General features: G+C 37.5%; 1 protein-coding gene across 1 annotated transcript; it reads left to right on the top strand.

Moving 5' to 3' along the window:
- The first annotated feature begins 546 nt into the window (after nt 1-546).
- LOC121388136 (limbic system-associated membrane protein-like) lies at nt 547-19,088 on the top strand. The gene is made up of 8 exons (XM_041519373.1): nt 547-770; nt 5,474-5,746; nt 7,984-8,262; nt 8,553-8,858; nt 12,519-12,632; nt 13,795-13,908; nt 14,342-14,446; nt 18,429-19,088. Exons 3-8 carry the CDS (start codon nt 8,130-8,132, stop codon nt 18,455-18,457), a joined length of 801 nt encoding a protein of 266 aa, XP_041375307.1. The 5' UTR covers nt 547-770; nt 5,474-5,746; nt 7,984-8,129; the 3' UTR covers nt 18,458-19,088.
- Nucleotides 19,089-60,948: the final 41,860 nt, after the last annotated feature.

Below are 60,948 nucleotides of genomic sequence, written 5' to 3'. Positions count from 1 at the left end.
GGAACGCTTAGATATTAAGCGTCATAAAAAATATTTTAAAGAGTAGACCGGCCTCAATGGCACAGTGGTTAAGCCATCTATAAAATGACATAGAGTTTAATCTTCCCTATAACTGAAATTTGGTGTGTGTCCCGTTGACGGTTGTTTTGGGGTAGCAGCAGATCAACAAAACAATATCTTTGACGTACCATTAAAATAATGCAAATACCCAATTAACGTACAGGTTTAGGCAAATCTGAAATATACACATAAGAATGTTTACATAAGAATTAATGTTCAAACCTTCCTGACTCTCAGACATAGATATATCGACCTGGCTCCTGGACTATTAGCTTCTCTCTTTTATAACTGTATCATAATGTGTGTTGCAGGTTTGTAGATTAACTAAACTTAGTAGTGTCCATTTTCAGGGACTGAAATTAGCGTCTGCGCCTTTTAGTTGAAACATTTTGATTAGCAAATTAATTGATTCATTCATTGACAGATGGTCCAGATGCTAGAATGCGTGTGGTACTAAGTGGCCCGATACCAGTTCAGTGATGGATTTATTGACATACACTGCAGAGCTTTATGTAACCCAAACTGTGATTTCAAGTTGCTCCATAACGGATTTGTAATTTCTCGTCGCCATGAACGCCATTATCGTTGGAGGCCGGGTTTCGTCCACATAAGTCATATTAGGAAATCTGATGCAGGCAACTACACATGCTTTGCAGTTAATACGGCGACGTTTAAAACATGGAGGAAATCTGTGACAGTAACTGTCCACTGTGAGTATACATATAGAATAATAATGTGTATGTGTAAATATGTAGATGGCTCCAGTCCATAATCTTTAATATTGTCAATGATGTTGACAATCATAATCACATAATAATAATACAAATACTACTACTACTACTATTACTACTACTGCTGCTGCTGCTGCTGCTGCTGCTGTTGCTACTACTACTACTACTACTACTACTACTACTACTACTACTGCTGCTGTTGCTGTACTACTACTACTACTGCTGCTGCTGCTACTAATACTACTGCTGCTGCTGCTGCTGTTGCTACTACTACTACTGCTACTGCTACTACTGCTACTACTGCTACTACTACTACTTCTACTACTACTACTGCTGCTGCTGCTGCTGCTGCTGCTACTACTACTATTGTTACTACTACTACTAGTGTTACTAGTAATGCTACTACCATTAATACTACTAGTCCTATTACTAATACGATTACTACTACTACAACTATGATCCTGACGATACGACACATATCACAATATATAACCCACGATACAATTTATGTATGACAATACCTGATTCACTGTGTTTTCGCAATAAAACAAGAAGTTCATGCTTTGCAAATGAGAAATAAAAATTATAAATGTTTTAATGTACAAACACATCATAGACATATTGACATAAGCAGGCACATATTCTGTGTCCACTTCACTGTCTTTCCTTGAAGGAAACAACTTGTCAATAAGTACAAATAAGAAATAAACATGTTAAGGTGAAACACTGATTAATAAATTGGGTAAATCGATACATGGTCAAAGTATGAAACGATACACCGTGCATCCTATCGTCAGCAGCAGTAGTGTGATACATCAGTACACTACCACTACTACTACTACTACTTCTACAATTACTACTACTACTACTACTACAATACTAACAACAACTACTACTACTGCTGCTACTACTACAACAACTACTACAATACTAACAACAACAACAACAACAACTACTACTACTACTACTGCAATAACGACTTCTACTACTATTACAATAACGACTTCTATTACAACTATTACTACTACTGCTAAGTCTACTTTTACTACTACTACTACTACTACTACTACTACTACTACTACTACTAAACTACTACTACTACTACTACTACTACTACTACTACTACTACTACTACCACTACTACTACTACTGCTACTACTCCTATTAGTACCACTATTGCTACTACTACTATTACTACCACTATTACTTCTACTACTACTACTACTACTACTACTACTACTACTACTACTACTACTACTACTACTACTACTGCTACTACCACTACTACTACTACTAATCATAATCATCATAATACATTGTAATTTCTAATAATGCTTATCATCGTCCAGACGACATTGGAATCGTAATAATAACAATGAAGATCATGATGACAACAATTACGACGATGACGGTGATGATGATGGTGGTGGTATGCAAACCTTTAATATTAAAAAACAAGTAGTCTGGGGAGGGGTGTTAACCCGGACACTGCCAAGATGAGTATATCTGTGAAGCCAATCCATAGACATATTCAAAACAGGTTGTTTGCAGGCAAGCTGTTGGTAGGTGTAGGTACCCTATTTATTTTTAACAGGGCAAAGTTTTGATCGATTTAATATTCTACCTAATTTTCCAAAATATTTGAAAATAATTCTGGACAATATCACTGCTTTCCCTTTAAAGCTGAATAACTGGTGAATTTATTCCACCAAACACAAATAATATTTAGTATTTGACTAAGTAGAGTGAAAGTGAAATGTCCTGAATATTACAAACATAGTATATGAAAAGATACATTCTGAACAGGTTTAAGATAATATTATCAATTCTATTCATGATAAATTACATGTTTATGACAACAAACAACAAAGCACGGTAAGATATGTCGTATGAATATAGTATACTCGCCAGCAAACGTTAAGCAGTTCCTGATATATGCATAATTATCGATGTATGTACATACCATACTTAGGACTGTCTGAACCAGTTATTAAATTTGTATTTTATTTAATATTATGAAAGCAGCATTATTCAAACATGGTGCATTATGTCATTCTAACATGTCATTCTTATAGGGAGGATCAACTCAAATATGAGCCTGATGTGTTGGAAAGATGCATACCCGGACGACCAACGCATACTGACACTTTAAGAAATGAAAAACGTGTAATTTTAGAGTTAATAAAAAAACATAATTATTCCTGCTAACTGAGGGCAGCCATTTTTGTGACGTCCGGTGGTATAGCTTGGGGCGAAGTGACGTCAGCTCCGTCCAACGCCTCTATGCACAGTGTAAAGAAACACTCTAATTTACGACAAGGCACTTGGCTTTCATCAACCTGACTTGTAAAACAACATAAATGACTTGATAGTATAATAACCTATTTAACTAAATATATTTCAATTTGCATCAATAGAACGAAATAGAGTTATAGTATTAGGCCTGTTAATAGGGCACGTTCGAGCAAAAACGACCACTGACGATACCCAAATGATAATTTTCTTTTCTTTGGGACTACGTAATTGGTCAGTTTTGTGATTTTAGATGGGAAAATCTACTTAATCAAGGGTTTTACAGAATTACTTACAGTAATAAAGCAGGACGGCTGATAATGTCCATTACGATTTGAGGGATGTCCGAGCGATTATCACACAATACCCTGTGATCTTAATAAAAGAGGCATGTCTTTTTAATGTGTCTAGACACAGTGTCTGGGGACCGTCTAAATATACACCTGCCAATCAGGAACCACAGGTACAGGCCACGGAAAGAAAATACCAATTAACTAAGAAAACACTCCGATTATTATTTCAGTACGTGGATTAATTTATGTACAAAACATAAGACAGTTATTTCAACACTTTGACCATGGTTGTTTATTTTGTATTGAAAAATAATATATACTTGGTGCTGGCTTACTGGGGTGGATATTATTACAGAACATTGCGATGCATCCGCAAAAATCAGGTATGTTTTTTTTTCTTCATTTCGAAGACTAATTCCTGACGTGACACGTTAGGTATTACGTAACCACCAGTTCGCCAGAGGGCGTATTCACTGGGATGGTACAAAATGGCTGCACCCGTTATATATAATAGCCATCACATTTAAGCTTTTTATTAAATAACTATACGATTATACTTGTTGATATTAAGCAATAATGTGCATTATATATCGTTGAATACGCATACCAGGCCAAATGCCTTAATTGTCCCTTCTTTTAATGGATTAAAAGATAATAAAAAATAAAATAAATAATAACAAAATAAAACAACATTTAATTGATCTTTGGTTTCTTGTTTGCAGCCTTGTAATAGTAATATTGTCACCTCTAGTCACGTAACATCTAGTTCTGAGAGCATAATCAGTTAAAAATTCAACTATCATTCCACAACAAGTCGTATTTGACAATTAATAAATTATTGTGGCCGTCATCAATGAAAATGTTCTTAATTATTACACGTCCACGTTTTTAAACGGTATTTTCAAAATGTCAATATCATAAAAATGCTAGCTCTTATCCAAAATTGGCTTAGATTCTATTGACGTCAGGACAACAAACAACAAAATTAGCGGATCTGCTAAATGATCGTTCTATACCTAGTATCAGCAAACACTTTGAGTATTTTTGTCAATAATTCCGGTTTGGCTTTTCACAAAAAGAAACGAAACACATTTTTGGAAATAACAGATATGTCATATTTTTACATGTATATATCTTGACCATTTCTTACACGTTGCATACAAAAAACAATAACAAACAAACAAACAAACAGAAAACCAAACAAACAAACAAAACACATTTAACATTTGCTGGCACGATGTATAAGCAAACAACTATGTTTTGCATGTTTACCCATTTCAGCAAAATACTGGCTTAGATTGGGAACACTCGATTGTTTGTCAGTAGTGCATAAGGGGTACATAAAATCATAGTATTCTAATAACTTATCTAATTAAAACTGGGCATTTTATATTTAAAAAATAATGTGGATCAATTTCGGCTTAAGTCAAATATGGGACAGTCAAGGCTCTTTATACCCTCACAGAGATACACCTAAGTTGAACAAGAACTCGAAATATATAAAGTTATAGTCAGATACTATTCAAATCAATGATTCTAAACTCAGAACATACAGTCTTATTTTCAAATCAGAGTTTAAATTAGAAAACTCCTGCAACATCAGATTTCCAATAACGCAGACAATTTACCAAAATGGGAATTGGGGTACACACTCTTCATATTGATCCTGGAAGACTTTCCAAACCTAAAATACCGATTGAACGCACGCACCTATCTTTTAAAATTAGCTATATTAACGTTTTAGCCATGATGCCCATTCTTTATTAAATGTTTAGAATTGACAGTTTTTCAAAAGAATATACATGTGTATATATATTTCTCTACTTCAAATTGTCTTTGCAAAATATGTTGAACGGAAATCATAGCAACTAGTAAATCATTTTTCAGACGTTTTATCACACACACGCCCGCAAACTGACGCATACACACACAAAAACAATGATCCTACCTACATATTTCCATAACTTTCTAACCGTATGACATTCAGAATACATTGCGTAGTTTCTGAAAAAATATTGCAGAATGTACACATATTGAGAATCAACTTGATGAATGATATCCAGGAACATTTAAAAGGTGATGCTAATATTATAACAGATGGTCCAGACAAACTGACATTAAGAACAAGTCCACCTGGTGAATCTGCAGTAGTCGGTGATAGCTACAGTTTAAACTGTTCTGCCGACTGTTTCCCGGCCTGCCAATATAGCTGGACTTACAATGGCTCACGTGTACGGTCCTACACCAACAATGGCCTGTTTGTCATCAACAACGTCAGTACAAATGATTCTGGACAGTATACATGCACAGCCTTTAATAGGCGCTGGGGACGCAGACAAGAAACAGTGTCAATTGAAGTAGATGTGAAATGTAAGTGTGTGCAATTTAATTTATATAACATAATGTAATGTATAATTTAAATTCCATCTCATGAACTCTGTAATTTCATATCACAGAGAGAGAGAGAGAGAGATTCTTTATTTCCTCTATAAAATGAAGATTATTAAATAGTTAACAAATAGGACATAATACAGTATCAAAATAAATAAAATATACGTGCATGCGCAAATACACAGAGAGGGTGGGGGTGGAGAGAGAAATTTATCACCAACAAATATATTATATATTTATATATACTTTAATATTTGTCCGTGTTTGTGTGTCCGTGTGTGTGTGTCCGTGTGTGTGTGTGTGTGTGTGTGTCTGTGTGTGTCTGTATGTGTATGTGTGTGTGTCCGTGTGTGTGTGTGTATGTGTGTTTGTCTGTAGGTGTGTGTGTGAGATAGGGATAATGGGTTCAAGTTCAATTTCTCTATTACTTTAAGTTTTACAACTTAAAAGCGTTATAATAGAAACAGCATATATTATATATGATAAATAAATATTCACAATATTGGACAATGGTGGAGAATGCTTTTGCATTATCCAAAAATACAGTCAATGTTTCCTTTGTATGACCAGATGAGTGCTATTTATCAATGACATCGAACTACATTACGTTAATTATACAGGCGCGTATGCAGACAGAGGGTTTTCGGATATCTAAACCCCTCCATTCTCAAGCAAATTTGATTTCATTTCAATATATTTTCCGGCGGGAGCATGACGTAACTCCCCTATAAACTAGGCTTGCCACAGTTTAGACACCTCCCTGCTAAAATCCCTGCCCCCATCTGTTATAGTGCATTGTTGAAAATAGCTTACATGTTGCTAAATTGTTCAATTGTATCGGAGTCCTTCTTTGAAAATGGTACCTTTTTTAATTCGAGAGTCCCACACATATAACAATTGAATACAGAATTAATTTGACAGTAAAATGCTTTGTGCAATCCAATTCAGTGGTGTCCACTGCAAGTTACGTATGGAACTAAACGTTTTAGCGCAAATAAGTAGATTTTTTTTCAACGATTAATTTCGTTGAAGCATATTTTTATTTCGAAAATCGCGCCTACGAATGTTTATTTCACGTCAGCCTCAACAGCACGATTTCAGACCTTTAATATCTCGATTTAGGTACAGATATTCAAAACCACACTGGTCTCCCAATTAAGCTGTATGACTGAAGTTTTAGATAAAGCGAAGGACTTGACAGCAGCAGTCGCAGTACTCATGGGTGCCACATGTGAGGTAGGAATTGCTCGCCTTTTGCGAACACCTGACATCATCACTGTATGTCATCACAGCTCTATTTATCACAATGAACTCTGTCCTGTGTAAGTTAAGCCTGGGAGTGGCAGTCATCTTTGTGGCGGTGCAATAACGATATATTATCCAGTAAAGGATATTATCGGGCGTGGCTGTCCACCTGCAGTGAGGCACTAGATAAGAGATTTATGGAATCAACCACTATTTTGCCACAATTTAATACCGATTCGATATCGTGCGATTACGGTCAGATCAGGTCATAGGGTTTAACGTGCACATTCAGAACAACTTGTTGTAGTGCTGGCATGTCGTGGGCGCAAGCTTTTGCGTGAGTAAGTCCTTGCATCCAAGACAGGAAAAGAGTGGAGAATGGGAAGGCACTTAAGAAGCACCGAAGACCGGTTGTTGTAACCGAGATAAGCGAAGCGAAAGAGGCAGTGGTAATTTCTTAAAAGTTCTCAGATGGGGAATTAAGCCAAAACGTTGAAGTAATGTTTTTGCGTAAGACACCAGCGACCCGTTCCACGAAACGATCTTAGCGCTAAGTTCACCGTAAGTGCATTAGGTTGTTATGCATTTAAGTTGATCTTAGCGCTAAGATCGCTTCGTGGAACGAGGCCCTGGAGATTTCAGCTAACTGGCCGAAACACTGGATTATCGCCCCCAGAGTGGGGGGGGAGGGGGGGGGGGGGCGGAGGGGGGAGTCCCATCTTCCTAATTGGTAGAGTCATATTCTGCTGTCAAGAGCCAGAGTGAGAATGGTGTGCGGTGCGCGGATCACGGTTTTGTCGTTCTAAAAACGTGACCAGGTTACCTGAATTATTTTGGGAAAAAGCCTGCAGCCATTGTAGTGCGTTCTGGTCTAGTACATATGTCAAGCTTTAAGGTACCTTTTACAAAGAAGGACCCATCTCTCTCTGTAGTTGGTGCACTGCTCCAAATTAAAAGACATTTCATTTCAGATCAACCATGGATCCAGAATTTTGAAATTAATCAACAGTCAGGATCGGTATTTGTGAAGGAGTTTGAAAATGTCACCATCAGGTGCACCGTTGACAGTAAGCCGTTATCCACTATACGGCTGTTCAATGATACAAACCCAATAAAGATGGCTCATAATTCAAAGGAAATCCGTTATGGCTGGCCAATAGCACATTGTGAAGATTCAGGGAACTATTCGTGTACTGCTGATAATGACATAAAAGAACGAACTATAAAGAAGACTCAGCTCTTTGTACGATGTAAGTAAATAATACAACATATGCCTTGATCTTGCTCTCGTTATATTTGCCTTTTAGAACAATGCAAACATAAGTGTATGCGTACGTACGCATATATATATATATATATATATATATATATATATATATATATATATATATATATATATATACATACAACCTTCCATCCATCCATCCATCCATCCAACAATCCTTTCCTTTCATTAATCCACCCACCCATTCACCAATCCATCGTAATTCAACAGTACTGTTAACATGTAATAACATTGTTACACATCCTCTTTATACAGGTTCACCCAGACTGAATTACAATACCGAGTTGGTCAGTAATGTCTCCGTGAACGTGAACGAAGACACAGTAATGGCCATCTCGGTGATCGCGTACCCGGCCCCCGTGTTCACCTGGTACAAGCTCCAGGACGACCAGTGGCAGAAGTTAGAGTCCACTGAGACACTCGAGTCAACATCTTGGTCATCTGTTGGTCACCTGGTCATCAACAACGCACAGTGGAAGGACGCTGGACAGTACCAGGTGGTCGTGTCAAATGACGTGTCCAGTGAGAGACTTGCCAAGAATATGACTCTAACATTGTTAGGTAAGATATCAGTGGCGAATTCAATGGAAGCTTTGGGGCTGAGGCTCCCCCTGTAACGTTTTTGTTTACATAAATTGGGATTTGAGGGCAAAAACCCTGGACACCTAATGAGTTTAAGCTTCAGTGCATTATTCAGCCCACTTTCCTCCCCCTGGCAATCCAAACTTTGTGTATCCTGCTGAAAGGAATAATTAGCTATTACACGCATAGGTAATATATCCTTATGAAAGTAGTTATTTACTGTTACGCTAATAGGTAATATATATTGCGGAGAGGTAGTTCTTAATGATTACACTCAAAGGTTACGTAATGCTCGTGATCGTATTCTCTCGTGTTCTGATTTCTGCTTTGATTGGTCGTAGCTGATAGCGTTGTGATCACTAGTTGCGACCTCTGCTGACCAGATATACACAACAAGTATTACTGGGTTGTTAAACGATTTATTACATTTTTATTAGTTATTCTGTCAGGTTTGCTCAGCTTCCTGCTTGTCCCGTGTCTACCTCGGTTCTCTGTGGGTGAGTCCTACCCTGTGTCCATGTAAGGTTCCCGGTGGTTGGTGAGCATTTCGGGTGTGGCTAGCTCCCATCGGTTCTGCTACGCTTGGAATGCCCTCTGGAAGTCACGTTCTTTAAGCGAGTCAAGAACAATCTGCGATTCACGCTGGATCGCCTCCACAAGGTCAAAACGGCGACCCTTCAAATTGAACTTCATCTTGGGGAAGAGAAAGAAGTCGCAGGGAGGCAAATCCGGCGAGTGTGTGTGTGTGTGTGTGGGAGGGGGGGGGGGGTGAGAACCGACGATCATGTTGGTCCGGCGAAAAACTCGCGTGTTTTAATGCATTGTGAGGGGGCGTGTTGTCATGATGGAGCACCCAATTGCCATCGCGCCACAGTTGAGGTCCTTTGCGCCGAATGTCCTCCCTCAGACGATGTCAGCAACTTCCTTAATGGTGATCCGACGATCCTGACGCACAATTCGTTCAATTTCTTCGACATTTTCTAGAGTTGTGTTCGTAGAGGGCCGCCCTGACCTCTCGTCATACTCCAGTGACATTCTGCCCCGCTTAAAGCAAGAATGCCACTCAAAACACCTCACCCGGCTCATTGATTCGTTGGTGTAGGCTTGTTTAAGCATTTCCAATATATCCCTTGCTGATTTTTCCGACAGAATTTGATGTTTGCTCTCTGCTCAAGATTCAAGTACATAGTGAAATCGCAAATAAGCAAGTACACGTGGTCACAAAAATGTGTGTAACACAGACCCTCATGTTGAACGCGCGACGTCACATGGCATACTGGATAACGAAATTCACTGCTCGCTCCTGCTGCACGTGCATGGCCATGTAGCGCTCCGTTCACAACAAGAACAGTCTCAGAACGTTTTGATCGACGCCTTTTTATGTGGAATCGCCAAAATCTGGAGTTCATCTATCTTCGTATCTCTTCATTACCTCTGTCCACTTGTCTTGTCCTTGTGACTCTTATTGATATTTATCTAGAATCGGTCTTGCGTTGGTGACAACTTATCTCCTTGAATGTCTGTGTCAAATATCTCATACAGCGTTCATGGGCTTATTACGTTATTTCATAAGTCATAAATAATGTCACAGCAGTTCCTGATTTTTACTCCTATACTCTTACAGCACATTCTTGAATAGAGGCCTGCCTCAATTTGAATGAATGAATGAATGAATGAATGAATGTTTAACGACACCCCATCATGAAAAATACATCGGCTATTGGGTGTCAAACTATGGTAATGCAAACAAATAAGGCGATGATCAACATCAACACAAAAATTCAAGATACAAATAAAAACAGTGTAAAGAACTGTGCAAAAATACAAATACAAATATCACAGATAGATACTGACTTTTACTCAAAACTTCAATTTGTGCTGTATTGGGCATTCTCAAAGAGAATGTTACACTCCTGCACCACGGTGAGGTTACAGCATGCGCAGGGGCTTCAATTTGAGACAGGGTCTCAGAGCATCTAAAAAAACAGTATTATAAAAGCCTGCCTTGAAAATAACGTCAAAAGCTTACAACCACATGACGAGAACAGAAACGGAAAAGGGTGTTTCATTTCTCAGTGAGATTCCTGATTTACAAAAGATTTTGGAAACCAACAATACAATATGACAATTTTGCAGGCAGAAAATTGATGCCTGTATAGCGTCACAAAAAAGCCTTGAGGACACAGAGGGGCATATAGGTCGAACCTTGAGGCCACACAAATGGACATATAGGTCGGACCTTGAGGCCACACAAATGGACATATAGGTCGGACCTTGAGGCTACAGACATGGACATATAGGTCGGACCTTGATGCCACACACATGGATATATAGGTCGGACCTTGAAGCCACACACATGGACATATATTATAGGTCGGACCTTGAGGCCATACACATGGAAATATAGGTCGGACCTTGAGCCCACACATGGCCATATAGGTCGGACCTTGAGGCCACACACATGGACATATAGGTCGGACCTTGAGGCCACACACATGGACATATATTATAGGTCGGACCTTGAGGCCATACACATGGAAATATAGGTCGGACCTTGAGCCCACACATGGCCATATAGGTCGGACCTTGAGGCCACACACATGGACATATAGGTCGGACCTTGAGGCCACACACATGGACATATATTATAGGTCGGACCTTGAGGCCACACACATGGAAATATAGGTCGGACCATGAAGCCACACACATGGACATATAGGTCGGACCTTGAGGCCAGACACATGGACATATAGGTAGGCCACACACATGGACATATAGGTAGGCCACACACATGGACATATAGGTAGGCCACACACATGGACATATAGGTCGGACCTTGAGGCCAGACACATGGACATATAGGTAGGCCACACACATGGACATATAGGTAGGCCACACACATGGACATATAGGTAGGCCACACACATGGACATATAGGTAGGCCACACACATGGACATATAGGTAGGCCACACACATGGACATATAGGTCGGACCTTGAGGCCACACACATGGACATACAAGTCGGACTTTAAACTTTTAGCTGAGGTGCTACGAATGGCAGGGTCGATCGTCGTCAATGGACTGAGTTTTCCCCCACCCTAACCACATCTAGTATATCAAAGGCGGTCACATGCACAATCTTGTCTGTGGAAAAATGTACATAACAAAAAACATATTTTGCTACTTTATCATTAAGAATAGGATCGAACTTTCTTAGTGGGCCCATTATTTGAATGGCTTTTTCCCGTCCCGACCAGTGCCTCACGGCTGGTATATTAAAGGCCGTGATATATGTTTTCCTGTGTGGGGGAATGTGCATATGAAAGATCACTTACTGATAATGGAAAAAATGTAGTAGCTTTCCTCTGAAGACCGAGTAAAAATTGCTAAATGTTTGACATTCAATAAACGTTGATTCATTCATTAATCACTATGCTCTAGTGGTGCCGTTAAACAAAACACATGTTAGGAGAAGTCTGTGGCGGCGGCAGGAGTTTTCATTCTCTGTCGACAAAATGTCGAAATATTCCTATGTTAGACACGAAATATATGTAGTTTAAATATGTGCAGATATGTTGCCCAACAAGTATGCCTTTCTTTCTTTCTCACTATTAATTCTGTTTGGAAACTATTTTCAGATAAGAGAGAGGAGAACTCGACAGGAAAGTATATTGGAATAGCCATAGGAACAGTTGCCATTGTTGCAGTACTGGTCATGGTCACCCTGCTTATTATTAGAAGAAAGCGCAGAGGTAAACAGTAGCTGAGGTCGATCCTGCGATTACACAGATCAGTTTACATCTGACGTTTCTGACTACGATTGTGCCGCGATCGTGTACAACAGATTCGTTCCTGATTCAGTCCAACCTGAATCCTCTAGCAATGCCGTTAAGACTTCCCTGATTAGCGACCTCATCGTACATTTGTATTGATACATACTGTCGAGCTCTACTCTGTGTAATTGCAAGGTTGACCAAGGTTAGGCTTAAGACAATACAAGAATCTTGAAAAAGACATGTGTTTGAGGTTGTAATGCATGACCCTCAATCCCCCCCCCCCCCCAAACACACACACACAACCTGGCTATGCCAGTGCATTGACAAGAAATATTGCATATATTTCTGCTCAATATAACAGTAACAAAACACGCTTCAATTCATTGTTGAAGTTCTTAAAGACTGTCTCAAAGTTGAATAATGACAAAAATATTTATTACGCTTTCTTGTGAAATGTAATGATTGTACCTTGAATTACGATGTGCACAAAATAGTACATCCCAATGATTACATTTATTACTATTTAACAAAGTTATAATAATACATAGTTCAAATAGGGTGACCGACACCTGGCTGCCATTTTATAGATACGTGACTATTTTCTCTATCTTCTATTTTCCGCCATGGATTCTTGAGGAAACCACTAGTTTCGCAGAATGGTTTCACATTACAGTTTTGATATTCTTGAGTTAATTATGCAAAAAGTATAAATGGTAAAAACCGATTGTAGATGTTTTTTTAAATCTCAAATACGTGTACAAATAGTGAAATTTTCACGTAAAACTTTGAGAATGCTGGGGCAGGTCGTAGCCCAGTGGTAAAGCACTCGCTTAATGCGCGATCAGCTTGGGATCGATCTCCGTCGGTAGGCCCATTGGGCTATTTCTAATTCCAGCCAATGCACCACAACTGGTATATCAAAGGCCGTGGTATGTGCTATCCTGTCTGTGGGATGGCATATATCAAAGATCCCTTGCTACTAATGGCAAAATTACCAAATGTTTCACATCCAATGGGCGATGATTAAAAAAATCAATGTCCTCTAGTGGGGTCATTAAAAAAACTAACTGTTTTTTTAGAATGCGCTTTTATAACAACTGTTACTAGGGAATACAAAACATGTCTTATTGTTTTACAGCGAAGTCGGATGATTCTGCCAATACGAACGCACCTGCAGCGGAACCCGAGTCTGACGATGCAAAGCAGACGTACGAAAACTTCAACAAATCTGACCAAAACGCAGATGATCAAGGTAAATTACGAAGCTCCTAAAACCGACACCTCTCACTATAAAGACATTATTTACACCTGTATGAGGTCAGTTAATATGTTTTGAAGTTCTGTTACGAATCTTCTAGGGGAGTGGTGGTCCTGCTAGTGGATCATGGAAGCAATCACGACTTCACCTATCGTCCATTCAACTGGCTTGTGCGGAGATACAATTTTGATATCGGAATACGGTTCAGATTAATTAAGGACACATGTATTGCTCATGACTTTAATTACTAATTTGTCTGTTTTCATACATCTGATATATTAATTTAACTTGTTTTAGCCAGTAAAAAGGTAGAAGGTCATCTATACTGTACAGTTAACAAAGAAGAATCGGATATCACTGTCTAGATACATTTCAAGTTCATGCTGTCACTGCATGCTCTTGACATTCTGTTTTAACTTGTTTTTAGCCAGTAAACATGAAGTTTATCTGTACAGTGCAATGGACAGCGGAGAACCCAAACAGACGTATGAAACAATTAATACTGATGGCATCTACATCAACTGTGACACAGGCAAGTATACTTTACATCACACCTGCAGGGCTCGAAATATCAAATAAAATATATATAAGAATCTAGGAAAAAACTCATAGGTACAAAAGCCATGGAAGAAAACCAGAGGAAAAAGGTCACAGGAAAAAGTCAGAACTTTTATTTAAACACAGAGACACAGGTCAAACGCATTTTGGCACACAGCTACACGATGTGAACCTGTTGTATTTTTCGACCATTGAAAAACTAAAATTCAGCCTATTAAAATTATGTTTGAGTGTTCTGCACCAATGCCTTGCTGTAGCTACTGATTATTTTACACTCACTGGTGTCCACCCCGTATCTCCAGCAACTGCAGCGTTTGGAGCACATTTTCGTAGACCAAGATAAAAGCGCATGGCTTTGTGTTGCACCGCATTTACACATGAAAATTCATTTAGTGCCCATACTGCAGGAGAATAGTCTATAACAGGCCACACAAGTGAGTCATATAGTTTGGTACAAGTTTGGAATCCGACGTTGCCCATAGCTTTACACTTGGAGATGCCGAGACATAAAGCTCGTGAGGCTGAATCTGGAACATGCTTAGCCATAATACTAACATCCAAATCTTCCGCCAAAAACACACTCAAGTATGTGTACAGTTTCAATAGGCCAAGGGAGGAATCTCCACATATGAAAACAGAATCAGTTGTTGATATACTTGGATTTCTAAAATGTACAATCTGTGATTTGTTGTTATTTATAAACAGTTCATTATTGTTACACCATATGGCTAAAGCATCTAAAAAAATGTGTAAGTCACTTTTCATTTTCGCATCATCAATATATATTAAGATATTAATAAGTTCTTATTCTATTTCTATACCCGTGTCAGGAGCCTTAATTACTGTGACCAAGTCATTGGTCAATAAATTAAAAAGCAGTGGGAACGAGATACACCCCTGTTTCAGTCCAGAGTGGATGTCAAACTTGTCAGGTTTCCAACCATTTATGCACACACAACCTTTAACATTTCTATATATGAACGTCAGTCAGCGCGGTCAACATGTTTCCACATAGACCTAGATCTTGAAGTTTAGTAAAGAGGCTATGTCTGTAGCTAGCTTTTGTTTCTTCCTCGTGTCTATAATATTAACAACAGTTGCAATGTGACCTTCATTGCCTTTTCGAAAACCGTTCTGCTCGTCAGTGAGACAATTATTTTTTTCCACTCATTGCGTCAAACGGTTATTTAAAACTGTACAGTAGATATTGTAGCTTGGCTGTGACAAAGTGATTCCTCTGTAGTTAAGTAGGTCACGACGGTCCGATGTGGAGTTCTTAATGATGGGGGTATATAATACCTTGTGACCAACAACTAGGAATGATACGTTTTGTGAAGCGAGTATTGAATGATATGTGTTAGAACGTTAAAGCAGATTCGTTTCGTAGTAACTCCACTGGAATATCATCAATACATGAAGCCTTACCAGACTTTGCTTGTGACAAGGCTGCGCTTATAATGATACTGTATCGTCAAATGCATTATGTATACATATTTAAAATATTTTTAACGTGTTTCATTAGTAGAAGACTGGTTAAACACTGGATTTAAAAGAGTACAAAAATACTTGGTCCACTTTTTTTTAGAACATCATCAATATTAGAGGAAAACGTATCTCCAATGATGATTTCCATAGGAATTTGACATTTAAGACTACAACCGACACCCATTTTGCCAATTTTCTTCCAAAATGACGACGGGTTACCATCCGCCATGCTGTTTAATTTACTTGAAATATCCTTCACATGATTGCGCTTAGCACGTTGAACACACAAAGAGTTTGCATTTCCTAACGAACACTGTTCCGGATATGGAGTTCTATCTGCCTCTATCCTTACACCAAAAAGACTGCTGTACACACCTCATTCCACAAAGCTGTCAATTCGGGTGTCCACCACGGTTTACCCACCCTTCTACGCTTATTCTTCACCCCATACTGGATACTAACAGGGTTATAGGTTACTTCAGTGTACATTTCATCGTACATTACGGTGTATTAGAAAAGGTTTGAAAAGCTATATTTACGTCATCTTTTTGTTTGCTACACTCTTCCAAACTTTGTATGCTCTGTTCTAATGCTTGTCTGATCGAATCACTACACACAGAATCTTCTGGTGAGTCTTTTGTATCAAACTTCACCTGTGTAACTATTTTCGTACTATTATCAATTACATAGGTATACAAGACTAGCTTAAAATTCCATGATAAAAACGAGTGATTGGGTAAGGAACTAGTACTAAAAATAAAACGTGTTGCCTTTGGATTATCTAAAACTTCAGAAACCTAAATGACTCTAAAATCCACAAATTTGCCTCTATTTGCTATAAAAGTGAAATAATTTTGTGTGGTGTATCTACCATTCAAGATACACAAATTAGCATTTGTATTAAACTGACATAAGAGTTATCCATATCTGTTTGACCAAATGACTGAAAATTAGGGTTATTTATTTGACAGTTTGACTGAACACATTCAGGCGATGAGTAAAATGCATGAAATTCAACTCAGATATTATATGTGATCAGCCACGTGATTGTCAGCTTGTCTTTCAATCCAGCTATTCAATGCAGCAAGCTATTAGGTGTTTGGGCTTATGTTTAGACAGAACTTTGTCACACATGTTATAATTTAAACCAGTGATTTAGTTTCCATTTGGCAGTTTGAGTTTGAGTTTGTGATGGACGAATCAGTGGAAGATAGATTTAAGATTGAGCTATATAAGGAGTACGATCTCTTAAAAAAGTGATGGTACCGAAAGATGAATATTTTAAAACAATCGAAAGATTGAAGGATATTTGTAAAGAAACTAAAAGTAAATTGAACAGTGAGCAAATATGAAATGTATTACTGTGGCGATGTCGAAAAACTGATCAAGAAACGCGAAACTGAGGATCAACCACATTTTTAAAGTCAGTATTGAGGATACGTATGATGTCATACGACGAGCTCATGTATCAATAGGCCATGGCGGTAGAGACAGAGACAGAATGCTAAAAGATCCAGCTATTCCATGCGGCAAGCTATTTTTTGTTTGGGCTTATGCTCAGACTGAACTTTGTCAGACATGTTATAATTTAAACCAGTGATTTAGTTTCCATTTGGCAGTTTGAGTTGGATGAATCAGTGGAAGATAGATTTAAGATTGAGCTATATAAGAAGTACGATCTTTTGAAAAAAGTGATGTTACGAAAAGATGAATATTTTAAAACAGAATGCTAAAAGAGTTGGCAAAGAAATATGCAAATGTAACACGTGATATAGTGGAACTTTTCAAGTCATTCTGTATCAATTGTCCAAAGAAACGGAAGAGACAAGCAACAAAGGGAGTGGTAGTTCGACCAATTTTAACAAAAGTTTTCATCACGTGACTAAGTGGATTTGGCAGACATGAAATCTCTGCCACAAAAAAGATGCAATTGTAGAAAACCCCCACCCAAAACCAATCTTGTGTGTAATAGTAGGTGTCATTCTAGCCTGAATTGCTGTAACAAATGAACAACTGAGGACTGGTTTGATGTATACTATTTTTAAGTCTAATTCATGCAAATACATTTTTTTAAATGTTCAGTTATCAATGTTGTTACCATTCAGTCATTTGGTTAAATGCTTGAACATTTCAGTCAGTTTGTAAAATGTCTAAGGGTCATGGGCATTTTACAAAATGCCTGAATATTTCAGTCATTTTGTCAAATGACTGATTTGGCACATTGCCTGTAACACATATATGTAATACAAATAAACTTGGAATTATAAAATTCGAATGTGATAATTTGTTTACTTTCATGCTACGCCGTTCTGTGGTACATACTTGTCTCGACGTCAAAAATTATCACTTTCAATTCTTAGATATTTGTGAAAAGTGAAAATATACCAACATATAAACGATGATGGAACTGACAACCAGTTTTTGTTTATTTTTCACATGCTAGTAATAATTTAATTTATTTTTATTTTTAGAAAATCAGTACGTTAACACTGCACTGTAGCGGAGAATCCTACATAACCACAAAGGACCAAAAAGAGGACATTACTCAACACCCGGATGCAAAATATTGAAGACCCTAGACAATTGTTTGATTGAAAAAATATTTGATTGCTTTTTAAAAAGAACAAATGGATTAGGCACAAGTTATACAACTTACTAGGCCTCATCCATAATACATACATGTCACGACAGTAATAAAATTATATATTTGAAATTTAAATATGAACAGCAAAATGTGTGTTGTTCTGTTAATATTCTATGAAACGACTTCAGGAGTCTGTTTTGGAAATTGTTGAGGAGGATCGGGGTTAACAGGGTCTTGACTATGGCGAGGGACGTTTTAGGGAGTTCTGGTCTTGCTCCCTAAAAAATAGATTTTTAATAGGAAACTTTGCTTTGAGTGGTGGAGGGTTCGACCACACTCTCACCCTCCACAGCACACGCAGCTTGATTTATATTATAAGCAATAGCATGTTTTTCGTGTACCTGTTTTTTTGGCGTGTGGCCAATCTGATTTAAATTAGCTCTACTGGGTCTACCAGTAGATCTAACAGCATTGCGAGAACTCCCATGTCCAGGTGACATTTCATCTATAAATAACAATTTTAATATCCACCAATTACACTTCGCCTTTTATAGCGTTATTCGGGAGCATACAAATTCCAAAAATATCGGGCGAGACTATTTATGAAAATAAGCGAAGCTGTTGGTCTATTTCAACATTGAAAAAACAGGGAGAAAAGTGCAGTAATAAACTCTGAATTGTATACTAGTATAAACAGATTTTATGGCTATGCCATCACGGGCTTTTTTCGTCTTAAAACGAATTTTATATAAAATTTTATATTGCAATTAGTTTCCGGCATACTTCGTAATTCACACGAATAGTTTCGTATACCATCGGCATAATCCCGAATGTTTTCAAATTATTTTAAAATTACTGGCATGATTTTGCAAGTAAGGTTTTGATTGGTCGAATGAAAGGTCAACTGGACATGAGCTCCAAAGGGTTGCTGTTAGATCCACATGTAATAGTGGAGCTAATTTTAATTAGATTGGCGTGTGGCGGGAGCAGAATGCGGAAAATGGACAAAAAATAAATAAATTCAGTAGCAGTATTCCCATTTGAGCGACGCAGTTTTCATTAATATTATAACGACAGAATATTTATTGGTTGACATTATTCTTCATAATGTGCAAAACAAAAAGTTAAGCAATTTGGTAATGTATTATTACTTAACCACCAAGCTACATTCAATGTCGTGACAGTTAGGCATTTCATTTTACATTGAAGCATCTTATGTTACTAATTAAATACTGATAAATGTCGTGACAGTTAGGCATTTCATTTTACATTGAAGCATCTTATGTTACTAATTAAATACTGATAAATGTCGTGACAGTTGGGCATTTCATTTTACATTAAAGCATCTTATGTTACTTATTAAATACTGACAAATGTCGTGACAGTTAGGCATTTCATTTTACATTGAAGCATCTTATGTTACTTATTAAATACCGACAAATGTCGTGACAGTTAGGCATTTCATTTTACATTGAAGCATCTTATGTAATTAAATACCGACAAATGTCGTGACAGTTAGGAATTTCATTTTACATTGAAGCATCTTATGTTACTAATTAAATACCGACAAATGTCGTGACAGTTAGGCATTTCATTTTACATTGAAGCATCTTATGTTACTAATTAAATACCGACAAATGTCGTGTCAGTTAGGCATTTCATTTTACATTGAAGCATCTTATGTTACTAATTAATACTGACAAATGATGCATCAGTAAAATCCATTGCTTGAAATTTAAAATCACTTAGAATTTAATTAATGTAAGCACAGTTAAATAATTGCTAGACTATACATCTTCGGACGATTGTTAACATTTGTATTATGGGCATATGGCCATTATTTTGAATAAACTGTCTGTTGAATAGACGTGTATGGGTGACGATAAACACATGTTCATCCTCTTTACTAGACATAATATTGCTGCAAACGTTAATATAACTGTGTGCCCAAATTTTGTCTGGTTTTAATTGATATAACGTAACTTTATAATATCTCATAGGTGTTTGAAGATACAAGGGACCGGGTGGGGGTGGGGGTGGGGGGTATGTGTCTTGGAGTGGCAGTCCTCTTTTTGGTTTGTGCAAGAACGATTTATTGTCCAATAAAGGATCTTTGAAGTGGCTGTCCTCTTATAAACGGTTTTGTCGTTCAGATATACCGATTTACGTTTTTCTTTTTACTTGGAGACTGTTTAATTTTGAGGAGATTTTCTTGGGGTGGGTGTGGGGGAAGGGGGACAGTACCCTCCTAGCACCTGTTTTCCGACGCCTATGTATTTCCATGTCCATTTATTTCAAATATGATAACAAATTCATTTGTCTGCATTACTACTTTTCTTTCTGTACATTGTCACGTCATCCCTCAAATTATTCTTGAAATTGTTTATTGTACCCAGAAACATAAGCAACGTAAAGGCTGAGGGCCTTAAATCATTGCTGTATTATTGTATATACATAAACAATATATAATTAAAAATATACACTCAAGAGTATATAATGCATTTACTAAATAATATATGTATACATGTACATGTGTGTGTGCACTTGGTATTTTGTTATGAACGTACTGTAATTCATTAATGTCCTATTTTCGTCTATTAGATCGTGAATAAATATTATGCCTTTTTGCAAATATTTCATATAAATAAAAGGTTTGGCGTCTTGTAACATGTTACTATTGTATCAAATGTTTATGCTCGTTAAATCTTCATTATTACCAAGCATTTCTTTCTGTTGAATGGAAAGCCAGCTTTGTAATGCATCTTTCCAAAAATTGTTTTAATTTGTTTTTGTTTTTAGTTCAATATAATAATCTCCATAATTAATCATATCTGTTGTCGTTAAACATGTCACAGTTTGGAAAAGATTATCCATTTCGAGTTTGATATTAGAAGTCTTCTTAACCAAGTAGCTGTTAAAGGGACAGACCCTAATGTCTAAACACTACAGCATATTGTTTATTTAGAGCCGTCTATGATCACTGAAATCAAACATTACTTATATTTTATTCTTTAGATTATCCATCTCCGTAGAACCGAAGTGTTTCTGGTCATTCTGATGTTTGTAGTACCAGAAATGTTTCATATTTAAAAAAAAAAAAACGCACATGCGTCTGAGAAGTAGTAGTTTATTGATTCCAGTTCTAGTCTTATTTTTAAGGATATTTCCTGTTTTAACGTCACATACTCTTCTTTCTCTCTGTTATCTAAATGAGTTACAGGTTTGTAAATTAACTAAACTTCGTGTCCAATTTTTACGGGTTAAAACTAGAGTCTGCACTTTTAATGCAGTTGTAAAGTTTCTGATGTTTATCATTGTGATGCCTCCATTTATAGTCTTGTATTAATACTTCTCTTTTGACCTTTTCTGGCTTGTTTTGCCAAATAAAATTTTGAAAACATTTTAATTATTTGTGTTATTACTTGATCTCGTACATTTTGTAATGCAATTAATAAATGTGTTACTTTTTAAAATTATTATGGTTTTCATAACAACGATGCGATCCAGTGGAGTTAATTTTCTAGTGGACCATTGTTTTGACATTTTAAACTTTGGTTCAAAGTTAGTTTGAATACTTTCTTCAATATTAACTGAAAAATGTACTCATAGTAAGGAAAAGTGTCCCATTCTAACTTCCATTTTGGATGGTGGAAAACATCTTTTGAATATGTTTTACTGCCTATCCAGATGACTTTTGATTTTGAGTAGTTTATTTTTAATCGTGATACGTTGACATATAGGTCTAATATTTTTAAAGTGCTATCCAGGAATGTGTGGGTTCCATCTAAAATGAAGGGGTCATCAGCGTACTATGATATTAAATATTTTTGCTTGTTTATATTTTCACCTTTTATATCGTTTGAATTTCTTATTAATAAAGCTAGTATCTCGGCGCCAATTATTAAAATATAGGAGGAAAGTGGGTCACCTTGTCTACAACCTCGTTTTTAGTTTAAAACTTTCAGACAGAACTCCATTTTGTAATATCCTTGATTCTGAATTGTTATAAAATGTTTTAATCTATGATTTAATTCACATTTGAAAATTGAAAATCTCAAGTGCTTGTTTAAACGAACTACCAATAGATGGAGTCAAAAGTGGGGGGGGGGGGGGGGGGGGGGGGGGTGTGTCAAAATCTACCAGGAACAATAAGCCTGGACTTTTACGAACTTATGTGTATTGCATTATATCATAGAATAGTATTATAATTTCAGCTAAAAATCTACCTTTAATGAATCTGTGTGAAAGTGCCTATAAAAGATCCCATGTCTGTCAGAATTACTAACTGTTTGACATTCAACAGCCGATGATTAATATCTTGGAGGTCGGGAACCCAGTGCTTGACACCCCTTGATGGTTTTAATGAACGTCCAGACGATCCTGGCTGATCGTCGCACAATTTTTATACAAGTATTTCCAACCTGTGCAAAAACATGGGGGAAAGGTTGAGGTGAATGTGTGTGTGTGTGCGTGTGTGTGTGTATGTGTGTGTGTATGTGTGTGTGTGTGTGTGTTTGTGTGTGTGTGTGTGTGTTTGTGTGTGTGTGTGTGGTATTTGTCCACTCATAAGGGGTGGACTCTAACTCATTCGATAGAGCACTCGCCTGAGATGGTTTGATCGACCCCCCCCGTATCTTTCTCTAATTATTCCAACCAATACCCCACGGTTCGCTTATTGGCATGTACCCGTCCTGTCTGCCTATAAAAAATCCCATGTAGTGGATTTTCTCTAAGACTACCTATCACAATTACCGACTATTTGACATTCAACAGTCAATGATTAATGAATCAATGTGCTCTAGAGGTGTCGTTAAAGAAAACAAACTTGTTTCCTCACTCATACAAGCTTAGCTTGTTATCACTGAATCGCCTGTACGCTGAAAGATACACCCAGTCTTAATACGAGCAGCAAGTGTAGACACAGTGTAATGCAATATTACACAAGCTAATAACTGATATCACTGAATCGCCTGTACGCTAAAAGATACGGCCTGTCTTAATACGAGCAGCAAGTGTAGACACAGTGTAATGCAATATTACACAAGCTAATCACTGATATCACTGAATCGCCTGTACGCTGAAAGATACATCCAGTCTTAATACGAGCAGCAAGTGTAGACACAGTGTAATGCAATATTACACAAGCTAATAACTGATATCACTGAATCGCCTGTACGCTGAAAGATACGGCCTGTCTTAATACGAGCAGCAAGTGTAGACACAGTGTAATGCAATATTACACAAACTAATCACTGATATCACTGAATCGCCTGTACGCTGAAAGATACATCCAGTCTTAATACGAGCAGCAAGTGTAGACACAGTGTAATGCAATATTACACAAGCTAATAACTGATATCTCTGAATCGCCTGTACGCTGAAAGATACATCCAGTCTTAATACGAGCAGCAAGTGTAGACACAGTGTAATGCAATATTACACAAGCTAATCACTGATATCACTGAATCGCCTGTACGCTGAAAGATACATCCAGTCTTAATACGAGCAGCAAGTGTAGACACAGTGTAATGCAATATTACACAAGCTAATCACTGATATCACTGAATCGCCTGTACGCTGAAAGATACATCCAGTCTTAATACGAGCAGCAAGTGTAGACACAGTGTAATGCAATATTACACAAGCTAATCACTGATATCACTGAATCGCCTGTACGCTGAAAGATACATCCAGTCTTAATACGAGCAGCAAGTGTAGACACAGTAAAATGCAATATTACACAAGCTAATCACTGATATCACTGAATCGCCTGTACGCTGAAAGATACATCCAGTCTTAATACGAGCAGCAAGTGTAGACACAGTGTAATGCAATATTACACAAGCTAATCACTGATATCACTGAATCGCCTGTACGCTGAAAGATACATCCAGTCTTAATACGAGCAGCAAGTGTAGACACAGTGTAATGCAATATTACACAAGCTAATCACTGATAGTTCGCCTCGTTCTCGGGAATGTTCCGTCAGCTACAAACAGGGAGTACCATAAATACATTGTTCGTATCGACAAGTCTCTCTTTTCCAAGGATACGCCCCCACAACAGACACTCGGTTAAAGATCGTCAACGCATATAGAGTGAATCTTGAAGTTATCATTGTCCTGTGTATATTGGCAAAACAATGGATTTAATGTGTTCTGTGAATATAAATGAAATACCCTGTGGTGGTGGTGGTGGCGGCGTGTAGAAACATTTCCGTTTTAAAATAGATGGAAATGGTGTTATTGTTTCCTATGTTCACCATTCTTTGAGGTAGGATTGCATTATTCATGTCGGTACCACACTCTGATAAGTGAGGCATGGTAATTTGGTTTCATTGACTGAATATGTTACAATTTTCATATAACATAACAACTTTATGGTATAACATTGGGGTTCTGTTTTACGATAAGTTTAGGTCTGTGTAAAACCAGTATCTTAACAATCTCATGACACGATAATCAAGCTCCGATTTAGGGTTTGGGCGATATGACGTTATTTTTAATGGAATGAAATATACATTTAAACCGTTCTTTATAATGAGAAGTCAATACATGGATGTCTGTCCAAACCCCCATTGGGATGGGTTTGGGTGTAGTACCTGGTGTGCGTAGGCTACACTTGTGTGTGACTTTCTACATCCATTTAAACGTGTTGTGACACGTTGGATGGTAGCGTACTAAGTATTGGAGGATGTATGCATTCATAACATCTCTATACCTTTCTACATCCATTTAAACGTGTTGTGGCACGTTGGATGGTAGCGTACTAAGTATTGGATGGAAATGACAGACACATCACTTTTCTAAAAATAGATGAAACGGCAGTCTTCTCAGAGGAGAGTCATGTAGATTTCAGGATATTGTGACGTCATTTATTTCATCACCTTGCATCATCCACTACTGCGTAGTTTGGCGGCCATCTTGTTTCATCAGTTTCTAAGGAGAAGTAAAATCAAACATGAAAGATGCGTACCTGGACCACCAACGCACACTGACACCTTAAGCAATGAAAAACGCGTAATTTTAGAGTTAATATAAAAAAAAACCGTGATTATTCCTGGTAACTGGGGACAGCCGTTTTGTTTTGTTTTCGTCTCGCCCGGTACAAGGAAATGACGTCAACTCCTACCAACTTCTGTATTCTGTATGCACAGTGTAAACAGACGATGTAATTTACGATAAGACGCTTCGCTTTCATCAACCTGATTTGTAAAACAACATAAATGACTTGATAATATATTAAACTATTTAACTAAATATATTTCAATTTTCATTAATATTACGAAATGGGGTTATAGTATTTTTTTCTCTCTTAAAAAATTCAGAGAAAAAAATGCATATTATTAGGCCTATTGGTAGAGTACGTTGGAGCAAAAACGACCACTCTCAATACCCAAGTGTTAATTTTCTTTTCTTTGGTACTACATAATTTGTCAGTTCTGTGATTTTAGATGGGAAAGTTTACTCAATCGAGAGTTTTACAGAAATAAAGCATGACGACTGATAATGTCCATTACCATTTTAGGGGTGGCAGGTTATCTCACAATACCCTGTGATGTTAATAATACCGGCACGTATTTTTGTGTCTAGACGGCGGTAATTAGTTGCCTTGGCTGTTACATTCCAAATATACACCTGCCAATCAGGAATCACAGGTGCAGGCCACGGACAGAATAGACCAATTAACCAAGAAAAAGAAGAAACAAAGAAGAAAGAAAACACTCCGTTTATCATTTCAGTACGTAGGTTAATGTATGGACAAAACATGATACAGTTATTTCGACACTTTCACAATGGTGGTTTATTTTGTATTGCAAACTAATATATATATTTATTGCTGGCTTACTGGGATGTATATTATTACAGAACATTGCAATGCATACCTGTTTGATCATCCGCAAAAACCAGGTACGTTTCTTTCTTCAGTTCTAAGACTAATTAGACGTTAGTACTACATAACCACCGGCTCGCCAGAGGGAGTATTTACTGGGATGGTACAAAATGGTTGCGTCTGTCACATTTAACCGTTTTATTAATTAAACGCCTTGCACGAGCATTCCTTTAAAATAGACCATGACGCATATGCGCTATACAGAGTTTGATTTCAACTTATTTTCGTTCTTATATCCAATTAAGGTTCAAACACGCTGTCCTGGGCACACACCTCAGCTATCTGGGCTGTCTGTCCAGGACAGTTGGTTAGTTGTTAGTTGGTTAGTGGTTAGTGAGAGAGAAGACGGTGTAGTGGCCTTACACCTACCCACTGAGCCCTTAAGAACTCACTCTGGGTTGGAGCTGGTACCGGGCTGTGAACCCTGTACCTACTAACCGGCCTCGGTGGCGTCGTGGTTATACCATCGGTCAACAGGCTGGTAGGTACTGGGTTCGGATCCCAGTCGAGGCATGGGATTTTTAATCCAGATACCGACTCCAAACCTTGAGTGAGTGCTCCGCAAGGCTCAGTGGGTAGGTGTAAACCACTTTCACCGACCAGTGATCCATAACTGGTTCAACAAAGGCCATGGTTTGTGCTATCCTGCCTGTGGGAAGCGCAAATAAAAGATCCCTTGCTGCTAATCGGAAAGAGTAGCCCATGTAGTGGCGACAGCGGGTTTCCTCTCAAAATCTGTGTGGTCCTTAACCATATGTCTGACGCCATATAACCGTAAATAAAATGTGTTGAGTGCGTCGTTAAATAAAACATTTCTTTCTTTCTTTCTGTACTTACTAGCCTGTAGTCCGATGGCTTAACCACTGCGCCATCGATGCCGGTAACAGAGGGTCTTACTATTGGATTGGAGTGGAGTAGTGATTAACGTGCACATTCAGAGCAAGCTTTTGTAGCGCACGCCTATCTTGGGCACAGGTACCGGCCTCGGCCGGTTTCTCTGTCTTATTATGTTCCACCAGTTCTTAAAATAGACCACGACTCACATATGCCATACAGATGGGCTTACTACTCCGACCGAGCTATACTCCGCTCATTACCAGCATTATAACACATCTATATCTACAATAGTAATGAATTATAGTGGAGAGTGACTTATGTATCTAAGAGGCGAGATTTAGCTCAGTCGTTTGTGTGATCGCTGGAATCCCGGACGAGCCCATTAAAAAAAGGAGAGAAAGAAGTCCTCGCTTGCGTCACAGGATCGAACCCTCTTGGTGGATCCATTGAACTGATTAGGTTTTTTTTTTTTTGTTGTTGTTTGTTTTGTAATATCCAGTTCACTACAACTGATAAAAGAAGGCCGTGCTTTTTTGTCTGTGGGAAAGTGTATATAAAAGATTCCTTGCTGCATTAGAAAAAATTAAGCGGGTTTTCTCTGATGACTACGTGTCAGAATTACAAAATGCCAATAGCCGACGATTAATTAATCAATGTGATCAAGTAGTGTCATTAAAGAAAACAAACTTTAATTTGTATGTATCTAAATACATATAATCAGCAGTTAGATAAACTAGCTTTATACAACTTAGTTATTTCTCTGGATGTTTATGTTTATAATTATTTAAATTAATTAGAAATTCATTGACTCCAGATTTGATTGCGATAGTGATACCAAAACTATATATTAAATTGTTATTAGCCTATATATATATATATATATATATATATATATATATATATATATATATATATATATATATATATATATATATATATATATAATTACAAACTTTCCGAATTTATACGATTTACTGTATTCTGATTGGCTGACGTCACTAAAAAACCAAGCGTTATCCTTCCATAAACCTCATAAAAATAGGTCATCACGGAAGACCAAGGTCGATTGAAACTATTTTTAGCTGGATGGGCGAGAAGCTCAATGACCCAGTTCGGTGATCGTTTTAAAAATAGAACAAGGAAGTGACCTGTTTTCTCGATTAAAAAAATAAGGGAAACTGGATGAGATATTCATGTTATAAAAAAAAAAAATTACAATATATTTTTTATTTGTTTTTATTCTGTTAAAAAAAACCCCAAAACATCCAATAGTATGTATACATGTATTCCTACGCTTATTTACAGAACATGGCTGACGGTAAGAACGAAAGAAATTATTTTTGAGTGTTTTAAGGTACACTTCTTGTACTGTTTGTAATTATACGCGATTTTATACCATTTGTGACTTTTATACATCGATAAATTCCTAAAAAATGAGAAACAATTCTTATATATATATATATATATACTAAAGAAAAAAAGAAAACAAAAATTGTTATAAAAAGAAGTGTTAAAGGAAGTGTCCTATACATGAGCAATTCCAATAAAACAAGATTCTGTTATATTTATAACCAAAATACAATTGGGAAATGATAAGCATGTTTTAAGAATTATTTCTAATTAGCCATGGATTTTCAGTGCACCAAAATGTCTCGTTACTAAACACTAAATTTTCTCAGAATTTCTAATGTACAATTACAACACGTATTTCAAACGGATATTAGTACTTGACATATTTATGCATGGCTGTATTATTTTTAATGTACAATTACAACACGTATTTCAAACGGATATTAGTACTTGACATATTTATGCATGGCTGTATTATTTCTAATGTACAATTGCAACACGTATTTCAAACGGATATTAGTACTTGACATATTTATGCATGGCTGTATTATTTTTAATGTACAATTACAACACGTATTTCAAACGGATATTAGTACTTGACATATTTATGCATGGCTGTATTATTTTTAATGTACAATTGCAACACGTATTTTAAACGGATATTAGTACTTGACATATTTATGCATGGCTGTATTATTTTTAATGTACAATTGCAACACGTATTTCAAACGGATATTAGTACTTGACATATTTATGCATGGCTGTATTATTTTTAATGTACAATTACAACACGTATTTCAAACGGATATTAGTACTTGACATATTTATGCATGGCTGTATTATTTTTAATGTACAATTACAACACGTATTTCAAACGGATATTAGTACTTGACATATTTATGCATGGCTGTATTATTTTTATACACGACTCAATTCGTCTGCTCAGTTTTCCCATTTTGTTATTGTCGCACAGTATTGTCTTATTTTTGTTTTAAAAATAAATCTCTTTGAGGCAGATGTAAGAACGTTTTTTTTTTTTCTTTCCAAAAGTACAATCACTGATAAAACATGCATTATTAGTTGTATGTCATGGGGGCGGGACGTACCCCAGTGGTAAAGCGCTTGCTTGCTGTATGGTCGGTCTGGGATCGATCCCCGTAGGTGGGTCCATTGGGTTATTTCTTGCTCTAGACAGTGCACCGGGAATGAAATATCAAAGGCCGTGATATGTGCTATTCTATCTATGGGTGTATATAAAAGACCCTTGCTACTAATGGAAAAAGGTAGCGGGTTTCCTCTCTAAGACTATATATTAAAAAGATTTTATCAAATGTTTCACATCCAATAGCTGATTATCAATAAATCAATGTACTCTAGTGGTGTTGTTAAAGAAAAAAACTTTTTGTATGTCACGTGACAAAATATAGACATTCCATTAGACACTGATAACGGGCATCAGACAAACAGCGCCCAGAAAAGTATGCTTGAATATTAGCTGGATATAATCACAAAAATAAGATAATTAATAAAAAAAACAGTCTGAAAAAACACACCAAAAAACCCACCAATACACACAACCCAACTAGACAAACGAGTTGAGTGGCGTCGTGTAGTGTGAGCTTGGCTTTAGTATGTCAATGAGGTTGGTCACAATTACTTCCTTGTCAACAATTACGCATTTTATGCAACACACAGTAAGAAATTACTGAATACGCCTATGACAGCTATTACAGATAGTTAACAGCTGTACCTATTGAGAGCAATGTTGTGTGGTATTTGGAACAATTGTTTGCACTAAAGTTTTAATGCGTCTATAATTAAAAATATTAAGACAGACGTGGATATAGGATTTTGAATGGGAGTGGGGGTGGGGGAGAACGGGTGTGGGTGGGGGTGATAGCATTAATGCTGTGTAATTTAGTGGCGTTTATAAAATAGACTCGTCACTTTATGTAATGAACAAATTAATTACTACTATTCTAAATAAACAAATAATTACTGGGTGTGGAGGTGGGTGTGTTGGGGTCCTGCTTAAATCTATACCCGTAAGCTGTTCAACTGTTTAAATAATGATGATAATGATGAAGATGATTGTGACAGTGTGTTGCAAACCCAGCAATTCTCAACTGCACATTTTTATCTGGATAACATTCGATTTTTTTTCACGGTATTTGTTTTAGCCATAATGGGTTTTTTTAATTGCAAGGGTTTAAGTGGTGGTGGTTGGGGGGAGGGGGGGGGGGGGTTGGCGGTGGAGTGTCTAGGTTCGATACCCGTCATGGACCCATTGGGATGGTGCATATGAAAAAAAAACCTTACTACTAATAGAAAAACATAGCGGTTTCCTCTCAAATTACCAAATGTTTGACATCCAATAGCCGATGATTAATAAATCGATGTGCTCTGGTGGTGTTGTTAAACAAAACAAACTTTAACTTTGACACACTGGAAGGAAAAGAAGCCAAATATGCTAACCTATGGGAATCAATCCCAGATCGCTCGTGAATCAAGCGAGTGCTCTACCACTGGGCTACGTCTCGCCCCCTAACATTCACATAATTGCTATAAAACAATGTAGAATGTTTATAATCAACTATAGTGAATTATTAGTTACATTCTAGTGAACTGTCAGAGATAAAAATATATATAGCCTACATGTGTATGTATATCTATATCCATATCCAAATTCATATTTATTTAGCTGCCCCCCCCCCCCCGCCCACACCTTCCCACCCCGCTTCTAACGCCTATGGAGTTAACGTAGAAATAAAAGTATCTTGAAACGTTTAGGAAAATTTATTTCGATACCCAAAACTCAGATTGGATATTATATTATACAACTGTTTAATTAATATACCAGCCTTCTATGTACATGCATTATGAAATTACACGATATGAGCTACAACTGACATATAAATCCAACTGAGCTACACTGGTATCTACCCTACCGGCCTCGGACGTAAGGCTTGTACGTAGGTACTGGGTTCGCATCCCGGTACTTGATCCCACCCAGAGTTCCGTGGGGAAATGTAATGTCTATAAACCGACTTCTCTCTCACTAGCCATTAACTATTAACCCGCTGTGCTGGACACACGCTCAGATTGTTCAGGTATGTGAAATGAAAGAATGAACTGGTATATAGAATACATCTATTTGGGCGAGGTTGTATTGCTGAAAATGGCCAGCACCATTCTCACTATTTACTGTTATTTTATTGTTGCTGTGTGTTTTATGTGCGTGGTTTTTGTTGTTTTTGTTGTTGTTGGGTTGCCGTTGTAGCTTTTGGGGTGGTCTTTTTAGTTGATGTTTAGAGGTTCTTTATTATTATTATTTTTTTATTTAAATTTTTGCTTTTTAATTATATTGTTCATTAAACGGATGCAATGAAAGTGTTTTAACGGAAGGCTGAACTATATGTACATCCTCTTCTTAAGGACCACAACATGGTATGTTCCGGACCATAACACGATACAAACTCTTCCCAGTCACGATGCTGGGACTCGCAGTTCTGTCAAAGTCTGAAACGATGAAGACGCACGTGTTCGTTTTCACTCTAATGTGTTTGTTCGAAATCTGTGTGTGTTTGTATGTGTGTGTGTGCTTGTGTCTGTGTGTGCTTGTATGTGTGTGTGTGCTTGTGTGTGTGTGTGTGTGTGTGTGTGTGTGTGTACGTGTGCGTATGCGTTTGCTTGTATGTATTCATGTGTGTGTGTGTGTGCCTGTTTGTGTGTGTGTGTGTGTGTGTGTGTGTGTGTGTGTGTGTGTGTGTGTGTGTGAGAGTGTGCCTATATGTCTGTATGTTTTTCTGTCAGTCTATGTATTAAATTTTGTTTTCCTATTTTTTATTTGTTTAATCTTTTTTTTTCTTTTTTTATAATTAGTACGATCATGCTATTTACAATTGCCAAAATCCTGTTTATTTATTTATTTATTTATTTAAATTAGAATTGCTTACAAACCCGTTGATGAAAACACCTTTCTTTAATTTTGATAACACATGCTAATAACACACATACGTGTGATAACAATTCAAATACATACGACGTATAAGTTAACATGTGACTGATTTCTTTGTGACGCATATGTTAGTTATAAGCGCTAGGGCCGTAAATAGATTTTAGTTGGAAAAGACGTATAAATGTATTTAAAACATTTTGTTTTGGAGGATATCCAAGAAATAGAATCTTACATTTGTGTCTGTTTGTTAACTATTTATCTTACAACTATAGTCCTGTTCAATTGCTTAAACCCTAAGTGTTTTGCAAATGTTACGTTTAATTCCAATTCAATGCTTGTTTTCTTTACATACGCGTGAAAATCCCAAATCTCGAGATATTTTATGTATAATTCATTGTCTAAAATGCACCAATTTGACTTATTTTCATTTGACAAAAATCTCTGTATGTTTTGAATGCAGGTTCTTTCTCCTATAAATAACTAAGGCTATTTGCATAACAAAACATCACTCTATAGTGTTTCAAACTAACGTTCTTTTCCAACTTCCTAGCGGAATATATCGTAGTATGATCTACATTTAAGAAACAATTTGGAAACATAAGTCAATAAACAATTCCGGCGTGGATTCAGGTGGGGAGTCCAGGTAACACGCCACCCTCTATTTTTGTCAAACAATATATATTACAGAATACACAAAAAATGAAAACTTATCCCATACACCTGTTCAAAAGCAACAACGGGTTTTGGACCCCCGCTATTAAAAAAAAACTTTTGGATCCGTGCCTGCTATGTCATTAATGTAATGTACTGATACAAAAATAAATAAGTTTGGGTGCTATTGGGAATAAAACTCTGTAAAGTAACCATAAGATTGGCTGATACATTATGACTGTCAGGTTGTATGCCCATGAATAATATATAATATTTATTATTTACTAATGCACGGGGAAGTGTTCATCTGAAGGCCATGTTCCCTTTTAGTGAGAGGGGTTGGGGCGAGGTCTTAATCTTATGATGTTCATTGTGACATATTGTACACACACGTGGCCAGAATATTATATACCCGCGATTGTTGGAGGCATGGCCCTCTGCCCAACCCCACACCCACCTCTGGCTTCATATGTAGGTGTATTTTATATGGTTTTATATTGATTGTGCAGTCATAGATTATACTTCGAAAATAATATGTTATTGACCATCGACTTGATATGTACAAGCAATGTTGTATTTTGGACATTCAGGGCGGTATCTAGGGGATGGGCAAGTGGTGGAATCCGCGAAAAAGTCTGACCAATAGCTTTTAAGTTTACAAAATTGATTTGCGCATTACAAAAGTAGACCCCCCTCCCCCCACCAAGCATCACCATAAATATTATAGATGTGACCATAATGGACCCCAATTAAAAGTAAAACATTGTAGAAAGAGGAGGGCCTACCAGACCTAACACTGTGGACTCTGTAACAACCCGACCTTGTGAAAGCTGATTTTTGTTTGTTACTACACACCAGTTGTGTTAGGTTAGGTACGGTATGTAAATATATAATTTACAAAATAACATTCAAATAAATAATGTATTGGCAAAATTAATTCAATATACTGCATGTACATGAAATGGTTACATGTATTTTTACGTATATGTTCAAAGAAAAGGTTAGAAAAAGCTGGTACACATTTTGCATTCCAAAACAAGCATAACCTTGATTCGATGAAACAAGCTATAATGGCCTCCACGTAGCCTCGTATCCTAATTTTTTGTTATGCAAATAGCCTTAGTTATTCATAGGAGAAAGAACCTGCATTCAAAACATAGAGAGATTTTTGTGAAATGGAAATAAGTAAACTTCGTGCATTTTAGATGACAAATTGGATATAAAACCTGTCGGGGTTTGGGTTTGTTTTCATGCAAATGTAACGAAAACAAGGACTGAATAGGAATTAAACGTAACATTTGCAAAATACTTAATAATTGAACAGGACTATAGTTGTTCAAAATGCTTTCACTTATTAGATACGTTTTAAAACAAATCGTTGTAAGATAAAACGACCACTCATATAGAAAGTATAAAAATTATATAATATATAGGGTTAACGGTGAAAATGGAAGGCAAGGTAAAGAAAGAAAAATAAAAAAGAAAGGAAAGAGAGAAAGCACGAACGAAATATAGAATAACTTTGAAAATGGAAATTAGTGCATGTCTGCTGTGATAAATACATCTAGAATAATATTTTGACATGTCTTGTTTCCAGGAATCTAGGACAAGGTGCCCAATACTGATCATGTTCTTTGAATTGACAGTTTATTTTATCTTTTAGAATACATAGCTAAAGTTTAGATCTAAAGGATTCTGAATGTACAACTATTTATAAAGTTTGAATTTATGTTTAGTTTCAGCAAGATACAGTTCATACTGTGGCACGCTCAATGCAACATCAAAGAGCAAAACAGCATGAACATATTTGATTTCTTTGAACGAAAATAGAATATTTGAAGCAATTATTGCATATTCACACAATTAAATGGCCAAAACAATAAAAGTGCAAAGGAATGTTTGTTTAACGACACCTCAGTACATTTTAAAGCTATTTCATGTTGAATATGTGGTTATTTAGACACTTAATCAAAATCGTAACGTCATAATGTTGGCAGAATTTAATAAAAACACAACTTTTCATCTCATTATTGTTGCTTAGCTATGTTGAATTGCCAAGCTATCTTCGAAGCATCCATTTATGATCATCTCAGAATGAATCATATTAATTTAATACATCTATATATAATTATGCCTGTTACGGTGTTGACAGGGAATAAACATACACAGTGATCCATTCCTTTTTTGGCTGGTCATTTGTAGAAAACTACAATTGACGGTACTTTTCGTTAATATCATTTGAAATGATTGGGGTTCCCTCTACTTGGAAGGAATCACGTAGCATGTCTTGGTCTATCATTATATAGCATAGGCATGTTTGCTGTCCGGCGTTGCGGTGTTGACGTGTTATTTATAAAATGTGTAACAGAGAATGATAATCTTGTAAAATAAACCATAAATGTAATTTCAGCCTGAGAATACACGTTTTCCATCTTCAAGTCTTTATTAATCGACTGATTGTTATAAAAAATACTGAATGAAATCAGTTCTGTGTTATTTTGATTTAGGTTCAGTCTCATGGCCTTGATTAGTAACATGGCAATTTCAGGTTTTACACTATATTAAATCAAATATTTGTTCATAAATTAAGGTGCCTTTGTGCTATAAACATTTCTCTGCGAGTTTGTAATTAATATTTAATTATCTAAGTGATGTTTATCTCAGTTTTCTTACTTTTATATATTTTAGCAATTTGACACATTTGGGGAGAATGACTCATAGAAGCATTTCTCACACTTCTTTTTAGTCTAATAGCTTATGTCAAAATATACTTGAATTGTTCAAAACATGAAAAAGCATGAACATTTGCATACTGGTACAGTTTTTAATTATGTAACAATAGTCGTGTAAGTTTCTTCGTTATCACATAGTTCCAGGTCAGGTCACATGGTACACTGATATGAACACAACACTGGAATCGTGTGTGCTGTACATCTTCCCTTCGATGGAAAGCATTGCAATATATTGCGACTAGTACTGATACAGCTCAATCTTATATTCATCTACTTGAAGGAACCTGCCAGTTCTTATAATTGAAGTAGTCATGAAGTTCCCTGATTTCTTTTCTGCCTCACTGAACTCTTTAGGCTGTTGCTATATTGACTATGACAGAACCATCCTATACGTTTTGTATCTAATTCCGGCATGTCATAACCAGACGTTGTAGTCAACGTATCAAAGTAGCCAATGATATCCGACTTTTTGCATTGCTTTAGTTCTCCCATTTCTAAAAGTGCAGTGGTGATCTTTGTTTGTTTTGGTCTGGAAATGTGTTTCATGTCACTATTACTAGATTGACAGGAAATGTAAATCATGCCGAATAATTTGGTCGTGTTTCATGGTCTTAAACGGATGTGAAATCTTTACTTTGAATGTGGTGTCTTATAAAAGCGTATCATGTTGTTCTTTTAGACGAAGTCTGATAATGGACTCACTTCTATAGCCGAGTTGAACCATGCTTACCTGGTCATGGTGTTGTGTAGATGTTTTCGGGAGAATGGGGGTGGTGGGTGTTGGTGTGGGGGATTCAACGTGTGGTTTCAGACTAGCTAATGATCTGAGCGACTTTCACGCCGGCTGTAAACGGAAGGGTTTTCTGTAATTACAATCATTTCAAACCCTTAGGTGTGTTTGTTGATTTGCTTACTTGGTCCAGGGCCATGTTGTTTACAGTACAGCAAATTGACCATTTTCAAATTCCTCATGAACTATTGGAACCTGTTGCTGCAGCTACATCATATCTTTAATATGCATAGTTTGTATGGTCTATTGAAATAATCTACGACACTATCTACGACCTAATATATTACACACATATCTCTCTCTCTCTCTCTCTCTCTCTCTCTCTCTCTCTCTCTCTCTCTCTCTCTCTCTCTCTCTCTCTCTCTCTCTCATCAAACTTTTATAATATATTTTACGCGAGTTTGTTTTTGTAATAAACCGTATGGCGATCAGTAAAAGTGCTTATGGTTTAATCATTTTACCAGTTTAATTTTTAAATAGGGTTTTTATTATTATTATTATGTTCTGGCAGAAAATTTTGCTCATACGTTTACTACGCAGTCTTAAATACTGACAGACAGACAGACGACCGTACAGACGAATTAACATAAAAATACTTCAACAACCCACTCAAGCTAATATGTGATTTTCCATATATTTTCTTATCTGAAAAAGGTCATGCTTAATTTTGACATACAAAAAGTGAAGTTAGGGTATTTTAGTCAGTTTTGTGGAATTTCTTGGGTGTGAAAACACGGGATTATTAACTTAAATCAAGTGTTTATGTGTACTGGGAGTTAAGATATTGGCAAATTTGTTTTTCGATGGCAGCCATTTTGAAAACCAAGGAGGCAGCCGCCAGTTTGGCTGGATCGCATGTGTCCTGCCTATATATCAAAGAGTATTACAAATTGTACAAGTATACAAAATTTAACGCTTTTTTCACATTTTGAAATTGTTTTACCTAGTCTACTAGACTATTTGCTATAAGCAATATTTAGATTACGTATATGTTGAGAAATTTATATTTGCATTTACGAGACTCAGTGTTCCAACTTTAGTGTCAGTTGTTACCATAATCTTCAGAACATTAAACATACAGGTAATAATTTACCAAACAAAACAATCAGCTTCTGTTTGTTTCACTTTCAGTGGTACGACTTGTGTCTGGAGAATAAAATCCGCGCCATCAACAACTGTCAATGTGACAATTATAGAATCAACATTAAAATCCTGTTCTGATGGAAGGTTTGAAGCCTATAATGGTAAGATATTCATATACTCTAAATCATGATGTGACGGAACATGCTCTTATCTTTTCGCCTGTGGCGATGTTAATTGTTTTAGAGGGCCGTGTGCAGCTTGGTTACGTAATGCTCCCGCGCGACGGTGGTAGTCCTGCGTCCCAATATGCACTTAGACCAGGTGGGCACAGTGGTTACGTAATACCTCCGGTAGCTCGGTTTACGACCGGGGTATTTCTAGCGACCTGGCGACGGTCTGTCTGGCCATCTAAGAAAATATACCGTCTCTGGGAGTTGTGGAAATATCACATGTTAGGTGTGGTACCGCGTTGTGCCCCCAGGCGATATTCGCTGTCTCCGGACTAGTCTGAGATTTTTTGAATAAATAGATAGGATTTTAGATAGCTCGGGGAGAAACATTAGAAGTATCCAGGGGAACGGACGTTGTCCAACTGAACGAACTATATTAGTTCAGACCGGACTTGGTAACTATATATATGTATAACCTTGATGTGATTGATGTGACTTTAAATATTTTAATACTGTATTATACCAATATGCTTTAGACAGTGTCTCCGGTAATCTGACGAAGTAAATTGTAGGCTTCACTGTTCTAATATTTTTATACAAGTATTTGGTAAGATAAAGCTTAGCCGGTCATCCTAGAGGACCTAGGTAAACTGTAGGTTATTGTCTTTATTGTGATATGTACCAGTATTAATTCTGTATTACAAAGTTACTGAATGAGTATTTAAGGGTTAATTGAAAATTAACCAGTTAGGAATAGAGTTGTAATTCCTATATTAATTAAGTTGCCCTGGCAACGTTTCTCAAATTATTACACGTGTGTGTGTTGTATCACGGTGAAGTGATTAGAATATTGTGTAAACTAGACACCTAGTGATTAACTAATTAAGTGATTAGCTCTGGGTTGTTATTATATTGTTGTTGTTAATTAACTACTGCGGCAAGTACATTTGTCAGCGTTAGAGTTAATACAGATTCCAAAGAGTATTGTGTTTTGTTGTGTTTTCTAGTGAACTAAACGTGCTACATATATATATATTTATATCAGATCTTATCTCTGATTTCTCCTAGAGCCGGGCCACTCGGGTAGTAGCCTGCCCGATACAGAGAGATCTAATAGATATACAGTTAGGAAAGATATTAGGATAATCGTGTTTTATTCAGTTACGGGTATTATAGGATCCCCGTGACACATGAAAATAATGCGTCATGATATTATTGTGTTAGGATAGACACACTAAAATGCATTTTTTATTTGTTAATGTATCTGGTAAATGCAACAGTACTAATATTTGTAAGAAAAATGGAAATTCCTCTGTACTGCCCGATTGCAACTAATTCAGAGCCACACTGAGGACATAACTGACATAAGGATCGCTTCAACACGTCAGCCAAAGAGGGAGGTGAATTTAGCTAAATACCCCAACACGAGAAGGCTGGAATATTTTAAGTTCATCGCATTTTGAAGTTAGGAAGTACTTTATTCGCATCATCTACCGAGGAAATTGATATGAACTATTTTATTAATACTTCCGCTTTATTTACTTTGTTCGCTTTATTTCTTTGGGGTTTATTTTGCGTTTTCATTCGTCTATCTTAGCCTTTATTCGTAGCTTTTATCTAATTCTTTTTTCTTTTTTTTAAAAGTTTCTATTAAAACAAGATTTATCATCTGGTCGGATAATAACTCTCTAATAAAGTTAAAGTTAAAGTTTGTTTTGTTCAACGACACCACTAGAGCACATTGATTAATTAATCATCGGCTACTGTATGTCAAACATTTGGTAATTTTGACAAAAATTCTTAGAGGATACCCGCTTATATTTTTCCATTAATAGTAAGGAATCTTTTATGTGCACCATCCCACAGTCTGAAGGCAGATTCCACATTTTTAGGATTTCGTTCTACCCGAGAGAGTCAAAGTGTACTGCATCATATTCCATTGGAGGTTAACTTTGAAAAGTGTGTGGGGTCACCAGAGGTCATTAAAGGTCAAGGGGGTACACATTTGTAGAAAAAAGTACATTTTTATTTACTTCATAAATATTATCTTCGTAGCAAGGGATCTTATATGCACTATCCCACAGCCAGGATACCACATACCATAGACTTTGATATACCAGTCGTGGCGCACTGGCTAGAACGATAATCAGTCCAATGGACCCCTGTAATGAGGTATACATTCCTTTGAATCACAGTCACTTCGTACCATCCATTTTGTACCATACTGGCTGGTCATGTCGTACCCTAGTCTTTCAGTTATGGTACGAAATAACCAAGGTATGAAATGACTAGGGTATGAAATGACGTTTTGCAATGGTACGAAATGACGATACGAAACGACCTAATTAGGTACGAACTGACTATGGTACAAATTGATTAGCAACCATTCCTTTATATGTTTCTTTTTAAATATGTCTTGAAATGTATGACATATTTTCGGAATTATAAACTTTTTCTAACCACGATTCGTTTGTTATTAGTTCATTTATTTTTTCAAAATGTCCTTTGTTATAAATCCGTACTTCTTTTTAATATGATTTATGATTGAAAGTAATTTAATATGAGTTATGTTTCCTTATGGTCGCTGATATTGGTAGATAATGGAATAGCTCCGCTATAGTTTACTTCGCAAGTATCTCTTATTACAATCGGATCAAGTAGTGTGGCTTTGAAACTTTATTTCGGTACACTCAGGCCGTCAAACGACAGCATGTGAGGAATTATGGTACAATATGACAACGGGAGTTATTCATAGAATATATAAAAACATAATTAAAAATAGGTACATGTATATACACATTTTAAAAAAGAAGACACACAGTGACAAGACAATCAAATATAGCAGAAAGACTTTTACAAGTCAGTATTTTTAAAGTATCAACTGATATTGGAGATGTCTCTATGGTTTACTGAATTTACTTGTAATTTCACAAACGAATTTTGACGTTTTATGAAGGGTGCTTATGCTATTACAATGAAAATGTTCTTTGAAATTAAGTGTGCTAGATTTGTTTTTAGGAGATAACTATATGGAATTTTTAGATTTGCGGGTGCTGTTGTCTATTTTATCCCGCAAATGTCATTTTTGACCGAAGGCGTTAGCCTGAGGTTAAAAATGAAACATTTGAGGGCACAATTTTTCGAGTAATTTAATAAAGTAATTTTCCAAATTTAAAGTTTGTTTAAAAATAAAATATGTTTTGCCTTTGTATGTAGACTCGGTGTTGTTATGCTATGTTTGTAAGTAGGCTACTGGTTTAACGTGTTCAATTTATATTTTGTATGGATGGGAGATTTTTCGAGATATAATTACACATGTCGTTGTGTTTATAACGTTAAATAAGACTTTTACGCACAATAATTCCGTGCAGTTCGTGCTGGTGCGCTGATAGCCAGTCTTGATTTAGGTCACCAACAATAATAACGTTGACTCAATGATTAGCTAACGGCTTGGTGATATAGAATATTCAAACCTATCCCAATATATTTCTCATCTTTCACGAGAGAACGTTTATGGGGTGCCCAAAAAACTAACGTCGACATGCTTGAACATTTGGCGAATACAAGAAAATGTCTTCACATTCGCTGGCAGGCTGAGTTGTGAAACATTTTGAATTGCAGGAAATCATACTGTTTTTAATGAAATGGGACGGTGGTGTGGTTCAACAACGACATCATACCAAAGCACCGAGCCTGAGCTAAATATTGTATATTATCCAGTCAGAATCAGCAACTCTACCAGGAGAATCAAACTACGATACAGAGAACAAAGTAAGTTAATAATAATGAAAATTGTGGTTAGAAATTGTATCACGGAATTTTTACGCATGTGATTAGGCCTATTTATATTGAGGGCGACCGATTCAGTAACCGATCGCATCTCAGGCATGAATAAGAGGTCAATTACTAAAGAGCAATGCCGCCTTGTGATCCAAGCCAAGATGCCCCTCTCCCTTTTTCAGCAGAACTGTAAAATTTAGATCCATCACTTCACACAACAATTATTCACCATGTTCGTACCGAACATTTTTCTGGTAGAATGATGGAAATACATGTTCAAAAGGTATCAGGTTAACACATTTTACCCGAATGTTTCTATGGTTTTTGCCCGAATTTGAGGATTTACTCCTGCACTAGGGGGCAGTTGCCTCCATCTGCACTGACCTTGAAAGAAATTTTGTATATGTTTCATTCTTTTATTGTCTCCCTGCTCATTTTGACAGTGTCAGGTTTGAGGTGTCCCTAGTAATCGCAATTCAAAATATTAATTAGAATATAAGTTAAATATGACTTGTACATTTAGTAGTATGGCAAGTAAAATGCTAATAATAGTATTAATAATAATAATAATGTAGATGATCATGACAGTCATAATACTACAAAAGCCAAGTAAAAAAGTTTGATTCGTGTTACATATCCCCACAATTTCTTTTTTAAAAAGGTACTATATGTAGGAAGGATTTTTTTTGTTTTTTTTAAACTCTTTTTTCCATTTTTTGCGCTAATACGGTATTTGCTGAATAATATTCCAAATTATTATTTTAAAAGATGTTTCTTCTGTTACAATGCATATTCTAATAGGCCATGAGCCAGGACCCAAAATTTGGCCAATTGGTACCATCTTGGGGGACGAATGCTTATAATGATTTTATCAAGGCCTACATCCCTAGGGATGGAAAATGTATGATAATATTGCAGGACTCACAGCTTTCTGTAAGTATCGACCTATTTTGTAACCCTACCCCCATTTCCACGACAGTTATATTTTTACAGAATTGCTAAAGCATGACTATATTAAAATCATTGTAAAATGTTTGTCAGGGCATTTAGGAATATAAAACTTGAAAGATTGGGAGTTAATGGATTGGAGAATTCAGATATGTTACTAATATTGAAATCCTTTGAGGATTAGGGTCTCATATAACACTTTTTCTGCAACGTTACAAAATACAATTCACACAGTTTTATTTTTTAACATAAAGTTTAGGCACAGCACCTCAAATATTCTTTTTGAAGGATCTTATTGCTTGTTTTGTTGTTTTGACATCATCTAGTTAAAATTTACATCCTATATATAAAGTTGTCTTGGAAGCCCTTTTGTATAACGACCCTTTTCCTCAAAAGCTGTATTTCAAAGGAATTGTTAACAGGGTAACTCAATAAAAACATCATACAATATTTATTAAGATATACATGGCAAACCTAAATGTAGACGAATTAATGGGATATAAATATGAAAAATAGAAGCAACAGTGACATCATTTGAAGGTTAGGGTCCCACATAACACTTTTTGTTTAATGTTAGATGATGCAATTTTTGCTATTTTACAACAGTAATTCCAGTTGAAGTTTAGGTTTACACTTTTTCAGGGCTTTAATGTACCTGAACGTTTGTTGGGACTCCCAAGTATTATTTAGATCTTCCAAGATCGTTTGGCTCTGCTCTAAGACAGTTAGAGGACGAGAAACAATACTTTATCGGCGTATAAAGGTAGTGTCGCACGAGACAAAGGCGAGGCGTTAGCCGAGCGTTTCCTCGTGCGACACTACCTTTATACGCCGATAAAGTATTGTTACTCGTCCTCTAACCGTCTTAGAGCAGAGCCAAAATCTCGTGCAGCAATACCGCTTATAAAGTGAATGTCTGAAGTACTTTATCGGGATATAAATGTACTTCACGTGACCAAATATGAAGCTCCCATTGGACTAGAAATTCAACTGTGCTCTAATTTAAGAATAAAGAAAGCAAGAAACTAGAAGAAATTTTAAATAGGGAAATAAATGATTTGGAAAATAACATAGACAATACTGACTTTGATCGCTTAGAAGCAAAGAAACTGGAACTAGAAAATATAAGGAGAAAAACAGATGGAAGGCATTCTTATTCGCTCTAGAGCTAAACTGATTGACGAGGGAGAGAAAGAAAAACCTTTTGTAATTTAGAAAACAGGAATTTTACTAGCTAGTCAATGACAAAAATTCAGTCAGAAGATGGTTCTATTTTAACACACACATGTGATATTTGTTTGGAAGCTAAGACATTTTATGACAATCTATTTGCATCAAAAGAACATTTAATTCCCAAATATGAACTTAATTCCATGTTTTCTCAAAATACTTCAATAAATAAGTTAAAGCTCTAGAAGGTGAAATTACTTATGATGAATTGCTAAACGTCCTAAAACATACACAAAATAACAAAAGTCCTGGTTCTGATGGATTTACGTATGAGTGTTACAAATGTTTCTGGAAAGATATTGGAATTTATTTATTAAGATCAATAAACGAAGGCTTTAAAAAAGGAGAACTTTCTGTTACCCAAAAGCAAGGAATTATAACATGCTTCCCTGAAGGTGACAAGTTCAAACAAATTTTGAAAAACTGGCGCACGATCTCACTTTTAAATTGCTACTTAAAACTTTTGTCATCGGTAATTGCCGAAAGACTGAAAAAGGTCCTTCCAAAACTTATTAATGAAGATCAAACTGGTTTTATGGCAAATCGATATATTGGTGACAACTTCCGTTTATTATACGACTCTATAGTGAGTGCTGAAACATTAAATATTCCTGGGATGTTATTTTTGATAGACTTTGAAAAGGCCTTTGACTCCGTATCTTTGTCCTTCATTGATAATACCCTTTCATTTTTTGGTTTTGGTAATGACATAAGAATAAAAATATTAAATCTTGTTTAATAATTAATGGCACTTTATCGCCATGGTTTGAAATTCATAGAGGCTGTAGACACGGTGACCCTATTTCTCCCTATATATTTTTATTATGCACAGAAAGTTTAGCTCTTACGGTTAAAAACAATCCAAATATCAAAGGTCTTTCCATCAATAATGAACATCTCCTTATGACACAATATGCAGATGACACTCTTGATGGAAGTAAAAAATCTTTTGAAAATACAGTTACAGTATTTGCTGATATGTCGGGATTAAATATTAAATTTGACAAATCTCAAGTGATGTGGATTGGAGCTAAGAAAAATAGAAAAGACATATATCTACCACACTTAATTAAAACTAGAATGGAACCCCAAAATATTCAAAATTACGTTCACAATAAATACGGATGAAATGAGTCATATTAATTTTAAAAATAAACTGTTCGAAATCAAACAAATTATTAATAGATGGATGAAACGTATTATTACACCTCTCGGCAAAATTGCAATTATTAAATCTTTACTTATTTCTAAACTTAATTACTTGTTCTTGACCCTTCCAAATCCGCCTGGATACTTTCTTAAAGAATTAAACAATATTTTATTTAGATTCCTCTGGAATAAGAAACCTAATAGAATCTAAAGAACAATAGCTTGTCGTCCTGTTAGTGAAGGTGGTCTCGGTATGGTAGATATATATACTCTTCAAAAAAAGAAACGCAAAAGGGTACAAATGGGTTATAACTCCGATTTTATGTTTCCTACCGGTTCATGCTTTGTGAATATAAGGTCATTGCATGTCCCAAACACATTCCCACGGTTACATTCGATAAAACGCAGCTACTGTACAATAAAGTTCCAAAATGTGAATATTCGCAAAAACGCAGCCACGTGCAAACCATGTCACCACTGCACGTGCGTTGTCTGCACGTGCAACATGAACACCGACAGTATAAAAGTGCAGGGTGTTCGCTTGCCTGGCCTCTGTATCTGGCCGACAGTTGACAATCCAGGACATGCCACGTCTCAGTGAACGGCAGAGAAACAATGCCATCGGCTGACTAGACGCAGGCGAATCCAGAACGGCCGTTGCCAGGGCATTCCATGTATCCCCAAGCACCATCTCCAGACTGTGGGACCGTTACCAGCAACATGGATCAACACGTGACCTCCCTAGATCCGGTCGACCACGGGTCACTACCCCCGGGCAGGACCGCTACATCCGGGTACGCCACCTTAGGGAACGATTGACTACTGCCACCTCCACAGCCGCAGCAATACCAGGTTTGCGCAGGATATCCGACCAGACCGTACGGAACCGCCTACGTGAGGTAGGAATTCGTGCCAGACGTCCAGTTCGAGGTGTCATCTTAACACCACAACACCGTCGACCCCGACTGCAGTGGTGCCAGATTCATCGACAATGGCCTCAACTGCGATGGAGACAGGTGTGGTTCAGTGACGAGTCCCGATTTCTGCTCCGACGTCATGATGGAAGATGTCGCGTGTATAGGGGTCGTGGTGAACGTTATGCGGCAAACTGCGTGCAGGAAGTGGACAGATTCGGCGGGGGTAGTGTCATGGTGTGGGCAGCCATCTCACACACTGGCAGAACTGACCTGGTCCACGTGCAGGGCAACCTGAATGCACAGGGCTACATTGACCAGATCCTCCGGCCACACATCGTTCCAGTTATGGCCAACGCCAACGCAGTGTTCCAACATGACAACGCCAGGCCTCACACAGCACGTCTCACAACGACTTTCCTACAGAACAACAACATTAATGTCCTTCCTTGGCCACCGATATCACCGGATTTGAACCCAATTGAGCATCTATGGGACGAGTTGGACCGACGCCTCCGACAGCGACAACCACAGCCCCAGACCCTGCCCGAGCTGGCAGCAGCCTTGCAGGCCGAGTGGGCCACCATCCCCCGGGACGTCATCCGTACTCTGGTTGCTTCAATGGGCAGGCGGTGCCAGGCAGTTGTCAACACACGCGGAGGCCACACCCGGTATTGACTCCAGATGACCTTAACCTTGGTGGTGTGTCCTATCACTTACTCACAATGGACTAGAGTGAATTGTGAACAATCCTGCAACATTTGGTAATTATCGGACTCACCATTCAATAATTCAATCAATTCTCCAAATGTTACGACAATGTGGTTTTGCGTTTCTTCTTTTGAAGAGTATATAATCGCAGTGTTCACTGTCGAATGTATTAAATAACTACAGTAAATTACGACCACCCCCAGCCCCAATTAACCTAACATTTACTCGTACGGTTTTACCTACAGACCCAATCACGTTCCCAGCGGAAGACCTCGAACACTCGTCGCTAACCGCTTTTATTTGTCTCTCAATGCAGTGCAGCCGTCTCCCATTGGCTGGAGATCACTGCCCTCGCAATGCACGTGCGACCGTATAATGCACATAATGACATGCATTGCAGCCAGTAAACATAACCCAGACTTTCCACTAGTCTATTTCATTACAGACAATAATAGACTTTCCACTGGTCTGTTACATCGCCCCCCACCAAAATAAAGCGATCTCCTGACGCCTTTCAGAACACTAGGTGATCACATAACTCCTAACTGACCAGAGGAATTAAATCCATCTTAAAACACATAAATTAACGCTTATTAATGTGTCCAACATGATGTCTTTCATGTATTGTCTATATGAGTAGAGAATCGATAGCAGACATAAACCAATCTTTATACATCAAGGATCGTGAAAGTCAATAAACCACTGTTCTTTTCCACGAATCTATACTCCAAGAATGCATCTCACGTCCACCATCAGCAAAACACCATAGCAAGCAATGTCATCTCCCTCATGGCCACATAGCACATTTCAGATCAGGACATTTCTACCGTGTCCACCATCACTTGTACAGTTATCAGCAATGCTGCCCATCAAGCAAAGACATCACATCTATAGATTCCCTCATACATCAAAACGAACCCTGAAAAAAACTAGCTAAACTTTAGTTCCATATATGAATATATAATAATTAATCCATTGCACATACATTAAACTACCAATCATATCATGACAAATAATAAAACAAAACGGCACAAAACAACAAAACATACTCACGTGACTTCCGCTGGGAACACTACCATCACACAAGAGTGATGCCTAACAAACTACCCCATCCCAGAATAAACTAATACGGCACCCCTATAATGAAATTATATATACTAGTCTGGACTTAATGTAAAGTAAGTTAACCATTTAAACGCACATGACAATATCACTAGTCAAATACTGTACATCTACTCCAAGATGATAAAAATTATCCTATATGTACTCACTAAACTGTATTGCACGTGAAATAGATAACAATACAACACCATCAACCCCAACAATCGACATTTTATGTACATATTTTTCAAACTTGTCACAAATAAACCAGTATTAATAAAAAAAATAAAGCATTCACTTATTCACACAACAATCGATTGGCGCCAATCTCATTTAAACTACATACAAACCATATAGCATATTAATGACATTAATGTGTGACATAATCTGCAAATCTGACTGGTGGCCTAATTATTCTCCCACCCTAGTCATCACCGGTGGGGTCGAGAAAACCCTTTCTCACCACAATCGGTTTCTTCCCTTGAGCCAACTTCCGGACTAACGCCTACATACCCTGCAGGTGTTTCTACAGAACCGCCCTCTGAAGTATTACTCAAAATAGGGGATGCAACGTGTTGAGTAGTTTCGCTTTATACAATACTAGGCATTTCTACCACTTTCCGATGAGTACTCTCATCTGACAGATAAAACACCAGGTAAACGCACTTCATTATCAACCGTTACGGGTGAAGCACCGGAAGTATAACTTCTCGAATTCAGACTTGACGAAGTATTAGACACATGCCCAACAAAAGTTGGCTGCTCGAAAACACGTTGTTGCCGTGCACGACCTCGCCACCAAATAACTTATCATCGTCACAATCATTATCTACCCCTTCTGGGTTCACAATGTTCGAGTGAAACCGAACTTCTCTCAACCTAGCATTTTCTTCAACCCCAACCTTTTCCCTATAGTTACCAGCCGATTTTAACTTGTTGACATGTACAACTGTACTCGATAAGTAACCTCATTAATTTTCTTTATAACTCGCAAGGGCCCTATCCACGATTTTACCCATTTCGGAGACTTACCCCTTTTTGCACTTTTTTGTACATCCAAACATTGTCACCGATCTTAACATTTTGCACAACAGATTTCATATCATAGTAAAACTTTTGCTTTCCATGACTTTTATCTAAATTCTCACCTACGGTTTTAAATGCATTTTGCAAATGTTCTTTAGTTTCCCTGACAAAAGTTGACACGGGTTTTGCAATACACGGCGAGCCTTCCACTATTTCAATGGGTAAAGTCACTTCCCTACCAAACACAAGATAGTTCGGCGAAAACTTCGTCGACTCTTGTTCCCCACTACGATAGGCCATAAGTAACTTGGGCAAATGAATATCCCAATCATTCTGTGATTCCTCCACATACATACTAAGCATGTCTGACAAAGTCCTATTCATGCGTTCGACCAGGCCATCAGACTGTGGGTAATACGCCGTTGTACGCGTTTGTGTTATACCCAGCATTCTACACATCTCTTGAAATAATTTCGACTCGAAATTAGCTCCTTGGTCCGAATGCAAACTATGTGGAACCCCAAACCTACAAATGAACTCGTCCACCAATTTACCAGCCACCGTTACAGCTTCCTGGTTGGGAATGGCATAGGCCTCTGCCCACTTTGTATAGTAATCTTGCACTACCATAATCCACCTGTTTCCCCTATCAGTAACGGGCCATGGTCGAGAAAGATCAACTGCTATACGTTGAAATGGAAAGCACGGGATTTCACTCATCATACCAGCTCGGTTTTTGCGACTAGGTGACTTACGCGATGCACTGTTTGCACGTTAAACACCAAGTTCGAACGTCATTAACCCACCCTGGCCAATAATAACGCTGTTTCAACTTGGACATCATTCGATCAATCCCATTATGTCCACCACCCGCAATATTCTCATGTAACCCGGTTAAAACGGCATTTCTATCGGCTTCCGGTACGATTATTTGTGTATGCCCTGTGTCATCCAAAACCCTGATCAAATATCCCATCACGCACTTTCAATGACTCCCATTACTGACGTAGTAGAACTACAGCCAACTTTGTATTAGGCAACTCATTTTGAAGAGGTTTCTCAGCCGTTCTTTCAATCAGTCTATACACAACGGATATAGTATTATCCGATTGTTGTGATTGACGGAGAGTTGGTACAGTTTCTACCATAGCAATGCCAATACGCGTACACTGCTTACAAAGGATACGCGACATTGCGTCCGCATTCTGGTGTGATTTACCAGCCCTATGGCGAATTTCAAAAGTGTATGATGATAACACTTCAATCCATCTGGCTACCTGTGCCTCCGGATTCTTGAAATTCATCAACCAGGTGAGCGAACCATGATTAGTCCTCACCACGAACTTTCGACCCAAAAGATAATGTTTAAAATGTTTAACACCATCTACTACAGCCAAAAGATCCCTACGAGTTACACAGTAGTTTCTTTCCTGTTTGGATAGAGTGCGACTACCATATGCAATAACTCGCTCTTTACCATCTTGTACTTGACTCAGCACATACCCGATACCCACATCACTAGCGTCAGTGTTTTTAATAAAATCTAGATTAATATTTGGGTATGATAAAATCGGGCTAGATGTTAACAATTCCTTAAGTTTTTGAAATGCCGAGATACATTCAGGTGACCACTCAAACTTAACCCCCTTTTCAAGTAACTTGGTAAGTGGCTTAGAAATGGTCGTGAACCCCTCGATAAAAACGTCTGTAATAAGACGCTAAACCCAGAAAACTACGCATGTCTGCCACACACTTGGGAACAGGCCAATTCACGACCTTCTCAGTGTTTGCCTGGTTAGTTGAAATACCCTTGTCCGAAATGGTATGTCCCAAATATGACACTTCTTTAAGGGCAAAACCACATTTCAACTTCAAACCAGCTTCTCTTAAACGATCAAATACCTGGGATAGGCTGTCTAAATGTTTCTTAAACGGGCCACTCGTATAAATAATGCAATCATCTATATAAATCATGCACGTTTGCCCTTGTAAGCCAGCTAAAACACAATCCATTAACCGTTGGAATGTCCCTGGGGCATTACATAAACCAAATGGCATTACATTGAATTCATATAATCCCCCTGGTATACAAAACGCAGTTTTACCTTTACTATCTGGGTCCACCTCTACCTGCCAGTACCCTGAGGCCAAATCAAGGGACGAAAACCACGTTGACCCCGATAAATGGTCTAACACATCGTCGATTCGTGGTAAGGGATAAGCGTCCTTTACTGTGACATCATTCAGTCGCCGATAATCTACACAAAATCTCGTTGTGCCATCCGTTTTCTTAACCAAGACAATTGGAGAGGCCCATGGAGATTTTGACGGTTGAATTATACCATTGTCTAACATATCAGAAACTATTTGCTTCACTTGTTTTGTTTATGAAACGGTACTGGACGAGGAGATTGTTTAACTGGGTCACTGTCGAGGGTATTTATTTTATGATAAACAAGATTGGTACGGCCTTACTCAATCGGGACCTTTAGAAAATACGTCCTGATTTGCCTCTAACAACCTATCCAACTGTTTCCGATCAACATTTAATTCTCCAAATTTGGCAGAACCAAAATTCGGTTTTACGGGATCAATCCCTGAAACAATTTCACATTGTTCTTCTACCTCGACCAAGTTTCCAAAACTACCCTTGGGAATTTTCACTTCTGTTTCAGTTAGATTTGCAACCCTAACGGGAATATGTCGGTTGCGCGGTGTAACTAATACCCTTGCTACAACAATGGTATTGTCCCTTTCAAATGTATCAATACTTTCGACGCACCCCTCCCCACAGAATTCACCATTTAATTCTGCAAAAAAAGTCATCTCATGTTTAGCGGGAACCACAACAGCCTCTTTGATAACAATAGGTACCGATATAACCTTTCCCTTACGATGCATTGGCACATTCCCCGACATAAGTTTAAGTTTATCTTTCTTCAAGTCCAACGTTGCCCCACATTTGGTAAGAAAGTCTGCACTTAAAATAACCCTATAGCCCAAGTCCTTTATGACCACCATGGGCACAAGAAGTCGGTTATTCCCCAAGGTCAGACTAACTTCTACCATCCCCAAATGTTGCAATGAACTTTTCCCCAATCCCACCAAATCCAAATCTAATGGAACTGCAGAAAAACTTCCACCTACGGATTTTAAACACGTTTCGCTTATCATCGTGATAGCGGCCCCTGTGTCAATCATCATGTCTACCAATCCACCATTCACCCGTCCTAACACAAAATATTTAGGACAAGAAATATTGGTCCCACTAAAACGCGGTATTGAAAATTGGACCCCGTTTTCAACACTTACTCTTTTGGGTCTTTCCACATACCTTGTCCAGACGGTTTGGTTTTTTAAGTTTTGGACAAAATCTAACAATATGGTTTGTATAGCCGCAATTCCAACAAGACCTATTTCTCGTCTTTTGCTCGTTTAGGAAGCTATCTTGTTTTTCATCTTTGCGCAATGCTTTAAGTTCTTTCATTTCACGAGTTAACTTCTGTATTTTATCTTTTAACTGATCGATTTCGTTATCGCTACCCGCAAGTGATTTAGAGGTCACGGAGGTCACAGAGACTTGTCTACTCTCTCTATCCGCCCTTTCGATCATTTCCCACTCCATTGCAAACGCTACGGCATCGTTTACGGTTTTGAAATGTTTATGACGCATTTGCAAACGCAGAGGCTTTTGCCCTATCTTTTCAATGAACTCGGTAACACACAACTGTTCCATTTCTACTACACCCATACCCGGATAAGCCTGTTGTGCTAACCGTCGTAATTTGATCCCAAAATCAATCGAATTTTCATCGGACTGAATCTGACAATGTCTAAACTCTACATTTGCTAAATGACCACTCCCTTTCGGGTGAAATCTATCACTCAACGTTCGTGTTAATTCCTCAAAATTATCACTTTTATCACCACCAATGTCAAAATATAATTTTTGTGCTCTTCCACGCAAACAACGCCTAACAATCTAGGTTTAAATCTCCATAATTCAAACGTTTTCAACCACTCGGGCCAATCCTCCGGTTTTTCACCATTGAACGGTTCTGGCCTAAGGCCTGTACCCGGTTGAACCATCGCCACTGAACGCTCGTCTAAACCTCGTCCTAACGATACTTCACGATTACTCGTAATGGGCGTACCCGCATCCATTTCAAAGCAAGGGTTTACCTCTAGTTTAGGGCTAGACATTGCACCTGCCTCGCGTTTTTCGCAAACAAATGAATCGGTACGATCCCTGCCCCGACCTAACGACCAACATTTCAGTACGGACGTATCGTTATCCATATTACTATAATAATTACTATACTAATAATAACTCCCTAACGTGCCGTTCAAGTACGAAACTGACAATGATCACTGCATAAACTATGTAATTACGGACAACCTACCCTACTCACAGCGCCAAATGTAACCGTCCTAAATCTAGAACAACAATAAGACCATCAACGAGGACGGAACGGCCACGAGTGAGCGTCAATCTCCCTTCAACCCTCAACAAGTGAATGTCGACAGGAGATGAAGGCTCCCTCACGGGCGCTCATCCACGCAGATTCGAAATTCATCCGGATGCCGTAATTACTACATGTAATAAAACACAAACACCAAATGAAATAATAATATTTAGTACATAATTATCAAAACACAAAACATAACATATAATCGCAGTGTTCACTGTCGAATGTATTAAATAACTACAGTAAATTACGACCACCCCCAGCCCCAATTAACCTAACATTTACTCATACGGTTTTACCTAACGACCCAATCACGTTCCCAGCGGAAGACCCCGAACGCTCGTCGCTAACCGCTTTTATTTGTCTCTCAATGCAGTGCAGCCGTCTCCCATTGGCTGTAGATCACTGCCCTCGCAATGCACGTGCGACCGTATAATGCACATAATGACATGCATTGCAGCCAGTAAACATAACCCAGACTTTCCACTGGTCTGTTACATATGTTGACATGGTAGTCACTTGGCGGAGATGTCAGGACAACTTTTCAATTTGTGTCCTAAATAGGTCTATGTCTATGCTATGTAATTGCCACCTAATTTAACGTCGTTGAAATAGTTTATGACAAGACTGAACAAAGTCAAACTGAAGTGTTGAAAAAAAGTTAGTTTGTTTTGTTTAACGACACAACTAGAGCACATTGATTAATTAATCATCGCCTATCTGTAGTGTTAAAATAAAGTTTCATAAGCGAATGTGTTCGCTGTTTTCCGAGTTGTTATACAGACCGACATTATATATATATTTTTTAAATAATATTGAAAACTGGAAATTAAACTGTAATGATCATATTATGTTTGACATCCAATAGCCGATGATCATGGGTGTCACTTGGTGGGGGCTGGACGATACACCCCCCCCCCCCCCCCCCCGCAAACACACACACCTTTTGGAAAGCCATACATTACGTTCATTATATTCTTATATGCCTACAACACGATTTAGTCTAATTAAAATGCTTAAAGTTCCAATAAAACGGTGGCATGATGGCAGTTACTGTAATTATGTTGTTTATTTAAATTGCTTTCTTCAGCCGTAGGCTTTTAGCCACTGTAATCTATATACATGATATGCTTTACTTGAAAACCGATATTGAGCATATGTATTAAAAATACCGGTTATTCGTTACAAATGAAAGATCGTTTGCGTCACAATTATTTCATTTCAGCTTATTTTCGTGACTATATCTAATTAACGTTTAATCACGCTGTCTTGGGCACACACACACCTCAGCTATCTGGGCTGTCTGTCTAGGACAGTGGGTTAGTTGTTAGTGAGAGAGAAGAGGGTGTAGTGGTCTTACACCTACCCATTGAGTCGTTTACAATTATAATGGTCTCTTATGCTACGTGTAAATTGAAAATGAAATGATCATCTTCGTAATCTGTGAAACATTATAAAAATTAGTTAAATGTTAATCTTCAGTTTACAGTGTAGTTTAGTATAAATAACATATTATCACGCAGTAATGTATTGTATTCCACACATGCGACCAGAATGCAGGGCCGTACCTAAGATTTTTTTTTTATTATTATTAAAAAAAGGAGAAAAATTGGGAAGAGCAGATGAATTCTTGGAACGAACGAGCATGAAAGGCGAAAGACATTAGGGGGTCCGGGGGCATGACCCCCAGGGAATTTTGAAATCTAGAGGCTCTGAAATACCATTTTGCAGCCATTTCAGGGAGGTACATACTTAAAATCAAGAAGAGGATTTTCCTTAGATTTCTATAATTGTTTACCGGATTTTTCCCCTCTTTTTTTTGGGGGGGGGGGGGGGGGGTCTGCACCCTATCCCAGCTTGCTACGCCTCTGGAATGCACCAAAGACATCTGTTTGTTCTGGGTGAACAGCGATTGCTCAATAAAAATATTTGTCATAAACGGTACCCCAAACTTTTCTTCAGCAAATGACGACCAATTTACCACAAGATGACTTCCAGTGCAAGCGAAAGTCGGACCGACAGCGACTGCCAAGCTCAATTATCATGCTATTCTTCTCCTTTCGAGGATGAATATTGTAGTGATGACGACTGGACTAATATCTGTGCAACACAACAAATAATACCTTATCAAGTTGAACCTGGAACGTCTTCCGAAGAACCACCGGCCTGACAGATGACGATGAAAAGGTCGTGGGAGACAGTTTACCACTGAATAACATGTTTTATTCTTGTTTTGTTCTTTAGCTTTTCGTGCGAATTATTTTGCTACACTATTTATTCTAGTACTTGTGATGCAGTTGAAAAGACGATAAATAACACTTGAAATCTATGAGTCAAGTGGACCCTATATCGGTAATTTTAAGGAATAAACAAAAACAACTTATAGTCCGTCCCATCCTCCTGTAAATATATATTTTTTGTGAATAATTTCAGTTTGGTTTGATGTAAGAAAAACAGTAAAAGTGTTTTGGAAACAAACAAACCCAACTGTTTTTGTGTGTGCAATTTTGAAAAAGATTGTTTCAGAAATAAATAACTTGTAGTAAATCCATTAGTATGAAAAAAAGGTGTTCCCTGTGGGAAGGTACAGTAAAATGAATGGTTTTAGGAGTTTGTAAAATTTTGTATTTATAGTCTCTGCTACAGGGAATGCCTTTTTTCATATTGTGGAATTTACTACAAGTTATTTATTTCTAAGCTGATTGTATTCTAAGGTTGGTTTTTTGTTATTTCCAAAACGCTTTTACTTTTCTTCTTACGTCAAACCAAACTGAAATTATTTACAAAAATATTTTTTTTGCAGGAGGATGGGACGGGCTAGGCTATAGATACTTACTTGTCTGAACTTTATTGTCAATGAAAATGTTCTCGAACTGTAAAGAAAAAGGTCACAAATGAACGAGAAGCAGACGACAACAAATCGAATGTTGATTGCACGAACCGTGCTTGAGAAAACAAACTGAACGGAGTTGGAAGCATAACACAGTTTGGGACGTTGACGATATGCACCCCTATAGTCTGTCCCATCCTTTTATAAAAGTTTTGATTTGGGTTTTTTTGTAAATTATTAAGGTTTGGACGAACCATATGTAGTTTCGGTGTGGATGGCGTCGGCGTGTTGTCACTTGTTTTCTGTCGCAGAAAACTTGTTGGTACGACATCTTTTAAAAAAAAACCCCATAACTCATGTGTCACGGGGATCCTATAATACCCGTAACTGAATGAAACACGATTATCCAAATATCTCTCCTAACTGTATATCTATTAGATCCCTCTGTATCGGGCAGTATATACCCGCGTGGCTCGTCTCTAGGTATGAACAGAGATAAGATCTTATATAAAGTATATATAATATAGCACGTTTAGTTCACTAGAAAACACAACAAAAACACAATACACTTTGGAATCTGTATTAATCCACGCTGACAAATGTACTGCCGCAGTAGTTAATTAACAACAAATAGTAACAACCCAGAACTGATCACTTAATTAGTTAATCACTAGGTGTCTAGTTTATACAATATTCTAATCACTTCACCGTGACACAACACCCACACGTGTGATAATTGAGAAACGCTTCCAGGGCAACTTAATTAATAAAGGAATTACAACTCTATTCCTAACTGGTTAATTTTTAATTAACCCTTAACTACTCATTCAGTAACCTTGTAATACAGAATTAATACTGGTACCTATCACAATAAAGACAATAACCTACAGTTTACCTAGGTCCTCTAGGATAACTGGCAAAGCTTTAATAATTTTAGACAGTGAGCCTACAGTTTACTGCGTCAGATTACCGGCAGCACCGTCTAAATAATATTGGTATAATACAGTATTAAAATATTTAAAGTCACATCAATCACATCAAGGTTATACAACAGAGCAGAAATAATATATTTACCAGTCCGGACGGACAACGTTCCCCCTGGATGTCTTCCTATGTTTCTCCCTGATATCTCTAAAACCCTAGCTATTTTAAAACCGAATATCGCCTGGGGCACATCGCGGCACCGAATACCTACAAGTGATATTTCCACAGCGACCAAGACGTAAATTTTCCTTAGATGGCCAGACTTGCTGACACCTAGTTGCCAAATTCACGGTTGTAAAAACCGCACTCGCGGAGGTATTACGTAACTACTGGCCACATGGCCTGCGCACCTGATCTGTGTGTGTATTGAAACAGCACGACCACCGTCGCGCAGAGGTATTACGTAACAAGGTGCCCACTTGGGCTTAAGTGCATATTGGAACTGCACACGGCCCTCTAAAACAATTAATATCGCCACAGGCGAAAACAAAATTAAGAGCATGTTCCGTCACAACATGGTATTCCCATGTCACGCTTAAGCCAACAAGCCAGTTTGAACGGATCGAAACTAAAGTGTCCACTACTATCGGATCTGTCTTAGACATTTCTTCGTGTCCAGTCTTTCCACGCTGCATTCACACAAAGCTTTCTCATTGGGAAATACGTGAAGACTAAATCCATCGGCTTTTATATTGTTACAGCCGCCAACAACATTCATTTGAACTTATTTTCGTGCTTATATCCAATTAAGGTTCAATCACGCTGTCCTGGGTACACACCTAAGCTATCTGGGCTGTCTGTCCAGGACAATGGGTTAGTTGTTAGTGGTTAGTGAGAGAGAAAAGGGTGTAGTGGTCTTACACCTACCCATTGAGCCTAGTAGTAGACCAGGCACTTGAGCCTCAAGATATGCAAATAAGCTAGGTCACGTGACCTGTCCTGCGCTCTGGTTGACGGGGTCGTGGCCTAATGATGTCACGGCGTGGTCTGAGTTAATGGCTTCGGCAGCTGTCAGCTGAGCTGGGTGACCTGGGTTAATGGCTATAGCAGCTGGGTGAACTTTAAGCATGGCTGACCTCGGTGACCTAAGTTAATGGGTTTGGCAGCTAACGGGGGTCAGGAAATTGGCCTCTGGCGTACGGAGGGGGTGATTATGTAGCTGTCGGGGGTTCTTTGATGCAGAGGAAACGGAACGGAAGTCGTTAATGACTTGTAGAGGGGATATCAGGTTACTACTTTTATGACACAAAAACAGATGTTGGCCGATGTCCGTGAATGCGCAGACCAACTGAATATCGGAATGCTGACCTAATTAGATTTTGCAACTGTTGGGGTGAGCATGGGAACTTGACCTCTAAGCGTGGCGTCAGTGTACAATACTGAATTTTGCAGCTGTCGGAGATGAGTGTGGATAAGAATAAACTGGTTTCATCCCGTACGCCTATGGTAAACGAACAAAATGCCCGAAAACGCTAACTGCAGTACTACATATCGCGAGATATTATCTGCATTAAGGCTACAACATTTTGTAATTTTTATAACAGACTGCGGTAGCAACTGCAACGCTAAATGTTGTTACTGCAGATAGGGTTGTTACTGCAGATCGCTGTCACTCGCATGTTCAGATCTTACCTGTTATTAGTGAATGAAAGAAACTTCATTTTCATAACTGGGTCACATCCGGACATAACCTCCCCGCCCCCCCCCCCCCCTCTCTCTCTCTCTCTCTCTCTCTCTCTCTCTCTCTCTCTGTGTGTGTGTGTGCGTGCGTGCGTACGTGTGTGTGTGTGTGTGTGCGTATTATGTATTATGTATATGTATGTACCTGTTTGTATCTTCAGATGGTCCAGATAATTCTACATCAATTGAAAGACCTCGTAGTACAGTTGCAGTTACTGGTAAAATCTACAGTTTAAAGTGTTCTGCTGACTGTGTTCCGGCCTGCAAATACAACTGGAGTTATGGTGGCTCAGTTTTACAGAACAATAGTTCTAGTGGCCTCCTTGTTTTAAAGAACGTAAGCAGATCGGATGCCGGAATGTACATATGCACGGCATTCAACTATAAAACAAAGAAAAACGGAACAGCCTCTACGACAATAAAAGTGTTTTGTGAGTAATAACATTGATTGTATATATTAAATCTTTAATCTCGAATATATTACTAAAGAAACTAACTCTAGATGTTAGTGTAAAATTGTTTTGGCTATTAATATCTTTTTACCGCTAAACTACATACATCTTAAAGGCGCAGACCCTAGTTTTAACCTGTAGAAATGGACACTAAGTTTAGTTAATTTACAAACCTGAAACGCATTTGGTTTAAGTTACAATATAGTGAAAGAAGAGTCTATGACGTTAAAACGGGAAATATCCTTAAAAATAGAATAGAACTCGAATCAATAAACCGCTACTTCTCAGACGCACGTGTTTTGTTTTTTTAAATATGACAAATGCATTCTTTGGTATTAGAAACACCAGGATGACACTTCGATACTATGGGAATGGATAATCTAAACAATAAAATATAAGTAATGTTTGTTTTCAGTGATCATAAACGGCTCTAATAGTGAAAAATATGCTGTAACTAGTGTTTAAAAACTAGGGTCTGTCCCTTTAAATTATACTTTTTTTTTACAAAAACCAAAGTGTTTATCGCCAGCTTGATGTTTGAAGTAGCTCAACATGCCCTTTCTACCATACCACAAAAAAGAAAAAAAAAAGAAAAAACAAGAAAAGAAAAAAGGTACATGTCTCGGAAAAGTGGGTCAATGGCTTTGAAGGGGAAGTAAACTCAAACATGAGCCTTATATGTTGGAAAGATGTATACCTGGACCACCAACACATACTGACACTTTAAGAAATGAAAAACACGTAATTTTACAGTTAATAAAAAAACGTAATTATTCCTGCTAACTAGTGCAGCCATTTTGCTTCGTTTTTATTGCATCCGGTACTATAGCTTGGGGCGAAGTGACGTCAGCTCCTACCAACTCCTATATGCAGAGTAAAAAAACCCAGTAATTTACGGCTAGGCGCTTCGCTTTCATCAACCTGACAACATAAATGACTTGATAGTATAATAAACTATTTAATAAAATATATTTTAATTTGCATTAATAGAACAAAATAGAATTATGGTATTTTTCTCTTAAAAAATTAGGAGGAATTTACGACTTCTGGGGAGCAAGAAGTGCTTCGAGCACTGTGGTAAATTTGTGAAAATTAAGATTTAAATCATAATCCCCAAGCCACAAGAACATAGACAATAAGGAATAGCAAACCTTGTGTTCTTGTAAACAGTAATTCCTGAATGGGAGTCGATGTGTTTGGAAGATGAGAAATGGGTGTTTCCACGTGGGGTGTTTTGTAATGTCTGCCATTTTGTCAGACGCTCCAGTGGTAAACAAAGCAAAGAGCGCGGAATGCGATCATTCGATTTGTTACTTTTTAGCACATATTTCACTAGTACTGTGATACCACCAGATAGCTTATTACACTCTGATGATTTCCTGATTGAGGAGTAAACACAATAGCCATCAAATATTTTGTCAAATTCATCACTTTTGCTTTGGACTTCTTCCTAAGATAGAATTTATCTACATTTTGCAAACATACTTTCTATACCTAAAACAAGAGACTTAATTATAGAATTCGTGTATCTTCCGCCAAAAGGCTCCAAATATTACAATGGAAAAATGCAGATTGTGGTATTAACTTTCTTGAAAAGAATTTCCAAAAATTGAAGACCCTAGGTATACTGAGTAATTCGAACATTATCCTAGCGGGTGATTTTAATGCA

The sequence above is a fragment of the Gigantopelta aegis genome, chromosome 14 (assembly GCF_016097555.1).
Source record: "Gigantopelta aegis isolate Gae_Host chromosome 14, Gae_host_genome, whole genome shotgun sequence".
Lineage (NCBI taxonomy): Eukaryota > Metazoa > Mollusca > Gastropoda > Neomphalida > Peltospiridae > Gigantopelta > Gigantopelta aegis.
This window is presented reverse-complemented; position numbering and strand designations above follow the sequence as displayed.

What these genes read in the sequence shown, in the direction of transcription:
- LOC121388136 (XM_041519373.1), top strand. Translation starts at nt 8,130, where the DNA reads ATGGCTCATAATTCAAAGGAAATCCGTTATGGCTGGCCAATAGCACAT. An exon ending in GACTCAGCTCTTTGTACGAT is followed by an intron (nt 8,263 to 8,552) that starts GTAAGTAAATAA and finishes CTCTTTATACAG; the next exon opens with GTTCACCCAGACTGAATTAC. An exon ending in TATTAGAAGAAAGCGCAGAG is followed by an intron (nt 12,633 to 13,794) that starts GTAAACAGTAGC and finishes ATTGTTTTACAG; the next exon opens with CGAAGTCGGATGATTCTGCC.